We start from the raw sequence: 72,089 nt of genomic DNA, 5'->3' as shown, positions 1-72,089 counted from the left end.
TGTGAGACAGAGGAGGAGGAGGAGGAGGAGGGTGCTTTAGTGGAGGAAGCATACACCTCCGCAGATACCACCACCGAGCTGGGGCCCGCAATTCTGGGGGTGGGTAGGACGTGAGCGGTCCCAGGCTCTGACTCTGTCCCAGCCTCCACTAAATTCACCCAATGTGCCGTCAGGGAGATGTAGTGGCCCTGCCCGCCTGTGCTTGTCCACGTGTCCGTAGTTAAGTGGACCGTGGCAGTAACCGCGTTGGTGAGGGCGCGCACAATGTTGCGGGAGACGTGGTCGTGCAGGGCTGGGACGGCACATCGGGAAAAGTAGTGGCGACTGGGAACTGAGTAGCGCGGGGCCGCCGCCTCCATGATACTTTTGAAGGACTCCGTTTCCACAACCCTATACGGCAGCATCTCAAGGCTGATGAATTTTGCGATGCGGACGGTTAACGTTTGAGCGTGCGGGTGCGTGGCGGCGTACTTGCGCTTGCGCTCGAACACTTGCGCAAGCGACGGCTGAACGGTGCGCTGAACTACACTGCTGGATGGGGCCGAGGACAGCGGAGATGAGGGTGTGGGTGCAGGCCATGAGGCGGTAGTGCCTGTGTCCTGAGAGGGGGGTTGCATCTCAGTGGCAGGTTGGGGCACAGGGGGAGAGGCAGGGGTGCAAACCGGAGGCGGTGAACGGCCTTTGTCCCACCTTGCGGGGTGCTTGGCCATCATATGTCTGCGCATGGTGGTGGTGGTGAGGCTGTTGGTGTTGGCTCCCCGGCTGAGCTTTGCGCGACAAAGGTTGCACACCACTGTTCGTCGGTCGTCAGGCGTCTCTGTGAAAAACTGCCAGACCTTAGAGCACCTCGGCCTCCGCAGGGTGGCATGGCGCGAGGGGGCGCTTTGGGAAACACTTGGTGGATTATTCGGTCTGGCCCTGCCTCTACCCCTGGCCACTGCACTGCCTCTTGCAACCTGCCCTGCTGATGCCCTTGACTCCCCCTCTGAAGACCTGTCCTCCTGAGTAAGCGTTGCACACCAGGTGGGGTCAGTCACCTCATCGTCCTGCTGCTCTTCCTCCGAATCCTCTGTGCGCTGCTCCCTGGGACTTACTGCCCTTACTACTACCTCACTGCAAGACAACTGTGTCTGATCGTCATCGTCCTCCTCACCCACAGAAAGTTGTTGAGACAGTTGGCGGAAGTCCCCAGCCTCTTCCCCCGGACCCCGGGAACTTTCGAATGGTTGGGCATCAGTGACGATAAACTCCTCTGGTGGGAGAGGAACCGCTGCTGCCCAATCTAAGCAGGGGCCCGAGAACAGTTCCTGGGAGTGTTCCCGCTCCTGAGCAGGTGTCATTGTAGTGGAGTGAGGAGGCTGGGAGGAAGGAGGAGCAGCAGACAGAGGATTCGGATTGGCAGCAGTGGACGGCGCAGAACTGCGGGTAGACGATAGGTTGCTCGAAGCACTTTCTGCCATCCAGGACAGGACCTGCTCACACTGCTCATTTTCTAATAACCGTCTCCCGCGTGGACCCATTAATTGGGCGATGAATGTGGGGACGCCAGAAACGTGCCTCTCTCCTAATCGCGCAGCAGTCGGCTGCGACACACCTGGATCAGGAGCTTGGCCTGTGCCCACACCCTGACTTGGCCCTCCGCGTCCTCGGCCGCGTCCACGTCCTCTAGGCCTACCCCTACCCCTCAGCATGCTGTATTACCAGTGAATTGATTTCACAGGCAGGAAATAAATTGGCGCAAGACTGCAGGCCAAATATAATTTTTGCCCTTTTTGGAAAACGAAAGGCCCCACTGCCTCTAGTGAATGAATTATCTAAGTTTAATAACTGTGCTGTGTCCCTGCTTATGTGTCACAGAACGTGAGGGTAGCAGAGTTATTATAACTCTGGCAGAGCAGGTATTTTTTTTCCCAATTAAGGAAAGCAAATGGCGAAGCCAGCAGTAAAGCGTAGCTGGGTGCGTATGATTTAGCAATGTTTTTCACGCAGCTCACACGTGTCCACAGGCGTAAGGACGGACAGAGGCTGGACAAATAGATTTGTTTTCAGTTTTTTCCCACCAACAGGCAGCACTGCGTATATTCAATGAACATGAGAAGTGTAATAACTGTGCTGTGTCCCTGCTTATGTGTCACAGAACGTGAGGGTAGCAGAGTTATTATAACTCTTGGAGAGCAGGTATTTTTTTTCCCAATTAAGGAAAGCAAATGGCGAACCCAGCAGTAAAGCGTAGCTGGCTGCGTATGATTTAGCAATGTTTTTCACGCAGCTCACACGTCTCCACAGGCGTAAGGACGGACAGAGGCTGGACAAATAGATTTGTTTTCAGTTTTTTCCCACCAACAGGCAGCACTGCGTATATTCAATGAACCTGAGAAGTTTAATAACTGTGCTGTGTCCCTGCTTATGTGTCACAGAACGTGAGGGTAGCAGAGTTATTATAACTCTTGGAGAGCAGGTATTTTTTTTCCCAATTAAGGAAAGCAAATGGCGAACCCAGCAGTAAAGCGTAGCTGGCTGCGTATGATTTAGCAATGTTTTTCACGCAGCTCACACGTCTCCACAGGCGTAAGGACGGACAGAGGCTGGACAAATAGATTTGTTTTCAGTTTTTTCCCACCAACAGGCAGCACTGCGTATATTCAATGAACCTGAGAAGTTTAATAACTGTGCTGTGTCCCTGCTTATGTGTCACAGAATGTGAGGGTAGCAGAGTTATTATAACTCTTGGAGAGCAGGTATTTTTTTTCCCAATTAAGGAAAGCAAATGGCGAACCCAGCAGTAAAGCGTAGCTGGCTGCGTATGATTTAGCAATGTTTTTCACGCAGCTCACACGTGTCCACAGGCGTAAGGACGGACAGAGGCTGGACAAATAGATTTGTTTTCAGTTTTTTCCCACCAACAGGCCGCACTGCGTATATTCTATGAATAATAACTGTGTTGTGGCCCTGCCTATACAATTCTTTCCCTGCAGTATCAATGGAGGGTGGAATGCTCTGCAGAGGCGATTTTGAGAAGCCCAAAAAAAATGCAGCACAGCTAACAGCAGCCTGGACAGTACTGCACACGGATAAATATGGCCCTAGAAAGGACCGTTGAGGTTCTTGAAGGCTACACTCACTCCTAACACTCTCCCTGCCTATGCAGCACTTCTGTCCCTAATGCCAGGTGCAACGCTCTGCAGAGCCGATTTTGAGAAGAAAAAAAAATCCCACTGCTAACAGCAGCCAACACACAGCTATCAGTGGCCCTAATAAGGACCTTTCGGGGTCTTGAAGCCTACACTAACTACCAATTCTTTCCCTACAGCAGCTCCGGTACAAACAGCACTGTCCCTCATCTAACTCACACCGCATCTGAGGCGAGCCGCGGGAGGGGCCGACTTTTATATTAGGCGAACACCTGATCTCGCCAGCCACTCACAGCAGGGGGGTGGTATAGGGCTTAAACGTTGCAGGGGGAAGTTGTAATGCCTTCCCTGTCTTTCAATTGGCCAGAAAAGCGCGCTAACGTCTCAGGGAAGGAAGTGAAAGTAACCAGAACACCGCATGGTGTTCGTCACGAATAACGAACATCCCGAACACCCTAATATTCGCACGAATATCAAGCTCGGACGAACGCGTTCGCTCATCTCTAGTGTTCAGTATGCAAAATAAATAATGTTATAACATAATTCTCAGGGTCAGCATTAGAGATGAGCGAACGTACTCGGATAGGCACTACTCGTCCGAGTAATGTGCCTTATCCGAGTACCGCTGTACTCGTGCTCAAAGATTCGGGACGCTCCGCTGCTGACAGGTGAGTCGGAGCGGGGAGCGGGGCAGAGCGGCCGGGAGAGAAGGAGAGAAAGATCTCCCCTTCGTTCCTCCCCGCTCTCCCCTGCAGCTCCCCGCTCCGCAGCGCGTCCCGAATCTTTGAGCACGAGCACAGCGGTACTCGGATAAGGCACATTACTCGGACGAGTAGTGCCTATCCGAGTACGTTCGCTCATCTCTAGTCAGCATGATTCCGTCAATACCAAGTTTATATAGTTGTTTTGTTATTTTTGCACACAAAAACCACTTTATTATTTTAAAGGGCCATAGCATTTTTATTTTTCTATCCACGAAGGTCTTCTTGGGCATGTTTTTTTTACGGAATGAACTCTAGTCTTAATTTATCCAATTTTTGGAAACATATAACATTTTGATTGCTTTTTATTCCATTTATTTCTAGAGGCAAGATTTAAAAAATCTGCAATTCCGCCATATTTTTAATTTTTAACAGCGTTCTCCGTACAGTATAAATAGTATGTGAAATTAATTCTGCAGGCCAATACAATTATGTCAATACCAAATATAGTTTGTTTGGGTTTTTTGGGCAAACTTTTCACACTTTAAAAAAAAAAAAAAAAAAAAACATCTATTTTTTGTTTTTCACTGCATTGAAAAACCCATAACATTTTTCTTTTCTGTCAACGGTGCTGTGAAAGGTTTTCTTTTTCTTGCGGGATGAGTTGTAATGGTACAATTTCTTGATTTCGTTTTTTTGTAAAGCGAGATAAGCAAAATGAACGCGTGCACTTTGTAGGTTAAATCAGTGGTATTCAACGTGGGCGTTATTGCCCCCTGGTGGGCGTTTTACTTCTCAAGGGGGTGGTGGAATGAAAAGGGGCGGAAGGGGGGCATTCAGTGTTTTGCTTTGTTGATTTTATTTTCGTCTAGTAACTACATTTATCAAAAAATTAGTAGTGATACCTTGGTTTTCATTGGTAATCTGTTTAAAAACAATCGGTGAAATCCGAAACCGACGCAATTATTTCTATATGAATCACTTACAAGTAATGGGAGTTGTGTGCAGCCTGCACGCCTCTATCATATAAAGTATGACTTTTATAACTCCATGACTCTGCTACAGATCAATCATTCTTTATAACACTGGATAACCTACAGCACAACCTAACTTGCTGTATTCCATAATGCCGCTGATTGGATGGAACCTCTTCAAACTTTCACTTGTGTGGGTCTCTGGAAGTTGTAGTCTTAATGGACGCCAAGCGTCTTTTCAGAACACTGGCATAAACTACATCTCCCAGAGACCCACACAATTGAAAGTTCCAGCCAATCAGTGGCATTATGGAATACAGCGGTTTGTTCTTTAGGTTATCCAGTGTGATTGATCTGTAGCAGAGTCATGGCGTTATAAAAGTCATACATCATTATATGATAGAGAGACATAAGCAGTGCATTCTTGAAGAATATTTTATAAAATGGCTGAGAAGAAAAAAAGGCATCAATATTCAAATGAATGCTTAAAATACAGATTCATCCCTTCTCCTACAAATGGACAGCTTCCCTTGTGCCTTGTTTGTGAAAATGCATTTTCAAATGAAGCTATGAAGCCTTCAAGACTGAATGATCAACTTGCAAAAATGGATTCAGACAAAATGGGTAAGCCTATTTCATTTTTCCAAGGTTTCTCTTGATTAAAAGTGCAAGCGCAATGTGGCAAATCACATAGTATTAGGGGAACAATTGTGTTACCCGCAGTTAAAGAGATTGTCAGCACTATGCTGGGGCCTGGCGCTTGTGCCATGGTGAAATCGATTCCTTTGAGTAATGACACCATTTCAAGAAGAATTGATGAGACGGCTGCTGATCGGGAAGAAACACTTTTCTATTTTAAAATTATTTTATTGAACAATAGATATATCATACAGTATATAAATAAATACGAACTTTTGCATACACCATAAATACTTCAAATTAGGGGAAGATTACATAGGCACATTATTCACACTTGATACATACAGTACACTAATACATTAGATTCCTATAACAGTAGGGTCTGATGACTGGCACTCATTTTACTGTGCATATCCAGGTGCAGCCCTATGCAATAGACCTTGAAGCAGATCCTGGCTGGGAGTTGTGTCTGCCATGCCGCACCACCTTCCCCACACCCTGTTGAACTTCCCTGAAAACCTTCTATTTTTATAGACTATCTTTTCATATGGCAAGGTGGAGTTAACAATGTTCTGCCACTTTGAGAGCATTGGGGGGCGTCAGTCAATCCACCTCAGAGCTATCACCTTGTGAGCCAGGAACAGCACCTTAATAAGAAAAATTCGGTCATGAAATTGCCAGTGCTTTATCCAAAATTCCCAAAAGGCAGATGCCCAGGTTGAGTGGGACTAGCATTTCCATTTGCTGGCTTAGAAATTCTGTGACCTCCCTCCAGTACATGCCGATGTCAGGGCAGCTCCATATTAAATGACTAAAATTTGCACCCAGTGCCTGGCACTGATGACACTGATTTGTGGGTACTCTGTTCATTTTATAAAGTCTAGTCGGTGTCAGATAGCACTGATAGAGTATATACAACTGGGTTAGCTTATTAATTGCAGCTGGCAACACCATGGTATACGAGGCCATTGCCGTTTTCCACTCCTTCCCGGTAAGGAAGGGAATGAGCTCTTTCCATCTATGCATCACCTTCATTGGCATGTAAGAGATTTTGGAATGCAGCAAATGGGTAAATAAAACCAATATCAGGCTTTAAGGGCCTTGGGTTCGCATTAGTCTATCAAAGGATATAGGGAAAAGAGTTGTCTGAGTTCTGGAAATTGTATCATGAGGGCATGTCGGAGCTGCAGGTATCTATAGAAGCCAATCATTGGGACCTCATAGAGTTGCTGTAACTGTTCAAAGGAGGCTAGTATTCCATTGTTATATAGGTGTTATAATGTGGTGATTCCCAAGTGCACCCAGAACTGCTTTTCTAGTAAATTCACAAGGTGTGGGAGCACTCTATTATACCACAGAGGTGTTTCTAAGGGGGTGTCTAAGTACTTAGTCAGTGCTTTACATGCCTGCCATACTCTAACCGCCAATTTGTGGATAGGTAGCGTCTGCCTGTCCAGTAACTCTGGTCTTTCCAAAACTACCCACAGAGATATTTTAGACAGAAAAACCATTTGATGGTGTTCAGAGTTTGGGAGGAGAGAACCCGATAGCCAGTGGCGAATATATCTTACCTGTCTAGCTACATAATACAGCTTGAAATCTGGCAATGCCATTCCTGCCCTATATTTTGGATGCTGTAATGTTTCCATATGGAGTTTGACCCTAGCTTTCCCTCAAATAAAGGACACTACCGCTGAATTGGTCTTATTGAAAACTTTCTGCAGTACAATTGTGTCTGCATGTTCTGGACAGTATAAATATTTGGAAAGGGCAATCATTTTAATAAGATTTATTCCACTGGCCACAGATAGCATCAATGCACTCCAGGTTTTCAGTTAGGTTGGAGGGTCATTAATAGGGGAGCAATGTTCAAGGTAAAGCTCAGAAGAGCATGATCTCTAGAAATATAAATTCCAAGGTATTTAAATTGAAGGGTGACCTGTAGGTTGTAGAATACCTCTCCCATCTGCCAACCCTCAAGCCTCAAAGGCATAAATGCCGACTTCTTCCAATTAATGCCTAAACCTGAAAACTGCCCAAATCCATCTATCAGGGAGATAGCCAGTAGCAAAATATTCCTGGGCTCTGACATATATAGTATTAGATCGTCCTCGTACAGACCTACCCTATCCTTTTTAGACCCAATCTTCACACCCTTACATGTTACATGTTGCTGAATCCTCAAAGGCCAAGGGCTCTAGGGCAATGCAAACAGGAAGGGGGAGAGTGGACAGCCTTGCCGGGTGCCTCTGTCTTATAAGAAGGAGGTGGAGGCCAGGTCATTAACCATGACCATGGCTACTGGTGAGCTGTACAGTATAGAGATCCACCTAATAAATGTGTATCCGAGTATCCAAATCCAAATCGCCAGAGTACCTCCATCAAGTATGGCCATTCGACTGAGTCGAATGCCTTAGCAGTGTCCAATGAAGCCACAGCCCAGTCTGACCCCCCACCTCCATCCCACCTGTGTGACTACCTGTGCTCTTCTAATATTGTCTGAGGTAGACATTCCAGGAAGAAACCTGGATTGGTCTGGTTGTATAATTTCTTTTATTGTTTGATTCAGTCGGGAGGCCAATATCTTATAGTTGTGTTTAATAGGGATATGGGTCTGTATGGCCCACATTCCTCTGGATCTTTAGTAGGCTTCAAAATGAGCACTATGCTAGCTTCTGACATAGATTATGGATGACGTCCCTTTTCAAATATATGCTAGTATAGGGAGAGCAGATGTGGCACAATTTCTTCTTTATATTGTAAATAAACTTCCAACGGCAGACCATCCGGTCCTGGGGTCTTACCTTTGGTCATGGCCATCATTGCCTCTACAACTTCTTAATCATAATAAGGGAGTCTAATACGAATTTATGTTTTGGAGATTAGGGAATATTATATCTGCTAAATAGTTATTTAGTAATCAATCTGGGATTGGTGTAGAGCGCTATAGATCTGTTGAAATCTATTCAGGATATCTACTAGATTCGAGATGTGACTCCCTCAGCTGATTAAATCTTCAGTATATAGAGGGAGGCAGGAAGAAATGCTTTTGGACATGTTAAAGAAAACAGAATTTGGAATGCAAATTGACGAGTCAAGGGTTAGAGACAATGAAGCATTGCTGCTAGCTTATGTTCATTTCATTAATCGGGATGAAGAGGTAGTGGAGGAACTGTTGTTTACCAGAAATTTAACCACCAACATGAAAGGCTCCTCTATATACAAAAGAGTGGAAACATTTTTCCAAGAAAAAAACATCCGTTTAACAAATGTACTTGCTTCTGCAACCGAAGGAGCTGCATCCATGATTGGTCGATATCGTGGATTTATAGCCCATTTAAAAGCTGTTATACCTAGCATAATGGCAGTCCACTGTGTGATCCATTGGCAACACCTTGTTGCTAAACATTTATGTGAGAGATTGCATGATTCTCTGCGCTATGTAATTATTGCCGTTAACAAGATAAAAGCGCACTCTTTGAACAAAGATCTTTTCTGCAAGCTCTGTCAAGACCATGACGAAGAATTTGAACATCTACTCCTACACACCGAAGTGAGGTGGCTGTCAAGAGGAAAGTGCTTACGACGTTTCTCCGAAAGTTTTGACACAGTAGTCAAATTTCTTCGGCCGAATGACCCAAGCATTTATGATGCGATCGAACTACGATGTCTTGACGTTGCCTATCTCGCAGACATATTTGACAAACTCAATGAGGTCAACACAAAACTACAAAGAGACAAAATGAATTTCATTAAGGCTAAAGGTATAATCTCTTCCTTCATTGCCAAACTGGACCTTCATACCAATAACCTGAGTTGATGCAGGCTTTTTCAGTTTCTTCAAAAAATTGCACGCGAAGACAGAGACAAACTTCAAGATGCAGACTAAGGCCTTAGTCAGACGGGCGTTTTTTCGCGCGATTTGCGGATCGCATGACGGATGCGCATCCGCAAATCGCGTGACCGATGCCCGAAAATCGCCCGAAAATCTGCTCCTAGCCGCGTTTCATTAAAAAACGGGCTGGAGCTGTCCAGCGCATTGCATTCAATGGAGCCGGCAATACAGCCGACTCCATTGAAAGCAATGCGCTGCGGGCGAGTGTGGGATGAATTGTCGGGAAGGGCTTAAGTATATAAGCCCTTCCCTGCAATTCATCCAGAAAAGTGTTAAAATAAAAAATATATACATACTCACCTGCTCCCGGCAGCCGGAGTTCCGCGCAGCCGGCCTGCAGTGGGTGTGAAGGGGGTGTGAGTCAGACCTGCCCCCTGATTGGCTCAGCACTGAGCCAATCAGGGGGCAGGTCTGACTCACACCCCCTTCACACCCACTGCAGGCCGGCCGCGCGGAACTCCAGCTGCCGGGAGCAGGTGAGTATGTATAAATTTTTTATTTTAACACTTTTCTGGATGAATTGCAGGGAAGGGCTTATATATTTAAGCCCTTCCCGACAATTCATCCCGCGCACGCCGGCAGCCCATTGCTTTCAATGGAGTCGGCTGTATTGCCGGCTCCATTGAATTCAATGGGCAAACATCGTTCTTCTCTGCCACAGCTGTTACAGCTGTGGCAGAGAAGAATGATTTGTCTTCTATATGTTCTCAATGGGGTCGGCGCTGCTGCTGCCGGCCCCATTGAGCGCATATAGTGAAGAGAACAGGAATCGCAGATCACAGATAGGTGCGATCTGCGATTTCTGTTCTATAATTTATCGGACGAGCGCATAAAAAGCACTCATGTGTCCGATACCATTGCAAAGCAATGGTTTTAAAAAATCGCCGGACGCATGCGCATGAGCAAATAGCGCAAAAAAACGCCCGTCTGACTAAGGCTTTAGACGTTTTTTGCTGACACCTCAAACAAGCCAAAGAATACATGCAAACTAGGTTTCACTATCTAGGTACCCTTAAAATAACAATGCGGGTACTCAATCCATTTTCAGCAGACACAGGAGAATTTCATCCCAGATTACAAGAGCAGTTGATCAACTTGAAACATGATAGTGAAGTTCAAGCACTTTTCCAATAATGTGACTATGAATGTTTTTGGGTGAAAGTGAAGAATTCCTATCCTATCCTGTGGCAGGAAGTTAAGTTGCTTGTATTAGCTCTTCCATTTACGTACTTAGTGGAGAGGGGCTTCAACGCGGTTCAGCAGCTCCTGACAAAAGCGAGAAACAAACTTCTGAAATGTGTAAGGGGCGACTTGAGACTGCGATTGATAAAGATAGAACTAGATATCGCGAAATTGGCGTCCGCTCATCCGCCCCAAGGCAGCCATTAATGACACAGATTGATTGTGGCAAACATTATTATTAGTCAAATTTCATTGTTCTTGCATTTTAATTAGTCTTCTGACCGTTAAGGATTAAGGTGTATCCTGCATTTTCTTTTATTGCTTGCTTCCCAAAAAAATTATCTTCTGCAAAAAAACCTGTTTATTATTGTATCCACAATTAACCTGTTTTTAAATATTTAGTACCTACATTTTAGCAACTAAAATTTAGCTGACTAAAATACTTGAATATCACCATATTATATCATTTTCCAATACACTACTATACTTCAGTATAGCAGTGTATTATAAAGCCTATGAAGCTCAGCCAGAGAAAGAGTCTCATAGGCCACCATAGCTGGCAGACCCAGAGGTCATATTCATATTTCCTGGTGTTATAGCAACCCATTGGGACCCTGTGATCACATTGTGGGGGTCCGATGGGTGAGAGAGAGAGCCCGCTTCCTCTGTAGGCGTTTAACATGCCGCAATCCCACTGACTATAGCATGTAAAGGGTTAAATAGTGGGGATTAGATGTTTCTCTGGTCCCTGCTGTTTTTTTTTTGTTTTTTTTTACCCTTTCCTATCCACTGTCTGATGTCTTCCTACATTCTGATTGAAGCTTGTACAGCTGCAATGTCAGAAAAGGTCCGACAGGGTATTCTTACCATCTATTGCCAGCCACTCCCCTGTTGCAGCCTCTCTGGTGCACACACACTGGCTTTAGCCAGCAGATGGCACCGTTGTATAACAGCAAAAAAAGAAAGACTTTTAGGAAACTCTGAATCCAAAAATGGATTGGAAATGGTTAAATCAATTTTTTATTGATATTTTCAACCCTTTTATTAATACAAAATATAATGAAAGAAAATGACATCCTACATGCTCCTTCAATAAAGAATATGAATAGTATTTCAGCCGAGGTACTAAAACTCGGGTACTGGTCCCCACTGTTAGAGCAGGTGCCACGCTGTTATCCAACAGCTGGGAACCCGCTCTTCCTGGCACAGGAGACCTGTGCCAGGCAGGGCTGGATCAAGGCTATGCTTGCTCTAGGCACATTTTGGTAAGTGGCCTGAAAATACAGATATTTTGGAATCACCGACAAAAGGATGAAAGTTAAATTTAACAACAAAAAATGTATTATACATTCAGAAGAACCAATTTTTTTACAGTACTGTAATTACTATAAGATTACAGTAGCTAGATTACAACTTTGCACGTTTTTGCAACTGCAAATTCGTCAGTTACATTTTTGAAGTAAATTTTATGATGCAAATCACTTTCAATGCAGAGAAGTGACCGTTTACCATCTTTAATTCGTTTTAGTTGCACAAAAGAGCATTCCCCTGAGCAGTTTGTAGCCATTAGAGATAAATAAATTTGGAGTGCTAGTTCTGTGTTCGGAAATGCATGATGAACTGGAGTAGTGTGCAGTATTTAAAAAACATACACGGAGAGTGGCACTGACGAACTGAGACTTGGAAATTCCAAGTCCTCCCATCACCTGATAATTATCAAATTTTTTAACTTTATATTTTTGTGGCCTGGATTTTTGGTTGGCCCTAAGGTATGTGCCTTATTAGCCTAATGGTTAATCTGGCACTGGACCAGGCTTCTGATCCAGTCACTGAAAAAAGACGTATGGGCAGATGTTAAACCCCCATAGCCTATAGTGAGAATATAATGTGCCCGTTTTAGTGAGCCCTAACTCACATCATAAGCTACATTAACCATGGCTGATTTCTCTTGCTCTCTTCCGCTGCCATCCACTTGTCCAGGGATACGTATGTGCATTTTCCTAGATTTAAAGTCCATTACTCAGGATATACTTCCTACTGTGATGTCATACTCTCTTGTGGGGATATACTGTAACTCAGCCTAGCTCATGGTTGTCTGAAAAATAGAATTCCCAGACTTCTGTAATTTGGGTATTTTCTGTTGTATATGCATTTGCTGAGCTTCCTTTGGGACCTGGCTTCTTCAGTCCTTTGCTCTTAATTATGGTCCATTGCATCGTATGGGACTGTACTCTGCCTGTGCAACCTGTCTGCCATGTACAGCTTTGAAACTATCTTACGATTCCATATTATTCCACGGTTTAGTAAACTGAACTTTACTAGACAACTTTGGGGACCACAACTTGGGAAATACATTTCAGCACAGTTCATGCCTTTTGAGAAGGGATTATGGGTTAACACAAGGATTCCAGTTGAGGCATAAGTCAAATCCTATAGCAACCCACAGGGTCCACTAACCTTTCCTTGATTGACACCCTGAGATTAACTTTCGGGACTATTGTATCGAAAAAAATTGTCCAAAGCAGATGACATCATCAAGTTCTTAGGTCTCTTTATGTACCAACTGATGTTATATTTTTAAGTGAGCCATGTCAAATATGCCAGATCTATTATGATCTGTTGTGTAATGGATCCTAAAGGATCCCAAATGACTTATAATAGATCTATCAGGTCTCCGTGTTTTTAAATAATTTTTTGATGAATATCAGAGCATGCTATATACTTTTCTACCCATCTTAGAACAACGAGAACCAGACAGAATAAAGCCAGGATAAATGTGAATGGAGCCTGTAGTAAAAAATGGAACAGACACTTTAGGACAGATTATTACAGCAGTTACATCCAGAACATTTCCATTTTGTTCTGCTTTACAAATGTCAGCAGGCAGACCATTATTGAAAACATTTTGACATATATCATTTAATGCATTCCTATCATTTTATATTTTACAGTTGTAGTTATTCTAAGTTTACATGAGCTTGCTTAAGTTTCTTTCTTTTTTTATTTTCATCACATATAAACACAACCGCCCGGTAGACTTGTATTATAACCGCCAAAATGTTTTTGCATATAAAAAACAACATTGACTCATTAAACACATCCTCTCTAGTTACCAAATATAAGCGATAAATTAGAAAGGGGCCATCCTGCATCACTACTGATGTCATCATTTGCGTAACATCACTGGAACAACAGTGTAGTATGCAATTCTTTACTTTAGATGATGCCCATGATTGTTCAGTGTCTTCTGTTTCTGGAGGTGAATATGATGAAGTTTGGGTAAGCACTATTGTAAATTGCAGAACTGCCAAGGTGAATAGACACAGTCCCACCACAATTACAGCCGTGTTGGTTTTAATTGATGGCTCCTTCATCAATTCTAAAATATCCAGAATATCTGCACCTAAGGCAAGGTATATCAGCAGGAGCTGAGCGAGCTGGTCACGGCTCATGTTACCTCTTGGCATCATCCAACGGCCTAGAATCAGGACCAAGATTGTAAGCTCTTCAACACATTGTATCACTGTGGATAATTCTTTGTAGTCCTGGCAAGAGATGATAACATGCATTTTTACTTGATCCCTAAATAACGAGCCTATTTTGTGTCTAAATGACCAAGTGATTTTCATCATTACATTGCAAGAGCTATAAGTCATTGACATAGTTATATGAGAGCCTGCTTCTTTGGGATGAGTTGTGTATTTTAATGGCACCACTCGGAGATAATGTATTGTATGATCTTATTACTTTTGTTGGGGCGGGGTATTGAAAAAAAATCCAGAAATTCTGCCATTTTTAGCATTTTTGTTTTTACACTGTCCACTATTCATCAAAAATAAGATGATTACTTTTTTATCTGCATCAGCACATTTACTGTGATACCAAGTTTTATTTAGATTTTTTTTATTTTTAACTACTTTTGCTCAATAGAAGCGCATTTTTAAATACATCCCTACATTCTACGACCAATAACATTTTGTAGGAATAGTTGTAGTTTTTATTTACACCATTTTTAGGTATATATGACTTCTGGGTTGCTTTTATTATGCTTTTTAGGCGGGAGCAAAAGAAAAATTAGCAATCCTGGCATTATTTTTATTGTTCAAATTATTTTTTATTACGTTTTCAATAAACAAACTAAATACAGCATCATCTCAAAACTAAATTGTACTTGTAGTCTTGAGCCAGATCTAACAGAGAAGGTGCTCCCGGTACCTCCCAGTTCTACATAAGCCATAGTCCCTCAGCAAGTCTCTATAAGTGGGAGATCTGGCGATGATATACAAATCACAAGACTTCAAAAATGATGCACATTTGAAGCAAATAGAATAAAAGGAAAGTGGGGTTAGGTAAGATGAAGAAGGGGGGTGGGGTGGGGGACCCACCTACAACAGCCAAGAGCTCGAATCTGTACCTCTATAAAAGAAATCGATTGAACAGGCTTACATGGGGATAGGGCCCAATCAGAGCCAAACTTTTAGTTCTGTGGAGTTCCTGAATAGGATCCAAGCCGTCCAAATTGTATAGTATTTTTTAATTTGCCCTCATCTGTTGCCACGAGTTCCTCCATTTGATGTATGTTATCAAGGGTTTCCAGCCACATAATCCTCGTGTGAGGAAAAGGGGACCTCCAATGCCTTGAAATTATCTGCCTCATGGTGATAAAGAAAAATCTGAGGGCACTCTTTTTGACAAGGGTCCCGGGATCATGGACAGCAAGGCTGCTTCTAATGTAGGATAACTGAATCTCTATATATCGCGTTGTAAAGGCTGTTGATCTCCTGCCACAGGGGAAGGACTGGAGGGCAGGACCCCCAAATGTGGACAAAATCTCCTTTCTCTCTGGAACATCTCCAGCAGGTGTCCGGGGTCAGAGGGTACATCTTAGCCAAACGTGTAGGGGTCCTGTACCATTGAGATAGTATCTTATAATTTATTTCTTGGAATTTTGATGATACTGCTAGTGAATGGGTCAAGAAAAAAGCCTTGCTCCACGCTTCCCCCTGAAAGGGTCTCCCTAGTGCCCTCTCCCAGTTCCCAACGAAGCCCAAAGAATCTGTACGGGTATCTGCTGTCAGCAAGAGAGTATATAGGGCTGAAATGCTAGCTGTACCTGAGGCAGGGGGGACACAAAGTTGTTTGAACCGAGAGAGAGGAACAAGGAGAAGAACCAATGGGCCCAGAGATTGGATGAAATGTTTAATCTGTAGGTATTCAACCATGCTCCGGTCTGGGCCCCCCCCCCTCCCAAAATCTCACCTATTGGGCGAACTCCCAACTCCGTTATAACATCCCTAACTCTAGGGGTGGAAGAACCCCTTACCACAAGGGAAGAGCCTTCCAGGAGGGCCGGGAGATCAGGATTGCCAACCAACGGAGTGAGGGGGCCAGGGCGGGAGACCAGACCCATACGCAAGGCAAAGCTATTCCAGACAGCCAAAACCTGCCTCTATAGAGGGGACAACAAGGGTGTCCTCGTAACTGCCATGGGCGGGAGCCAGAAGGAGCCCGCCACCAAGGCCTGTGAGCCCTCGCACTCGAAATCCACCCATAGCTTAGAGGACCCACTGTATAGAAGGTCTAGAATGCATTTAAAAAAGCCGCCTTGTAATAAACAGCGAAACTGGGCAATCCCACACCCCCATTTCCCTTTCTTCAGATGAGGGTCTTAAATTTGATCCTGGGTCTTGAAACCTCCCCATACAAATTCCAGCGATAGCTTACGGAGCTTGATCAAATATGATTTGGGAATCCTTAGCGGTAAGGTTTGAAAAAGATATAAGTATTTGGGTAGGGAGTCCTTCTTTAAAGTATTTATTCTCCCAAACCATGAGATTGTGAGGGGTTGCCATTTCCTAAGATCTCTTCCAAAACTCTCAAGCATCGGTTTAAAATGCCTTGGGGTCACTAGTGAGATTGATACCCAGGTATTTAATGTGGTCACTTCTCCATTTCAAAGTGGAGAAGTTACTAATGTCTGAGACCACCTCCTGTGGGATTGTGATGTTAAGAATTTCTGATTTACTTATGTTGACTTTAATGTTGCTGATTCTGCCAGATCTCTCAAACTCCCACAGAGAGGCCGGCAGGGCTATCCGAGGATTCGTGACGTACCCTAAAACATCATCAGCAAAGAGGGTGTGTTTGTGCTTGGAATTAGCTATCCATATCCCCTGAATATCTGGATTGCTCCTAAGGGCGTTGGCCGGGGACTCCATCACCAGGACATAAAGAAAGGGGAAGAGAGGGCAACCATGCCTCATTCCATTATTTATTTTAAAGGGAGAGGAGAGGGAACCATTTACCCTAACCCGGGCAGACGGGTCATTGTATAGGGCCTTGATCCAACTTATAAATCTGGATCCTAGGCCAATTTTCTTCAGAGTTGACTCCAGGAATCCCCAGTGAACCCTATCAAAAGCTTTTTCCGCATCTACTGACAGCAGGCATAATGGGATTCCTGAGAGTTGAGCCTGTGAAATCAGAGAAATTGTTCCAATAGTATTATCCCTCGCTTCTCGACCCGGTACAAACTCCGTCTGTTCGCAGTTAATCAAGATCAGGACAAGAGACTTCAGATGGGATGCCAAAATCTTTGAGAACACTTTAGTGTCGATGTTTAGGAGAGATATGGGGCAATAGTTGGAACAAAGGGAATGGTCCTTCCCTGGTTTTGGAACCACTGTTATTATTGCCTGTAGGGCCTGTAGTGGAAAAGGGCAGGTCCCCGAGATGGAATTAAATGATTTTAATAAGATTGGGCACAATAGGTCTCCAAATTTTTTGTAGAAACGAGGTGTAAAACCGTCTGGGCCTGGACTTTTACCTAATTTTAGACCTTTGATTACGTCTTTAATTTCTTGTTGATGATGTCGTCGTCTAAACAGTCGGCTTCTCCTTCAGGGAGCGCCCCTGGTGCATGCAAATTTATGTATTCATCTGTTGCTAATGCGTCTTGGACCTGATCTCCCCCCTGTCCCCCTCATATGTTGTAGAGGTCTTGGTAAAATAGTCTGAAGCTCTCTAGTATGTCAGTGTTGGAGTGGACTTGTCCCTTTGGATGGGGTATTTATCGTGGCTACATAGGGAGTAGAAGTCCTGGGATGGAGAATCCTGGCCAACAACCAACCGCACTTGCTGCCATGCTCATAGAGGCCACCACGCCATCTCTAGTGCAGAGTAAGTGTTGGTCTAGGATGGAGAGAATCTTACTTCGGGCCTCAGAAATATCCACCCTGAGGGCATCCAAAGGGGCCCTTTTGTTGGAGGACTCAAGATTGCCCAGGTTCATCAGTAGATTTTGCAATCCCTGAATGCAGTCCCTTTTTAATCTAGCGCCGTGGGTGGGGATGAGGAATCATTTTTGTGATCTGTAATAAAGTTGCATACTGTCTGTTTCATCTCCTCCAAGCACAGTGGGTTGTTGAGGAGATTATCATTAAGGCGCCAGGAGTGACTCACGCCCCCTCCCGAGTAACCCTGTAAGGCCCCAAAGACCGGAGCGTGGTTCGACCAAAGAAAGATTCCCATTGAGCTAGAGGGCGCCAAGTCTAGAAGATCATGTGATACAAAAAGATAGTCCAAACGATCATAACTGTTATGTGCAAGTGAGTGATAACTGTAGTCTTTAGCCTCCGAAGATCAACCAAACGCAGGGAGACCAAGGCCCTCCTGAGTTTGTGTGTAAGTGAGAACGAAATACCGGACCTACCCGCTGCAGAATCTAGTTTGGGATCGAAGCATAGGTTAAATTCTCCCCCCAGGATTATTCGTGATCCTACAGCAAACTTTGAGAGTGCATCAATGATCCGGAGACCGAAAACAACCTGTGTGTGGTTGGGGAAATAGACATTTGCAATAGTTAAAACTCTAGTACCAACAGATAGCTTAAGGAAAATGTATCTCCCCCTATATCAATCTCCGTATAGATGACACGATAGGAAAACTGCCTATGGAGAGCTATCGACACTCCACAAACTTTCTCTAGATGAGGGCTGTGAAACCAGGTCGAGTAGTGTTTGGAAATACAATTTGGGATGTTACCTGAAGAGGTCTCCTCTAGAAGCGCAATCATAACCTTGTTTTTGCGAAGGTGTTTGAGAATCTGACCTGTTTTTTTGACGACTTGTTTAGGCCCCTGATATTAGGAGAACAAAATGTTAGATTATCCATAAACATTTAATCGAAAGATAAGCTTTCATCGCTGAAGGTTAGGTGTGGGGAAGGGGTATGGAAGGAACAACATAGAAAGTAACTATACAACCGGATCCAGTCCGGAACTTGGTAGGCTAGTCCCTAAATAATACCGGGAAGCGGACTACACTTGGTGTCATCCAGCCTAATCGAAGTAGTGGGAAGAGAAAGCAGGACAGGTGCTCCCATCCATTCCAGACATATAATATGGTGTCCCATAAGTGATATTCGAACAAAAAACAGGCAAATTTTATAAAGAAGGCATAGGAAGTTCGACCCATCAGGGTGAAGGTGATGGTTAAAATAAGTAAAGCTAGAGTCACTCGTAAGACCGGGAACAATTCTGCAATGCTAATTTAGGGAGAAACATCAATGGGAAGAGAAGGAAGAAGAAGAGGGAAAAAATACAAAGGTGCATCTGGACATCCCGTAACTCAGAGTCTATCTAGGCTATATGGCCTTGGCTGGTTCCTGCGGGGCCCAGGGTAACAAAGCTCCCAAACATCTTCCCTTGGGTTTGCAACATTCCCAAAGACAATGTTAACTTCAGATCAGTATGATTCTTTAGTCTTCCCTTCCACGGTTTGGAGCTACGGCATGCCATGGTTCTGTGGGTAACTGGGCTAGAAGTCAAGGCATGGTTGGCCACTCCGGTAAAGAGATCATAGGGAGATCAAATGACCCCAGGAAGTTTGGCGAATCTCCTAGGGCGCGAAGGGTGGCGGATTTACTGCTCTTCCAAGCTACCAGCTGAAATGAGTAGCCCCATCGATATTGTATGTCTCTTCCTCTAAGTGCATCCAACAGTGGCCTTAGGGCTTTGCAAAGTTGCAGGGTTCTTCTGGCAAGATCTGGCAGAAGTAGTATAGGGGTATCTCGATAGGACAATTTTTCGGCATTCCTAGCTCATTTTAGAATGTCTTCCTTATCTTTAAAAAAGTGGATACGACAAATAACATCACATGGACGTTTTCAATCAAGACCCTTGGGGCCCAGTGCCCTGTGAATTCGGTCAATTTCGATAGGTTTGTCTTGAGACCTCTGGATAATAGAACCAAAAACGTCTTGAGCCCACTGCTCCAGCTGTGCGTTAGTTATTTTGTTCTGGTAGTCCCCGAATATGAATGTTATTCCTCCTGTGCCTGTTCTCCAGGTCAATATGTGCTGTGCTCTAAAGCATGCTCTCTGTGGCCTATCTGTTAAACTTCTTTCTACATCTGCGACACCACTTGTTTTTGGGCCTGTTCAAGACGGGAGAATGAGGAGTTAATTTCATCTTTTGTGGGGAGTGCCTTATTATGAGCCTTCCAATCCCAGTCATCCTCCACCATGTTAGTGCTCGGAGATAGAGAGTATGGAGCCCACATCCCCCTGGAACTCTGGGGAGAGGAAGAGTGCCACGAGGGAGAGTTATCAGCTCCATAACAGTGTGGGGAACTGGGATATCAGAGGCATTTTATTTGTGTTTAGGGGTTCCCCCTTGTTGCTCGCAGTGTCTCTAAGGCTAGGCCTTTGAGGAATGAGCAGTGCATTCTACTCCCTGTTGCCAGTACCACGTGTCTGGAGGATCTGCTGCGCCGCCATTTTGAGAGCCGCAGCAGGCGCGGCTGTATCTAAAACCATTTCTTCCTGGGACTTTGTCTCTTCTTCCCCCTCCCCATCGCTCCCTGTTGGTGCAGCAGTGTGCTCCCCTGCTGCCCTGTGAAGCTGCCATCACTGACTGTCTGAACCCTTAGGCTGTTAAGGGGGGTTGCGAGCCTCCGTTCCTCTGCCGACAGCAACGCTCTGGCAGAGCTAACAGTACCCCTCTCCTCACTCTCACCTCCAGCTCCGAGTGAGCGGCTGCTCCTGCTGCGGCTTGTGCTTGAGTCTTCCTCTTGTGCGGGGGAACAAACTGTGACAGAAGTGCGCGCCTCCGGGTCCACTGCCTCCCCATCCGCGAAGGCCACGGGGCTGAAGAAGAGGTTAATACTGCCACCATCTCTCTCTCCTGTCGCTGCAGTACGGGGCTGGAGTCTCTTTTTGCCCATGGTGGAAAGGGCGTCCTCCAGTGGTGACATTCTAAAGTCTGTTGCTGGGTAAGTCACGGATGGAGCAGGAGCTGAAGTGCGTCATATCCCGCCATCAGCAAGCCCTGGCATTATTTTAAACTATTTTTATAATGTTCAACATGCATGATAAATAAAATATTTTTCATTGTCTGGGTCATTATGAATGCGGTAATACCTATTAGGTTGCTTTTAAAACCCTTTTTTAGTATTGTAGCCATTTAAAATGGGTTTTGTGAGGAAAAATATGTATTTTTTGAAACTGGATTTTTAACTTTGAATTAAACTTTTATTGAACTTTTTTGACACCATCATTTGATCACTATGATTGTAGTGCACTCTTAATCGGTCTAATAGGCTAAGTTACATGGTGTACATCGAGGCCTTTGTCAGACTTTCAGCTGCTATGGGAACCTATTGGTACATTGCAATCACACTGTGGTGTGCCAATGGACAACAGAATGATCCCCCTCTTCCTGTCATCTACTAACATGTTGCAGTTGCTATTAATTAAGGCATGTAAGAGATTAAACTACCAGGATCTGAGATTTGTATAATAGTTGTATAATACAAATGTACTTATACAACAGCTTGTAACTTCATATTCTTATAGCCTGCTCTCAACAGTCAGCATGGCTCATTTTAAAGTACTCTAACAACCCTTTTCAGCCATAGCAGAGCAATAGAGGTTGCAGGGGGTCAAAGTTACAATACCAGCCACTAAGCTAAGGGGGCCCTGAGACCCCCCTTGCCACTTATATTGCTGGGTTTGTCCCACACTCAGCCCCTGTCTGATCCAGTGGTATGAACAGGGACATGACACTTCCTGTTTCATCACACAGCACTGCGCTCGCACTGCTACGTGATATGCGGTCAGAGTATGGAACGGCTCCTCCGCTCTTCCTGTTCACTAGATGCTTCTAAGCACCAGACCTATGGAGGAGGGGAGGATCCGTTCTAAACTCTGGTCGTATATCATCATGAAACTCAGTGGACATGTCAGCATTGAGTAATACTGAGGGTGTGGCTACAACTAAATTGGAATTCAGTGTGACACACAACTAACCTAAGTGAACCAATCATGTTATAAGCCTATTCCAGTCCCTGCAAATAATTCCCCTTCATAGTGTAATGAAAATCTATAAAATTTTCTAAATTATAAATATGGGGAGGTGAACGAATTTTGGGTAAGAATCCAGGTAGTTTACGAGCAGTGAGAGGGTTAGGCCCTTTTCACATCTGTATTGTAATTCCCATTGTTCGACTCTAAGGACAATGAAAATATACGAACTGCCAAAATTGGCACATACTAGACTTGAAAGTTGCTTGATGGACCCTACAAACTATAAAAGGATCCGTTTGGCTTCTGACATGATGCCCAAAATTTTCTAGGAGAAAATAGTGCTCAGATTTCCAGCTAGACTTTTATTTATCAGGGACAAAGATTCAGTTTGCAACACTGGGATCCATTGACAAGCTGGAAAGCTGTTTGCTGCTCACTGAGCAGACACTCACTGGGGCAGATGTTGAAGTGGATGGCAGTACGGTAATGCATGATGATCAAGCAGCTAGCTGGGGGACAGTTAGAAGGAGGAGTAGGTGGAAGAGTGTCTAGGAGGCTACTCGTGAATTGGCAAAGTTGGCAGATGATGGCAATGCCATTACAGGATTAGCACTGCTGCAGCATGACATGCCCTCTGACCACTAAAGGGATGTATTCTCTAGTAAGAAGTGTAACAGGAGCACGGGGCAGGCTAGAAAGGTCCTGGTTGTTAGGGACTCAATTATTAGAGGGACAGGGAAAAGCTGCCACAAAGACCGGGATTGTTGAATGGTATGTTGTCTTCCTGACACTTGAGTTCAACATATTAGGGTGACAGATTACTAGGAGGGCTTGTGAGGATCCAGTGGATATGGTATACATTGGCACCTATAATATAGTTAGAAGTAGGTGGAAGGTCCTTAACCCCTTAAGGCCATGGCCTATTTTGGGCATAAAGACGCACCGATTTTTGGCGGATTTTTATCTCCATTTTTCAAAAGCCATAACTTTATTTTTCCGTGGATACATCGATATAAGAGCTTTTCTGCATGGCAAACTGTAATTTTTATTGGTGCCATTTTTGGGTACATAGACGATATTGTAAAACTTTTATTAATTTTTATGAAAACAGGGAGAGAAAATACATCAATTCTACCATAATTTTTTTACAGGGTTTATCATGCAACATAAATGACACAATACATTATTTTTGCAGGTTGGTACAATTAAAATGATACCAACATTCTTATATTTTTTTTAGGTTTTTCCACTTTTCCGCAGTAAAAACCCTATTTTTGTAATATATATTTTTTCTAAATCACTGCATTTAGAGTTCTATAACTTTTTTATTTTTCTATGGACAGAGCTCTGTTTTTATTGGTACCATTTTGGGGTACACATGGCTTTTTGATCACTTTTATTGTGTTTTTTTGGGAGGCAAAATGAAAAAAAAAAGGGTATTTTTTAAATGTTTTTTGCCGTGCAGGATAAAAAGCATGTTCAATTTATTGTTCGCGTTGTTACAGATACGACGATACCAAATATGTGGGATTTTAATTTCTAAAAGAAGTGTTTTTTTAAACATTTTTCTTACATTATTTTTATGGGTTTTTTTTACACTTTTTATGTCCCTGTAGGGATCTTGTACAATAGCACCTATGATCGCTATGGTAAGGCATTACAAAACTTCTGTCCTGCAATGCCTTATCACTTGTACTAGCGATCATAGGCACTGGCAATGCAGGATGCCTGTATCTGGTTTGGGTACTAGAGAACTGGGCTGAGTTTGCTGCTGGCTACATGCTCTACAATAGGAATGGGCTATATCTCAATTTGGAGGGTGTAGCTATGCTGGGGGAGAAGATAGCTAGATGGTTGGAGGAGTGTTTAAACTAGGAACTTTGAGGGAGGGGGGAGGGGGAAGCGACCAGAAAGATAGAGGAGGGGATAGTGTAGAAAATGATCTGGGACTAAGTAAAATAGGTGTAGAGTAGAGATGAGCGAACGTACTCGGTAAGGACAGATACTCGAGCGAATATCGTTCTTACCGAGTACCTGCCTGCCAGTGGGGGGGCGGGGAGTGGCGGTGGAGAGTGAAGGGGAACAGGAGGGAGATCTCTCTCTCTCTCTCCCCCCCCCCCCCCGCTCCCTCCTGTTCACTCCCGCAACACAGGACTTACCCTTGCCGGCACCCGAATCTTTGCGGGCGAGCAGGCAGGTACTCGGTAAGGACGATACTCGCTTAAGTATCTGTCCTTACCGAGTACGCTCGCTCATCTCTAGTGTAGAGCGCTGCGTGCTCCCGCATGCGGAATCCGACCCGAATCTACTTATATATGTACAGCTGATATAGGTTATACATCTCTATATAGTGGTATACCAGCATGGTCTATATCAGTACATACAGGATGTATAACTTATACCAGTAGCACATATATAATTATATAAATGACATATCCGGGTTTTACTAGCATGCTTCATATCACTATACACAGGAGATTTACATCTCCCTGTATATAGTGATATGGAGCATGCTGGTATAACCTGGATATCTCATGTATATAGTTATATATGTACAGCTGGTATAACTTATACCAGCTATACATATTATTACATGCGGTACATACCTGGTTGTACCGCTTGGTCCACAGACTCAGCTGTCATTTTCACTTTCACTGTACTGCCTGCTGGATCAATCACATGGCCGACAGTGTACTGACAGAATGCAGTTGTGACCAATCAAAACTACAGTCCCTCTGTGAAAGAGACGGCTACGCGCCAGGGGGAGTCTGAAGCCTGTAATTGGCTGCCGGCTCCTCAGGTAACAGTTACTTAACTCCCTGGGTGCCACCCAGAGCCGGCGCGCGGGCCACAGCGGTAAAACGGCGTTTGGCAGAAGCCTACGAGCCCGTTTGCTAAGCTGCTGGATTGCAATTGCGAACCCTAGTGGTACGCCAGTGTGCTAAATAGGTTAGAAATCAGATGGCCGAGGGGGCAACCTAATAACCATGTATAAATATATCAGGGAACAATACAGTCATCTCTCCCATGATCTGTTTATAGCATAGCAAGGACTGTAACAAGAGGGCATCCATTACGGCTAGGAGAAAGAAAATATCTACAACAATATAGAAGAGGGTTTTTTACTGTAAGAGCAGTGAAACTATAGATCTCTCTGTCTGAGGACATGGTGATGGTGAACTCACTAAAAGAGTTTAAAAGTGGCCTGGACACAATTTTTAACTGCAATAATATTACAAGTTACATTTAGACATTACTTTAGCATGGTTGGTGATCCAGGGATTTATTCTGATTGCCAGATTGGAATCGAGAAGGAATTATTTTCCTCCTAAAATGAAAAAAAAATTGGCTTCCACCTCTTGGTTTTTTTTTTTTGCCTTTCCCTGGATCAACATTGGGGTGTTGGGGGGTAATACACTGAACTAGATGGACATATGTATTTTTCAGCCCAACACCTTATGTTTCCACATTATGTTAGCCAGATCAGACTGGCTCATTGCCACCATCAGACCTCTCATCTGTCATGTCACAAGGATGCCAGGCTGGGCTCTACTGTGATAGTGTCAAAATACAGATGTTTTGTGTTTATTGATTGGGGCTTTGTTTTAATGATGTCACAATAGCGCTGCACTGGGTTCATCTATTATAAATCATGGTGTTGGTCTTGGTTCTACAGTGAAGATGTTAATATGAGTTCTATGAGATAATTATTTCCCCTTTGGCACAGAGATTTTCCTGTAACTCACCAGAACTGCCATGGGCAGTAAAATGGCACCGCAATATATGCCAAGCTTTTCAAAGCAAAACTGGAGAGTGGCTTTCTCGTCTCCTGCTCCAGCAAACCATTGGCCTACTTCTGCTACATTGATGACATCATAATCATGTGGACCAACATCGAACAAGAATTTCTAAAATTCCATGAGATTCAATGCATTCCACCCAACCATAAACCTAACATTAAGCAGCTCGTATACCGAAATCAACTTTTTGGACACCACCTTAAAAATTCCAAACAGCTCAATACAGACATCGCTATACCGAAAACCAATTGATCGGCCCACATACCTTAGATGGGACAGTTACCATCCTAAGCACATCAAAAAGTTCATCGTCTTTAGCCAGGCCATCGGATACAACCGGATCTGCTCCAACCCAACAGACAGAGATGAACATTGATACCATTGTAAAAGGACAATTTTAAATTAGGGCTACCATCCCACCTTAATTGATGACCAAATCACCAAAGCCACCAGGATTCCCAGGACTCAACTACTCCGATACACAGAGAAGGAAAGAAACAATCGTGTACCTCTAGTAGTGACCTACAATCCGCAGCTAGAAATACTAAGGAAAACTGCAAAAAAAATTCCATCACACCCTACACAAGGATAACCGCCTGAAAACCACATTCCTGGACCCTCCACTGCTGTGTTACAGGCAGCCTCCAACTTTGAGGAACTTTATAATCAAGAGTGCATTACCCTCTGACACACAAAAAGGAACTTATGCCTGTAATGTAAGGAGCTGTAAGACCTGCTCACATGTCCTGACCGTGGACAAGATACAAATTGACAACACACAGCAGGACTATAAGATCCCGGGGACATTCACATGTTCCACGTCTGATGCTGTGTACCTGATCCTGTGCAGTAAATGTCCTGTTGGGGGGCTTTATATTGGGGAAAGAGGACAAAAACTGGGAGCCAGTATGAGATCTCATTGCCACTCAATTAAACAGAGGAAGACAGAATTACCTGTGGCCGAGCACTTTTCTAGACATGGACATGACATAGGAGATATGAGAGTTTTGAAATTGAAGGGTAGTTTTGAGTCACAAAGCCATAGAAGAATTTGGGAATATAAATTTAGAACAACTTTTGAAATGTTCAATGGAGGATTGAATTATTGCCAAGGTTTTATGGGTGAATGGCAGGTATAATTCAACTATAACACAGATAAGACTGCTTGCCTGGTAAACCCCCTCCAATAGTAATTCAGGGACCATAAACGTCCACTCCCTTATCAGTGTCTACTTAAAAATGTTTGTGTACCTGTTGCAGCATTCCTGGCCTGACGACCCCCCAACAGTAATTCAGGGACCATAAAACTTTCACTCCCTTATCAGTGCCTAGTTAAAAATGTTTGTTTCTGTTGCAGTATTCCTTTGCAAACTAATCACATCCATATATGTGCCTTGTCATAAGTATGTATGTCATAAGTGTGTATAAATATTCATGCCTCTTCGGATCTATTCCATTTTAGACTGAAGAAGAACTCGAGAGGTTCGCAAGCTCGCTGTAACATCATGTATTTTTGTTGGCCATTAAAAGATATTATATCTGCAAGATTGTGTGGTTTCTCTTGCTGGGAACAATAACATATTAGTTCTGTTATCCTTGGTTCTTCTGTGATGATGTTGAAAAGGCGCTAGCCTAGGTCCTACTGTGATAAGGTCACAATGGTGCTGGCCAAGGTTCTAATGTAGTTATGTCACAATGATGCTGGCATGTGTTACACTGTCATGATGTCACAATGGTTTTGGACTGAGTTCTACTGTCATTATGTCACAGTAGTGCTGGCATGTATTGTACGTCACAAAGTCCTGGCCGGTGTTCAACTGTGATGATGTTACAATAGTACTAGCCAAGATTATACTGTGATGATATTGCAAAAGAACCAGACTATATATCACAATGTTGCTGATCAGGGATCTTCTGTGAAGATGTCACAATGATGCTAGCATGTGTTCTACTGTGATGATATAATAATGGAGCTGGTCTGGGTTGTACAAAGGTGATGTCACAATGGTGCATTCTGCAAACAATGGTGTTAGAGATTATATTTATGCAACATTGTCAAATTCATTCTTCATATACCTTTAATATGATTTAATTTTTTGTTGTGATCAAAATTGTATCTGTAGCTTTAAGAGAACATATTAAAAGGGTTGTCCCGAGGCAAAATCGAAATTTTTTTCTCTGCCCAGTCCCCCTTCTACAGCAAACATCACAATGTACCCGCGGAAAGCGTTTTCACTCACCATTACAGCGTTTCATGAAATTATCAAATTTCTTCTTTCAAGATGGCCGCCGGTCCTTTCCCAAAGGTGCACCGCGGTTTTCTCCCATGGTGCACCGCGGGTCTTCTCCCATGGTGCACCGTGGCTTTCTTCTCCAGTCTTGCGTTCCACTGCCGATTACAGCCACCTCATTGGCTGATCGGCACCACGTGATGGAGGCAGAGCTACGATGACGCGGAGAAGAGGGAGGAGCCAGGACGCCGCTCGTGAGCCCGGTCACAGCCAGCAGAGGATTCTTATCTGCGCAAGCGCCGACTGTTGCGGCGACCAGAGAAGAAAGCTTCAGTCGTCGCCATGGAGACGGGGACGCCAGCGCTGGAGGGGGTAAGTGTATAACTTCTGTATGGCTCATATTTAATGCACGATGTATATTACAAAGTGCATTATTATGGCCATACAGAAGTGTATAACCCCACTTGCTTTTACAGGACAACCCCTTTAAGATATTAATCCCTTAAGGACTCGGGCCTTTTTTTCCCATTTCCATTTTATCCTCCCCCCTTTTAAAACATCGTAACTTCTTTCTTTATCCATCAACATAGCTGTATGAGGGCTTTTTTTGCTGAACAAGTTGTATTTTTCAATGGTGCTATTTAATGTGGAGTAAAATGAAAAAAAAACAACACAAAATTCCTTATGATTTAGATACTTTTATTACAGATATGGCAAAAGGGGGTTATTTAAACTTTTATTCTTTATTTTTTTTACAATTGGTAAAACTTTATTGATCTTATTTTTACTTTCTATTTTAGCCCTCCTAAGGGACCACTACATGCAATGCTTTGCAGTATGAGGTAATGCTACAGCATTACATCACACAGCAATTGGACAGGCAGTCTTATCAAGCCACTGCATGGGGATAGCTTGATAGGTAGTCTGCTAGGACAGCCCTGGGGCCTTTCAGAAGGCCCTGGCTGTTATAACACGCGCACGGCTCCCTGCGATCGCATCGCGTGAGTGTGTGTGTGTGGGGCCGTATGGGACCTCCAAACATCAGATTTAAATGCCGCAGAATTGACAGCGGCATTTAAAGGATTAATAGTTAATAGGCCGTGCAGCGGATTTCCGCTATTGCCCGTGGTTACTGGCGCCAGTACTGTATGAAAAGAGACATAGCCGTGTGATCTCTCTTCATACATACCCCGACCCCGCAGGATGTAACTGTACGTCCTATAACGGGAAGGGGTTAAGGAGCTTTTTAACTACAGGGTGTGGTGTTTCACATAGTTGCTTTAGCTCTCCTATCGAGATGACACGGCCAGAAGAAACACTGCTGATAAAAGCCACTGACGTCAAAGCATGAGCTAGCAAAATTACGTAGCGTAACTTAAAATGTTATAAAAGTGCTGTGTGATAAAAATAAAACCTCAGTCATTCTGGTAACATCAGCCTGAGTGTGACTTTATTGATCTCCAAAACAGCTGCAATAACAAATTGACAAAATTAAGATATACCTGATTTAGCAGATTTTATATTGCGACTAACGGATATACCTGGCATTGCCTGAGTTAGCTCGGTACATGTGTTTACCTGTTGTTCGCATGGAAAATGTTATGAAGTCGTGATGACTTCAGAGGAATTGAGGAATAAAATATGCAAACACATAGAGGAGCGTTAGATTCTCCTCAGGCTGCATGTACTGATGTCCCTCTGCAGAATGTGCCACCCCTCCCACTCTCCTCACTTTTAGCCTTAAAGGTAACACCCCTTTTTATTCAAATTTAACCCCAGACTGGAGATTGCAGCCACTTCTTAGCCTTTAAGGCATGCTCCATCCCTGTAGTCCATGGCCACTTCCTTATGTACTTTACAGCCTTTCAGTATAACCACACAGAGGTCAGTTATATTCTCCTCAGTATATACACACAGAGGAGCATTAGATTCTCCTTAATATATACACATAGAGGTGAGGTAGATTCTCCTCAGTATTCAAGTAATTTTTCTAGGCTTTATGGTTTCTGAGAAAAGAACTCTAGTATCGCAGATTTTTTGATGCTAGGAATTGAATATTGAAGTTGTGACCCCTTTACTTTCCTATTCAGGACGTAAATAATAGTTATGGTAAATTTCATGATTGTGAGATCCAGATGTGTGTTATTAGTTACATATACATAGGGAGTCACTTACTTTTGTACTTAGAATTGAAAAATCAATTTGCGACCCCTTTACTTTTCCTATTTAGAACCTAAAGAATGGTCGTGCCAAATTTCACGTCTGTAAGACACCAAAAATTTACATAACATAGGGGGTCACTTACTTTTGCACTTGGAATTGTAAAATCAAGTTGCAACCTCTTTACTTTTCCTATTTAGGACCTAAAGAACGGTTGGGCCAAATTTCAAGTTTGTAAGACACCAGAAATTTACATAACAGAGAGTCACTTACTTTTGCACTTAGAATAAAATAGTCAAGTTGTGACCCCTTTACTTTTCCTAATTAGGACCTAAAGAATGGTCGGGCCAAATTTCAAGTTTGTACGACATAGGTAAATTAGAGAACTAGATTATGTACATAACATAGAGAGTCATTTACTTTGGCACTTAGCATTGAATAATCAAGTTGCGACCCCTTAAAGGAGATGTCCCGCGCCGAAACGGGTTTTTTTTTTTTTTAACCCCCCCCCCCGTTCGGCGCGAGACAACCCCGATGCAGGGGTTAAAAAAACCACCCGCACAGCGCTTACCTGAATCCCGGCGGTCCGGCGTCTTCATACTCACCTGCTGAAGATGGCCGCCGGGATCCTCTGTCTTCGTGGACCGCAGCTCTTCTGTGCGGTCCACTGCCGATTCCAGCCTCCTGATTGGCTGGAATCGGCACGTGACGGGGCGGAGCTACACGGAGCCGCTCTCTGGCACGAGCGGCTCCATAGAAGACTGCTGAAGACCCGGACTGCGCAAGCGCGGCTAATTTGGCCATCGGAGGCCAAAAATTAGTCGGCACCATGGAGACGAGGACGCTAGCAACGGAGCAGGTAAGTAAAAAACTTTTTATAACTTCTGTATGGCTCATAATTAATGCACAATGTATATTACAAAGTGCATTATTATGGCCATACAGAAGTGTATAGACCCACTTGCTGCCGCGGGACAACCCCTTTAAGTTTCCTATTTAGGACCCAATGAATGGTCGTGCCAAATTTCCCGTTTGTATGACACCGGGAAGTTAGAGAATTAGATTTGGTACATTACTGATGTGTTAGCTTGCTACACAGGTGGCTAGACGCAGAAGCAGACAGAAATGAGAGATAGAGATTAGAGTGGGGCACTCTGAACCCCTCCAACAGAACCCACCTCGCAGTGAAACACCTGTCCCAAAGGAATGACCCCACTACTTCCACGAGGACAGGTTCAAGGTCAGAGGGGAACCAGAGCACATAAAACCAGTGACAAACAAAGACTGATAATAAATAACAAGAACATAAAATGCAAGACAAACAGAATCACAGAGGACAAACCAGAACACGGGGGGCAGACAGACAGGAGAACTGAGCAAGCTTGTTTGATCGAGAACACTGAAATATATAATTGGCTGACAGAGCTGAGGTGGTGGCTGATGATTGATCGCTAACAGCTGCATGGCTAATTAACCTAACTGGACAGGACTGAAGACATTAACCCTAGCTAGACTGGATAGAACCCACAGAAGCAAAGGAGTACTGGCAGAGAAATGACAGTGTGCTGGTAGTGACATGATGGGTGCTAGTCTGGGCTCTAATGCTATGAAGTCACAATATTACTAGCCTGAGTTCTACTGTGATGATATCTCAACTGTGGCTGTCTGGGTTCTACTGCAGATGATGTCACAATGCTGCTATCCTGCTTTTACTGTGAGGATGTTGCAATGTTATTGGCCTAGGTTCTACTGTGATAATGTCACAATAATGCTGTCATGTGATGTCACAATAAAGCTGGCCTGGGTTCTACAAAGAAGATGCTACAATGGTGTTTGTATGGTTTCTACTGTGATGATGCTACAATGGTGCTATTGTGATGATGTTGCAATAGAACCAGACTGGGTTCTATTGTAATGATATCACAGTGGTGCTGGTTAAGATGTCACAATGGTGCTGACATGTATTGCACTGTCATGATGTAACAAGGTGCTGGTCTGGATTTTACTATCATGATGTCACAATGGTGATATCCAATGTTCTACTATGATATGCCACAATGATGTCAGTCTAGGTTCTTCTCTTTTGATGCAACAATGTTGCTGAACTAGCTACTAATGTGATGATATAATATCACCGGTTTGGGTTTTACTGTTATGAAGTCACAATGGTGCTGGCCAGTGTTCTGCTATGGTGATGTCACAATGGTGCCTGCCTGGGTGATACTATGATGATGTCACAATGTTGCTGTCTATGGATCTACTGTGATGATATCACAATGATGCTGGCATGTGCTATACTGTGATTATATCATAATGGTGATGGTCTGGATTGTAAAAAAATGATTTCGTAGTGATGCTGGCTTGGGTTCTACAAGACATGTTGCAATGGTTTAAGCTTACAGTTAACTAAAATTTCCAAGTCTTTTTCCATGTCAGTGTTTCCCAGTGACTTCCCATTTAGTGTGTAATGGTGATATGTATTTCCTCTGCTCATGTGCATCACCTTACATTTAGCAGTATTAAACCAAATTTGTCACTTTTCTGCCCAAGATCCCAATTTATCCAGATCTTCTTGTAACCGCCTTGCCTTAATTTCTTTACATAGTTTTCTGTCATCTACAAAAGTCTATGTAGACCCAGCACCATTGTGATATCATCACAGTATAACACATGTCAGCATCATTATAACAATCACACTAGAACCTTGGCCAGTATGATTGTGAACAGTAGAAGCCAGACCATCATTATTGTTACACCATCACAGTAGAACCTAGGTCAGCACCATTTTGACATAAACAGAGTAGAACCTAGACTGGCACCATTGTAACATAGTAACATAGTAACATAGTATGTAAGGCCGAATGAAGACATTGTCCATCTAGTCCAGCCTGCCTATCCTACTGTGTTGATCCAGAGGAAGGCAAAAAAACCCAAGGCCAGAAGCCAATTAGCCCTTTTGGGGGAAAAATTCCTTCCCGACTCCCTAATGGCAATCAGACTGTTCCCTGGATCAACCCCTAATAGTTCCTACCTGCCTATATACCAGAATTGACACTTAACCTAATATTTATATCCTGTAATATCCTTCTCCAGAAAGACATCAAGTCCCCTTTTAAACTCCTCTATGGATTTTGCCATCACCACTTCCTCCGGTAGAGAGTTCCACAGTCTCACTGCTCTTACAGTAAAGAACCCCTTTCTGTGTTGGTGATGAAACCTACTTTCCTCTAATCGTAGCGGATGTCCTCTTGTTACCGTCGTGGTCCTGGGTGTAAACAGATCGCGGGAGAGATCCATGTGTTGTCCCCTCATGTACTTATACATGGTTATTTGGTCGCCTCTTAACCTTCTTTTTTCTAGAGTAAATAGTCCCAATTTGGATAGCCGCTCTGGGTATTCCAGTCCCGTCATTCCATGTATTAGTTTAGTTGCCCTTCTTTGAACCCCCTCAAGCACTGTGACATCTTTCCTGAGCACCGGTGACCAGAACTGTACGCAGTATTCCATGTGAGGCCTGACAAGTGCCTTATATAGTGGGAGGATAATGTTCTCGTCCTTCGCCCCTATACCTCTTTTGATGCACCCCAGGACTTTATTTGCCTTTGCAGCGGCTGACTGGCATTGGTTACTCCAATTTAGTCTATTATCCACTAATACCCCCAGATCCTTTTCCATATCACTTTTCCCTAGTGGTACCCCATTAAGTGAGTATTTGTGACATCCGTTTCTCCTGCCCATGTGCATAGTCTTACATTTTTCAACATTGAACTTCATTTGCCATTTTTCTGCCCAAGCCCCCATCTTATCCAGGTCCGTTTGTAGCCGCACATTGTCCTCCGTTGCATTAATTATATTGTATAATTTTGTGTCATCTGCAAATATTGATATTTTGCTGTGCAGCCCCTCTATCAGGTCATTAATAAATATGTTGAACAGAGTGGGGCCTAATACTGAACCCTGTGGCACCCCGCACACATCATAGTAAAGATCTAGCTAGCATAGTTGATCCAAGGATTATTGTGATTGCCGGATTGGAGTCAGGAAGGAATTTTTTCCCCTTAAATGTGGAAAATTGCCTTCTACCTCATTGGGTCTTTTTTATGCCTTCTTCTGGATCAATATTGGGGGGTAATAGACTGAACTGGATGGACATGTGTCTTTTTTTTTCCTTAAATACTTGGTTACTATTTGGCCAGCTTTCTAGACTTGCTTTCCCTCTGCTGATTCTGGCAGACATGAGAGTCATCCTGGTTTTTCTATTACATGAATTGCAGCAGACATCTCGCCAGCACATCAGAGGTTACTTCCTCCAGTGCTCTCAGCTCAGCTGTGGGGCATGGGCAATTACCTCCCTATTTAGTGGAGTTGGAAATCCTCCTGCATTGCTTCAGTATTGGTGTGTGTTTGTGTCAGACACCGAGCATAGTTCCTGTTGCCATCTACTTTGTCTGCGCCTACTCTGTATTTACATCTGTATTTGTTTGTTTGCTGCCTCCCTATCTTTGTTTGGATCCTGTCTCTCACCTTGTTATCAGTACCTCTTTCTTCTGCCCTTGTCTGTGTGTGCTTGTTCATTGCCTTCCTGTTCCTGCACTGTTCTCGCCCCCGTTGTGTGTCCTGTACTGTGTCCTGTCAGGGATAGCTGTGTTCTGTGCGATGTTGCTGCGTTTTCTCAGGGCAATATTGCGATTTTGTGGTGCTACAAAGTTGCAAGACTTTGTAGCGTTCTTTTGATGGGAATTTCGGGGGGAGGGGCTTTAAACATAAGCCCTACCCCAAAAATAAGCCCTGGCTACATAAAAAAACAAAAAAAAAACACAATACATTGTCTAACAGGCACTGTCCACTCTGCCGCACTTCTCCTGAAACTCCAGCACAATTGTCTGTAGTGTTCAGCCAGCATTTCCTGGTGTGGAGGGCTCAAAAATCCCGCCTCCAAGAAGCGTTGGCTCTGATTGGTTCTCGAATGCCACAGCTCAGCCAATCACTGCAGCTCTTAATAAACTAATCAACCATTGAATGCGATTATTTTAGGGTCAAACGGTAAGACTTCGTACTGTAAATGTTACATCTCACCGCACGAAAACCTGATTTTCGTGCGATACAACTGAAAGGAAGGCTCCATAGGGAAATATGGGCTACAAAACATTGCAAATCACGGCTGTAAAGAGCATGCTGCAATTTTTTTTATTGCAATGTAACAGCCTATAAAACAATCGCTAATGTGAAGGAACCCATTGGAAAGCATTGGCTTCACATACATGCGATTTATAGTGCTGCATCATGAGAAAATTGTGCGATTGTGTCGCCCCCGTGTGAAAGCGACCTGAAATGGCATTATCTTGATGTAGAGGGGAATTTGAAAGGGGTAAGTACATTATGAGAAACGTACACTATTAGCTGTATTTCATGAAAATATGTAAGATTTCTAGACAACCTTATACTTGCATACACTGATCTGTACACACTGACCATCATCTTATCTTTAAATGCATGTAGTATATGAGATACGTACCGATTCCTTGCATTCAGAATTTGTCAGGTTTGTAATATTCTTCCTAAATTCTAAGCTTTTAAGCTCCATCACAAAAATAGAGGGAATAATAGAACATAAATATAGAAACACCATCGGAGAAAACCTACAATAACACAGAGAATAGTTTAGTACAGGAATAGTTTTGAAAGATGACAGATAAACTAAATAGACAGCCGCTTGTAAAGAAAAAAAAAAGAAAAGCAATACAAGTATTTACAAATACCTTACTACACTGTTTCTATAACTTCAATTCACAGAGGCAGAAAGTCTATGTTGAATTTAAAGCCCTCACAGAATAGACGTCGAAAACTAAATTTTAATGATAATAATTTAAAACCACTAATGCACCATACACTCACATCAAACCAAAATGAATTGGAAATAGACGCAAGAGTAAAAGACACCACAGACAACACGAAACAAATCGTTTCCTGGATCCCACAAGGGGTACCCAGTGTAGAATTCTATTCAGGAGTAATTTGGTGGTCACGACAGCTATAGCCCCTGAATGAATATTTTGGATAGGTCTAAGCTTAATTGCTAGAATTTCCTAAAGTACATATTGATGCATATTTGTACCCGGAAGGCTCAAGGGGAATGTTTTTATTTAAATTGTGGTATAATAACCCCACTCGCACTCATTATTACCTCACTATTAGTTCTTCACTATTGATTTTATTTCAGATTTAGTATTTAATCAATTAATTGGTTCAGTCGATTCTACGCGTTTACCTGCATATAATGCAGTTCATTAGGAACCTTTTCAAAATAGTCACTCAATGATGAAGATATGAGATGGTAGTATTTAAATTATAACCAAAATGAATTGCATATGATGCCCTGGAGAAAGTACTATGAAACTAGGAGGTCATGTTGATAGTGACCCAAATGTACTAGTATGGAGACTTAATATCTAAGATCACAACGGATGATGGCATGTATGAATAACTACTGACTAGCAACCGACGGCCACAAGATTTTATGCCTGTCAGATATAGTCAGTGCCCAAAAGAAAGGGATTAAGTTATTTACTTGCCAGCTGATTGTGCAGTGCAGCTACTAACAAGTATATTCTGTTAATTGAATCACAAGGAGCTAGATATCACTCCCTTTAGAGAAATTCATTTACACTGCACTAACGTTAGAGGAGTACTGCCCTACATCATTCTGCAATATGCCATTCAGGCTCAGGCTAGATCACCCTTCCAATCTACTGTCTCTTCATGTAATGGCATGCCCTGGTTTTAAATTATTATCATTAAAATTTAGTTTTAGACATCTTGATCCGGATATTAATTTTTCCAGCAGGTTCTGGGGTATTCTGTAGCTTCCTAATTGCAAAACTCTGATATAGACATGGAAGAAGAATTCAGACTGAGACACGTGTCCAGTATGAAGTTTACAGAGAGTTCTGCTGGAAAAACAATCCCAGAGCTTCTTTTATTAAAACACATAATACCTGCCCTCTATGGGCGTATAACATATTACAAAGTGGTATACATTTCTTGCTATTCGTTGAGCCATATAGAATCTCCTCCCCCCCCCCACCTCCTCAGGCTCCGTGTACAAACTAAGCCTTTGTCTCCTCAACATGTGGTCAGGCAAAGACCAGTTCCTTTGTGCCAGAAGTTGAGGTGGGGGTGGTGGAGGACTGAAGAGAAACATAGCATTACTATCAGCTTCACTGCACTTCTATGTAATTTAACCCTAGAGTGGCTGCATTGGAACTTTACATTGGACTACTATTATAGCACACTACAGAGTCAAATCACTACAGCTGTGTAATACATCTAGTTTATACAAATCAATAGACATTTGATTTGACGCTGATTAATCATCATTTCTACTACAGTCTATTCTGTGAGGGTTTCTATAACTCCCCCTCACTTCTTTTTGAGATACAGAAACACCATAAGACAGCCCACTCAGCTGTTTTCATTATCCCGATGGTACACACATCAATCACACTTTTGTTGCATATCCTGAGGATATGCCATAAGAGTCTGAGATGGGAATATCCCTTTAAGCGCCCAAATGGCTATGTCCTTAAAGGGAGTCTATCAGCATTTAACAAATTATTAAACAGCATGTATGCAAGTACTTGGATAAAAATGGAGTAATTAACCAGAGTCAGCATGGGTTTGTAACAAACAAGTCATGCCAGATGAATCTAATTTTCTTCTAGAATCACCGACTGGGTTGATCAGGGAAATGTGGTGGATATAGTATATCTTGACTTCAGTAAAGTATTTGACAAAGTATCTCATACCATACTTGTAGAAAAAATGACCAAATATGGGATTGACAAGGTAACTGTTAGGTGGATTCACAACTGGCTAAGTGATTGTCCTCCCAAAGTGGTCATAAATGGCTGCACATCCAAGTAGAAGAATGTATCAAGTGGTCTACCACAAGGCTCTGTCCTAGGCCCAGTGGTGTTCAACATTTTTATAAATGATCTGGAGGAGGGAATTGATGGAAAAATGATCAAATTTGCAGACGACACAAAGCTAGGAGGGATAGCTAACACTAGGGAAGAAAGAGACTATGCTAAAAGATCTAGAAAAGCTTGCACAGTGGGCAGCGACTAACAGAATAGTATTTAACAAGGAGAAATGCAAAGTCCTACATCTGGGAAAGAAAAATGTAGAAAGCACATACAAAATGGGAGGAATTGGGCTAAGCAGCACATGTAAAAAAGACTTGGGCATACTAATAGATCATAGACTGAACATGAGTCAACAATGTGATACAGCAGCCAAAAAGGCAAACACAATTCTGGATGTAGTAAGAGAAGCATAGAATCTAGATCACATGAGGAAATTATCCCTTATACGGCGTTTTTGGCGGCGTTTTCGCGGCTTTTCCATTAATTTCCATGGAGAAAAATAAGGACACATATGCAACTGACAGTTCCTATGTTAAAAACGCAAACGCAACGCAAAAAAAACGCCAGTGGACAGGAACACATGTTATCTCTATGCCTGTGCAGGAAAAACGCAAAACGCAAAACGCAGGTAAAAAAACGCCAGTGGGTGCTCGCCCTTAGTCAGACCTCATCTGGAATACTGCGTCCAGTTCTGGGCACCCCACTTTAAAAAAGACATAGACAAACTGGAGCAAGTTCAGAGAAAAGCTACCAAGATGGTGAGCGGTTTGCAAATCATGTCCTATGAGGAATGGTTACAGGATTGGGGAATGTTTAGCTCGCAAAAAAGAAGGCTGAGAGGAGACTTAATAGCTGTCCACAAATATCTGAAGGGCTGTCACACTGCAGAGGGATCAGCCCTATTCTCATTTGCCCAATGAAAGACTAGAGAAAAAAGGGATGAAACAAAGGGAGGAGACACAAATTAGATATTAGAAAAAACTTTCTGACAGTGAGGGTGATCAATGAGTGTAACAGGTTACCATGAGAGGTAGTGATTTCTCCCTTAAAGGGGTTGTCCCGCGCCGAAATGGTTTTTTTTTTTTCAATACCCCCCCCGTTCGGCACGAGACAAACCCGATGCAGGGGTTAAACAAGAAAACCGCACACTGCTTACCTGAATCCCCGCGCTCCGGTGACTTCTTACTTACCTGCTGAAGATGGCCGCCGGGATCTTCTCCCTCGGTGGACCGCAGGTCTTCTGTGCGGTCCATTGCCGATTCCAGCCTCCTGATTGGCTGGAATCGGCACGTGACGGGGCGGAGCTACAAGGAGCCGCTCTCCGGCACGAGCGGCCCCATTCAGAAAAGAAGAAGGCCGGACTGCGCAAGCGCGTCTAATCTGGCGATTAGACGCTGAAAATTAGACGGCACCATGGAGACGAGAACGCTAGCAACAGAACAGGTAAGTGAATAACTTCTGATAACTTCTGTATGGCTCATAATTAATGCACAATGTACATTACAAAGTGCATTAATATGGCCATACAGAAGTGTATAGACCCACTTGCTTTCGCGGGACAACCCCTTTAATGGAGTGTTCAAACAACAGCTGGACAAATATCTGTCTGGAATGACTTAGCGAATCTTGCAGTGAGCAGGGGGTTGGACCCGATGACCCTGGAGGTCCCTTCCAACTCTACCATTCTATGATTCTAGCAGTTTGCAAAAGAAAAACTGCTGACAACACTAGGTAGAGTTATGGGAAAGGGGTGCAAATGTACCACTTTGGATGCATCTAGAGTCAAATGAGCTGCCCCCTAGCTCTGATTGATAGCTGTAGCATCTGCGTAGGCTTGCCACTGTGGGGGGAGATCACGGGGTAAACTAAGATCGTTGTCACCGGTTGCTCTGTGATCTCTCCCGCAAATGGCAGATCATGGCCCAGCTCGGTCGCACGCAGTGCAAAAATAGGCAAAAGCAAATGATGATGATTGTTCTTAATGGTGTTGTCACGTGACGCCAGTACCTCTTCCTGAGTGATCGGTCACTCGGATCAAATACAGAGTCCACAGTCAGAAAATTAGGTTTCAAAGCCGGAGGTATGCGGTTTTTCTTTAATCACACAATCCAATCTTGATTTTCAAAGACTAAAGTACATTGACAGTCTTAGGCATAACATGTCTGGCAATCTCCTTTCAATTCCACTCTGTTACACACACACGCTTTCTAGGAGTCACTTTTCACGATATCTAGATGTCCTCGGTCTCAGTTATCTGACAGACGATCCTCGTGGGTTCACTATGCCCTTCTTTACTTGCTGGTTACTCCTTCTGACTTGTGATAGCAGGAACCATCCACTCTGAGCTTTAGTCCCTGGATGGGATATATCCCACGGTAAATGAGATACAGGCTCGTGCTGACACGTCCTCCTCCACAGACTACATCTCTGAACTCTCCTCTCTACACTAAACTCCGCCTCCCAACTTCTCTAAAGCCCCCACTTACATCACACACACAAAAAGCTAGATGAAGTTAGTTAGAGAGACACCAGGCATTGACTTTCTGGTGACCAGTCTAGGCCAATACACATAACCAGAGAAAGACTTGTCATTACACAGCTTGTTAACACCAACAAAGAACACAGACCACTACAAGTACACACAAATACACAAAAGACAGTTTACATAAGACAGACATACACATACACTACAGACAGCCCAACTCTGGGCCACTATGCATCCAACCAGCAGACCGCTACTACTGACAATCAGGAGCTATGGAGCAGCTCAATAGATAAAGAGAAGAGAACTTGAGTGAGAAGTCCTGCCTCCAGAGTGCTTGCAGGGGCAGCACTCTTTTTTTTCTGACTTCTGGGCACCCTTAAATGTACATTTACACCCTTCTCCCCTGTCCCTATGTAGTGCTGTCAGCAGTTTTGGTTTGGTAAAACTGCCAACAGACTCCCTTTAATTAATAAATTCAAGTTCCCTGTGGTCCATATTACCATTTCCATTCTCCATGTCTTGTCATCTTGAGTGTCACGATCATCTCAATGAACAAGAGAACAATTCCACTGAGAAGAATCAAGTAGGTCTTATCCTTTGTGAAAGCCACCGCTACGCCTACCATAATTGTTCCATGTAAAACGAAAAATAAACGGCTGAAGATGGCTCCAAGTATCTTCCTACATTGACACTTCATTCTGTTAAATTTACTTGTAATCTGTAAAGAGAGAAACAGGAAATGTTTAATACATTGTACTGTATCCATAAAGCAAGCTCCAAATGCTTAACCCCTTTCCGCTCCAGGATGTACATTTACGTCCTGGAGCATCGAGGCATGTATGAAGAGAGGTCGCGGACCGACCTCTCTTCATACAGTGCGGGCGTCAGCTATTTATTACAGCTGACACTCACGGGCAATAGCTGCGATCAGCCGATTGCGGCTATTAACCCTTTAAATGCCCCGAACAATGTTCGGGAGTCCCATACAGCCCACCTCGCGGTAAGATTGGGGGAGCCATGCAGGTGTCATGGCAGCCGGGGTCCTTTCAGGGCTGCCTTAGGAGACTGCCTATCAAAATTAAATGTCTTTGAAATTAAAAAAAGAGCAGTACAGTAAAAAAAAAAAAAAACTATACAAGTTTGTTATTATAGCAATCGTACTGACCCATAAAATAAAGTAATCATACCGTTTTTGTTGCAGTTTCTGCACCGTAGAAACAAGACGCACTGAAAGATGACGGAATGTCTTTTTTTTTTATTGTACTCTACTTAGAATTTCAGTTCTTCAGTACATTATATGGTACTGTAAATAACACCATTGAAAAAGACAACTCGTCACGCAAAAAACAAGCCCTCGTACAGCGACGTCGATGGATAAATAAAGGAGTTACGATTTTTTTTAAGGGGGGGGAATGAAAATGGAAAAAAAAAGGGGCCACGTCATTTAGGGGTTACAGAACACGGATGCTTGCCCCCTCTTTGAGAATCCTGATTACTCAACCATGTAGATCATAAAAAAGATATAAGGCAATTTCCAAAATGTGGTGTCAAAAAAGGTCTTTTTATTCTAATAATGCAGGTGCAACATTTCAGCTAAACAGCCTTTTTCAAGCAAACACTGTGTATATGCACTCATTTATACACCCACTGATATCATCAACATATGCCTCAAATATTGACCTCACAGCCATGGACATATACATCTATACAAAAATATATATTACTTAGACATAAATCGCCTGGTAATGTACTGAATACCACAAATCCCTGAAATAAATATAGCTGAGGAGTATAAAATTCACATTATGTCAGCACTATATTCTACAATACATGTAGATGATTATCTGCATATTTAATGAAGTTGTCAAAGCTCGATACTGGAGGAGGGAGGCTCCCATGGAGACAGAACGCCGTGGTCATTTGCACACTTAAATCAGTGTCGCATGGAAGTTTTTGCGCATGCAAAATTTGTGTGTGCAATACTAACAGAATAGAACACAGTGATTGTGTAATTTTCGTATACATTTTAGTGAAGAGTGAAGACAAATAAAAAAAAAAAAAAAGCATGCTCTGTTCTCCTCCGCATTTGCACACTAGGAGTTCCCATAGAAGTCAACTGGGATGTGCAAATGCACGCAAAATACTAGGAGATGTGTAAAACACTGCACAAATGCGCAGGGAAAAGAACATTAGACTAATTAGCCTTTTCAATTTTTTGCTGTGTGCAAATCAACATGACTTGCGGGCGCAATACATTAATGCTATGCTCATGCGCGAGCAAATACACATACGTTCATGTGACATGGACCTTAATCAAACTCTCAGAAGTTCAGAGGCACTAGTTGAGGCACATGTTGATGATGTCAGTCGGTGTATAAATAAGTTTTCTTTTTTACTTTACATGTTTTTTACACTATTTTTTATGACCCTGTAGAGGACTTTAACCAGAAAATTGTTACGATATTGTATTGCAGTACTTCTGTTCTGCAATGCATTATTGCTCACACTAGCGATCACAGGCTATGGTAGGCCAAAAAAAAAGAATCAAATAGCTCAGCACTTCCCAATAGAAATCTATAGGTGCACGTTAAACTACGGCTGCAACATACAATAGAAGCAGAAACCAAAAAGTGGCAACAGCACTCAAAATACATATACTATTAGAAGTATACAAACCAGGTTAAGATTAAACCACCTGGTTTTAGCGTTAGGACCCATCTGAAAGCTTGGGCATGTGGACGTTGGTAGATGGGCCAATATGATTTGATCAAATTAGATACCAAGAACCTTATAAAAGCAAAAAAAAAGCAAAAAAAGCCCCCGCGCTCATGGACTCCGGGAACGCAGAGAAGGACACAATGGTCCATACGATATAATTATATTTTATTATCAATATTAACTGCAACGCGTTTTGGCGATGGTAATCGCCCTTTTCAAGCATAACATTTACATTTCATAAACATACATTTATATAAAAGTCCTTGACTCACATTATCTCGCAGACGCCGCTGGTCGGGGCCATCTTGGAATCACGTGTGCACATACGTCATCATTTCATCACGTGCTACCGACCCTACGCGTCATTCTTAAGGTCATGTGACATGTCTCTTTACAACTACATGTTACTCATTCATAAAAAGCATGAATGTTTAAACTATGTAGTGGTGTCACAGGGCTATTTAGCAATTTACACCTACTATCAATTGTTATTTGTTATTAATGCATTTTTTGTTTTTATATGGTTCTTTATACAACAGTGATCTAAAGGCTGTTATCCCTCTGATCGCTCTCCGGTGATCCGGATTTGAGACCCAGGAAATTGTGACAAGCCGACGAGGATAGAAGGTGGCGGTGGACTCTCTAGGCAGGGAGTTCCACCGTGCACCAGGTGAGTACAACAAGTATTCACATGTGTTTTGAAACTGTCATGATCAAGTAGGCGCTGATTTTGTTTTTTATTGTTTTTTATACCAAGAACCTTGCATTATTTAATGTGGTTAGAGTATTTATTATAGGTATGCATACTTCTGATAGTAAATGTATTTTGAGTGCTGTTGTCGCTTTTTGGTTTCAGAGATGGTGGTAGGTATATATTGAAATTGCAACACCAAGAAGGAAAAGTCTTGGAATTATGGAAATCGCAGGATCGATAGACATGTTAATGATATGCAAATGATAAAAATGAGCAAAAAAAATATTCAAGACATTTTGATTTATTCAGTATCGAGTATAAGCGCCAAGAACAGAAATACAATCCCTTAGGCCGATTGGATTCCGGATGCGGGATTCTGTAACGGAATCCGACACTGTGCCCAGCCTGTGACCCCACGTACCTGTCGTTTTCTTCTTTTTTCTCTACTACAGATGGTTCGGCCGGCGAACCGTTGGACACGCACAGTACAGATTTTCCCACTCCATTGCTAGGCGATGACACAGATCCCGCAATGTTAATTGCAGAAGGGTCATTGGTCGGATGTTCTCCATTTACTTCAATGAAGCTGTCCGATTGAAATGTGCTCAAAAATAGAGCATGCTGCAATATTTTTCTCCGCGAGAGGAAAATTGCAATTAATTTCCGCTTGTGTGCAGGGAAAAGTGCTTTTCCATTGCATGCTATGGGCAGACACCCGCTCTGGATTCAGCAATGCAAATATGCCCATGTACAGGCGGCCTTATACTCCTTGGCATGCTATCAATGAGGTTATTAATGGTTGCCTGAGGAATGTTTTTTCATTCTGCATACACTTAGGCTACTTGCAGATGGAGGTTGTTAGGACTGGCGGGGGCAGATGGATAGGCGATCCCTACGCTAGGCCCCAGGGCGACAACTGGGCGATGGTCCCTGTGCTGCACTAGTGACAGGGCCCCCAAAGGAGAGGGACAGGGAGACCGGCAGGTGAGCACCGTGCTGCTGACTGAAAGCAACAAGTGAGTAGACCAGAGAGTAGTCGTGAACAAGCAGGGTCAAACCGAAAGACAAATGCAGAGTACAAGAGGGCAAAACAGAGGCAGAGTCAAATGAAAGGCCGAAGTCAAACACACAAAAGTCAGGTCAATGATTATGGGTGTAGGCAGACAAATCCAACCAAACACTGGCAACCAGAGTCAGGCTCAGCAGGGTATATATGCAGAACACCCCGCCCAGAGAGGCTGCGCAAAGTCACATGATGACCGGAGGGAATCATGAAGCTGCCTTCCCCCGGCCCAAGCGCCGCGCGGCCGACCAACAGGCAGGGTGCCCGCGACCAACCACCAGAGTGGGGGAACGCCAGACAGAGCTGCCAGCTCGGGTCCCCGGAGAACCAGGACGAGCATCCCGCATCAACCGGACCCCGGCGCCCCTGGTGGTAACCCCATTTCTAACAGACTTCTTTCCATCCGATTTCCAGACCGAAAAAAAAAAAAGTCTGAAAATGGAACATAAATAGCACCCATTCATTTGATTGGGTGTATGCACGCAGGCTTTTCTTTACTGGAGTAAAAAACTTGCAGCATATCCTATTCTCATCCGATTTTTGGCTGAGACTAACACATGTCAATCTGCTGTGTTTAGCCCAACGGCCAGCACACGAATGAAAAGTCCGAGTGCTGCCTGATGCAACTTTTTAATAGCCTATGTACACGCAAACCATTGAAGAAGCACTGCTACTGGTAGTAGCTCCATTTGCCATTGCCGACCAAGGATGTCTCCAATGTGTTCAATGTCTGGAGGTGCTGCAGGCCATGGTAGCATGTTTAGGCCACACAGGCTAATCACAGTTGCACAAACAATGTGCGTCCCGGTGTTGTTGTTTGAAAAAGTCTGCTGGAATGCTTTGGAGAAATGGACATACCACTGGTTCCACAACCAAGTCAATGTAACGCTAGGCTGTTAGTGTACCTGGAATGAAGGCTAGAGTGATTCATCTACTGTAAATTATGCAACTCCACACCATATTGCCGGATGTAGGACTGGTATAACATTCTCTTGGGAAGGCCTCTTCATGGCTTTCCCCATGTAGACTGCAGACCAATCTCCAGTTATTATTGTGTCTGAGACAAAAGCGTGAGTCATCGATGAAGTAGATAGACCTCCATTCAAGCTCCATTTCCATTTTGTTCTGCACCATGACAGCCTTTGAGAGTTGTGGCATGAGGTCAATGGAAAACGTGTCATTGGACATCTGCAAACACCTTCTGATAGTTTGTGCAGACACTATTCAACATCCTAGGCTTTGGATATGAAGTCCAATTTCACTCGCAGGACAGATTGGATCACTATGTGCCATTCTTCTAATGTGACGATCCATCCTTACTGCTGTAATCTGAGTTCACTGTTTTTCTCTCAACCACTGAGACGCCCAACATTGAACAGTGCTGATATCTTATCGTAGGCATGTAGAGATGCTCTGGAGTTATAAACCAAGGTTTTCTGTTCAAGGATTCTGTCCCTCTCAGATTTGTTGACTGCCACGTCGACAAACAAGATGCGACAAGCCTTTAACCAATTTTGTAAGTTTTATATGGTTAAAAAAATCTGCTTTCAATCAGGCTTTTATACCATTGACGCCCCACCCACATGCCCCAGATTGGAGCTAGGTGCCTATCAGCAGCGCGTGAAAAACAAATATAAAAAAAAAATCTATACTACGCATGACCGACAGGGAGCATCCACGGTAATCCGCAGTACATTAAAAGAAGGTATGCGGGGTCCTGACATACGTGAGGAGCTGTGAGGGTAGAGTGCTGACTTGCCACGGTGGCACTTATCATGCTCCATCCCAGAAGGACACACACAGCCAAGGCCAGGGTAGCGCCGCAGCCTACCCTGGACACCCCTAGGATAGGGATGCCCAATAATTGGAGAGAACAGGGAAACATTTGTCAGGCGTGATGCCACCATTCCAACACTCACACCGGCATGACCATCGGCGGATAAGTAATTCAGCTAGAGACAGTTCTTAAGTATCATTGGTCTCTAGGAATGGTCAGAGCCCAGCATAAACTTTACTTGAATAAAGGATAAACAATACAAGGCAGTTCAATTGTAAACTTTACAGTGCAGGCAAATGAATAGACTTTAGAGATCAGTACCTCCACACAGCTCTTCCAGACTTAAAGACGCACATGTGTGAACAGAGATTAAAGACTTGCAGTACCTCCACCCACCCTTGAAGACGCGTGGGTATGACAAATGAAGGGTGTACCACTACGCGGTGTGGGAGAGTCAGCTCAGGTAGTGCGCGGTGTTGCAGTGTGAGAGGCAGTCAGAGACCACAACAGCAAATATAGTCCATACAGGCTTGGCCTGTGTTTATTAGAAAGCATAAAAATAAACAAAACACAGCCTTAACTTCAGGCATAAACAAAATCCTACTTATCCAGCACTTAGGCCGCCTGCAGACGGGCGGAAATTCCGCGGTGGGATTTCCCACGGAATTTTCGCCCTTGGAAGCTGCCATAGGATTGCGTTAGCAAACGCAATCCTAGGCAGGCGGCCGCGGCAAACAAACCGCAGCATGTCCTATTTCTCTGCGGGGCTCACAGAGCCCCGCACAGAAAAGTCACTGCCCGGCCGCCTGCTCCGGTCTGTGCATGCGCCGGCTGCCTGGCAAGCCGGCACATCAAACAGCCGGAGCCAGGGGCGCGGGTGAGTACGTGCTGCTCTCTGCAGGCGCTCGGGTCAGGTCCCGTGGCGAGGATCCTCGCAGCCGGATCTGACCCGCCCGTTGCAGGCGGCCTTACTATACAGAGTCCGTCCCTGATTATACGTACGGCTCGCTGCAGCTGCAGCCGCACGAAAAACCACACAGTTACACAAAGTCCAGTTTTCCCTGGGTCAGGAATAGAGCGTCCCTTGAGACCAGCATCTTCCAGCATTCCTAGCTGCACCCGGCCTCAACTCTGTCTGCAGCTTTGCAGAATTTTATGGACTAGGTAATTACCCAGCCTCTGCAGCTGAGGAGCTTTCCTCCTCATAATAAGACCTGGAGTGGAGGGAGTGGAATGGACAGCCCCACTACCAAGCCTGCCATCCATTCCAAAAAAAAACAGGACCAAACAAGTTTTACAAAAACATCTCCAGTAACAACCTTTGCTGGAGATCACATCACACCCTGGTTTTCCCCTTGTCCACACCCTGGCTTTCCCCCCGGCATTCCCTTCACCTAATGGGCGTAATATCTGAACCCCGGCGAAATACAGCGACCATCCAGGATTAACTCCTTCAGTGTCTCATAGCGGTGATCCAGACTTCAGACGGCCATGTAGGAAAATCAAGAGAAAGATAGTACCTCTACACTGGCCTTGAAGAAACACACACTAGAACTCACAGATGCTCTCTCTCTCTTGGGGCTCACTCTCCTTATATCCAACTCACATCCAGATAGGGGAATCTCTCCTTTTCCTCCATCTTCAACACACAAGGGCTGAAGCTGCCCCCATGTTTCTCTGTGTTTTCTCTAGCAGCCTTAGAAGATGGACGCTTGGAACTCTCTCTTTCCTGCTCTCAATCACTCACTTTTATAAACTCTCTCACACCACACGACAGGACATAACTGATACATTTACATTCACTCACTTGCTGCAGCTGTGCAATAGGCATAACACCATGACAGGCCATTTTACCTAGCGCATCTACGTAAGGGTGGACACCCACTAGCAATATCACCCCCTGCGCTGCGGCAGCGATGATTATGAAACCAATGATTTTCAATGGTTTCATACCCATTTGCGATTTTTCAGTAGAGCTTTGCATCGCGGAGAAGAAATCTGCAATATCACTCAGTGTTTTTAGTGGGGCCAGCGGCAGCAGTGCTAGCCCCATTGAAAACATAGGGAGTATATTGCGGACTTCTGCCACAGCTATGACAGCTGTGGCAGGAGTTTCCTTCATGCCCGCGGCATAGTGTGGCGTAGAAGCCTAGGGAGGGGGCAGAGCAGAACCTTTGCACCTGGACCCCTGAGCCTTTAGGTACACCCCTGTGTAGAAGGGATATAGGGATAGCAAAAGTTTAAAGTCAGCACCTTTTACGCACATCATCGATCAACTGAAGAGTGCACTACAAAAACGTATTGAGGCAAATTCCATGGTGCTGCAGAAGTTTGGTGTTTTGACTGAGTATGACTATGTTTGATGAAGATATCCATGTTGGTATTTCAAGACTTGTTGGTGTGTATGCCAAGGACTTGTCTTCCGATTTCCTAGAAGAATTTCATCAATTTATATGCTGCTATAAAGAGCAGAGACCTGATGAAATAGCACCAACTGGAAGTGTCCAAGTGATGTTTCAAATGCTGCACACTACTGCAGTTCAGCATGCATTTCCGAACTCAGAACTAGCACTCCAGATTTATTTATCTCTATTGGCTACGAACTAGCTCAGGAGAACGCTTTTTTCCCGCAACTAAAAAGAATTAAAGATGCTAAATAAAGATGAGCGAACACCAAAATGTTCGGGTTCGCGTTATTCGAAACGAACTTCCCGCGATGTTCGGGTGTTCGTTTCGAATAACGAACCCCATTGAAGTCAATGGGCGACCGGAACATTTTTGTATTTCGCCGATGCTCGCTAAGGTTTTCATGTGTGAAAATCTTGGCAATTCAAGAAAATGATGGGAACGACACAGCAAGTTCTCCTCTGCCACAGCTGTAACAGCTGTGGCAGAGAAGAACGATGTTAGCCCATTGAATTCAATGGAGCCGTCAATACAGCCGACTCCACTGAATGCAATGGGCTGCCGGCGATCGCGGGATGAATTGTCGGAAAGGGGTTAAATATATAAGCCCTTTCCTGCAATTCATCCAGAAATGTGTAAAAATAAAAAATATATATATACTCACCTGGTGCCGGCAGACGGAGTTCAGCGCGGCAGGCTGCAGTTCTCCTGAACTGCTCTGAACAGCTGTGAGTAGTATTCAGCAGCCGGGGATTAAATCCCCTGAGCTCCTGCCCCCTCTCCGCCCCTTGGCACTATTTGCAATGAGAGGGGAGTTAGGGGAGCAGGGTGCACCAGCGTGACGCTCTTTACAGAAGAAAAGGATAGCAATATAAAGGTACCAGTTAGGCCTCCTGTCCACGGCTGTGATAAAATATCGCTAGTGATATTCCGCCGTCGGGGAGCAGGGGGAGAAATGACAGATCTCCACAGTGAGCTTATCTGATAGATAGGCTTACCACGGAGAATTGCAGCAAATCGCATCATCCCACGATTTCAATCCCGCGAGCGGAGAATCACTATGATACTCCGCTCGTGGATGTCGGGCTGCTCTTTCTATAGTTAAGTCTATAGAAAGCGTTCACTGAGTTACCCGCGGCCGGATTATCGCCACGGGTAACGCAGTGACATATTGCCCATGGACAGGAGCCCACAGTGTGGATGTCTGTGCAGCTGCGCATGGATACCACCATGCTGTTGCCCATAGCAACCAATCACAGTGCAGCTTTTATTTTATCTCAAAAGTATAAGTTGGCAACAAAAATTACAGGGGAAGTCAGTGAGGTTTAAATTCTTAATTACGCCAATATGCGTTCCCTGGTGCAGAAGAACGCTTGTGCAAAACATCACTCACATCGGGCCAGAACTGTGGATTTGTAACACAAACTGATTTTGCGCCTTATATAAAAGATGATACATTCCCTAACGGTCCAGAACTCGCCGCCCGATGGGATAAGCGCCTCTTGGTAGTCCTTTACTTCATGTTCTCTTGCACAGGATGGGAACTGGCTGGTAGGAACAGTTATATATATATATATATATATATATAGCCCGGGTACCCAATACAGAACGTGTGCGATACAAAACGGGATATTTTAAGTAATAAAAGAGGATATCAGAACATAATTATGTGGAAGCACTGATGCTGATTAATGCTATGTGAATGTATTAGCTATATATTATACTGCTGAGGTAATAATAAAAAAAAACTATATATATTTTATAATAAAAAAATCTGTGATGTTATTGAATGGCTGTGATTGGCTAACGCAGCGCCAGCTTTCATTGGCTGACGCCGCCTGAGTTAGCCAATCACAGCATTTGCTTGAAATCCCTGCCTCCAGAAAGCAATGCTCTTTCGGGGAGGAGGGGGGAGCGACAGCCTGCAGCAGCGCCGCAGAACGCCGTGGGAGGTGAGTATTTTTTTCCCACACAGTATTCCCGACGTATAAGTCGACAGTTGGGGGTCGTCTTATACGCCTAGTCGCCCTATACGCCGGAATATACAGTATATTATCATGTTTCACCTGTAAAATCTTGTCTACTGCTATATTCTTTTACATTAAAAAAAAAACATATATAAATAAATAAAAGCTGCACTGTGATTGGGTTCTATATATTATACTGCTGAGGTAAAGTAAAAGCTGTGCTGTGATTGGTTGCTATATATTATACTGATGAGGTAACAAAAGGAAATCTGTGTTGCCCATAGCAACCAATCGCAGCTTAGCTTTCACTTGTTAAACTGCTGAGGTAAAATGAAAGCTGCTCTGTAATTGGTTGCTATAGGCAACACAGGTTTCCTTTTGGACAGCTTTAATAAGAGTAGGTGCTATAATTAGTTAAACAATAAAGTTTTACTAATTGTAATAAAAGTTAAAAAAAACCCTTTCGCATATTTACACAAAAAAATCTAAATAATAAAATAAAAATACATATTTGATATTGCTGCGTCCATAAAAGTCCGATCTATCAAAGTAGCGCATTATTTTCCCCGCACGGTGAACGTCATCTGAAGAAAAAAAAAGAACGCCTGAAATGCGCTTTTTGGTCACCCTGTCTCCAGGAAAAAATACAATGAAAAGCGATCAAAAAGTCGTATGTATTCCAAAATGGTACCATCGTCACTACAGGACGTTACGCAAAAAATGAGCCCTCACACAACTATGTTAATGCAAAAATAAAAAAGTTATTGCGCACAGAAGATGGCGGCAGAAAATAATTTTTTAAAAATTAAATGTCTTTGAAAAAAATAAAAGCAGTACAGCAAAAAAAAAAAAATCAGTTTGGTATCGTAGTAATCATACAGACCCATAGAAAAAAGTCATAGTGTAATTTTTGTTGCAGCTTGAGCGCCGTAGAAACAAGACGCACCGAAAGATGGCAGAATGTCGGGCTTTTTTCATTTAACTCCACTCTGAATTTTTTAAAAGTTTTTCAATACTGTCTTCCGAATTCTGCAGAGACGAATGGTGGTTGGAAAATGTCCGAATTGTCGTGTTGTCCAGATAGAGATGAAGACTTAAAAAAACAGTTACCATCGATCATTGTAAGTAATTGCACTGTAATCACAACCAGTGCCTGGCATCTGACCTTTACATGTGGATTTGACTATTAGGCTGCATTCACACAGGGCAGATTTGCCGCGGTTCTGCCGCAGCAGATCCGCCCGCGGCAAAACCGCCCACGGCCGCTAATCTCGGGATTAGCCAGCCATGTGGACGAGGTTTCTCAGAAACCTCGTCCACACGGGACGGCTAATCCGCAGCGGTAAATCCGGCTGAAACCGCAGCTGCGGCCGCCACGGTTTCCAAAGATTGAGTATGTGTGTTTACTTTCGTTTTTTTGTTTATTTATGTCACGGCCGTGCTCTTCTTTATGGGGGAGCCGGCCGCAACGGAAAAGCATGCGGCCGAGCCGCTTCAAAGCCGCCGCGGCTTGAACCGCGGCGGTTCTCCCGGGGGAAATCTCGCGGTTTTTGCTGCGGCCAAACCGCAAGATTTCCGACGGGAATCCGCCCTGTGTGAACCCTGCCTTAGGGCTTCTTCACACAGGCTCTGCGATTTTCGGTACATTAAATAGTGCCACTGAAAAATACAACTCATTCGACAAAAAACAAACCCTCATACAGCTACGTCGATTGATAAATAAAGGAGTTACGATTTTTTTAAGAGGAGGGAGGAAAAAAAAATTGGGAAAAAAAAGGGCTGCAGCATTGAGAGGTTAAACAGACGGGCGGGATTTAGTTCCCTTATATCAGGACGAAACAAAACCATTGATTTCAATGGTTTCGTTTCTACTATCATGATTCTTGTGCATCATTAGCATGAGCGAGAAAAGATAGTACTTGCCCTTTCTTTCCTGCACGTAGTTAATACTACATGAGAGAAAAATAGGGCAGGACCTATCTTCCGGTTTTTTTTTTTTCAAACTCACATGCTGTAGCGCTGAGTTTGAATAGTCAAAAAAAAACCCAAAACCCTGGTTTATGTGTTAATGCGCTCTGTAGCAGCGAGCATATTAGTCAATGCACCCATCTTCATTTTGTACTATTTTTGGTTGACATTTTGGGCTTCGAAACCAGTTATTAGTTTTCCATAGAGTTAGACGTCATGTCCACGGGGACAGATCCGCAGCGGGTGTCCTGCACGCGTGATCCGCGCCCCATAGGGATGCATTGGACTCCTGCAGGTAGTTAAATACCTGCGGATGTCATTTACCCTTGAGGCGCGGATTTCGTGTGCGGGAAATCACCCGCAGCATGCTCCATTTTAGTGTGGGTCTCCTGCAGGCTTCTATTGAAGCCTATGGAAGCCGTCTGGATCCGCGGCACACCCACAGCTGAATTCCTGCTTTCCAGCGCGGGAGAGCAGGAGTTAAAAAAAAGAAAGAAGAGTGCACGGCGCGAAGAAAGAAGATCTTCCGCCAGGGCAAAGAAAGAAGATCTGGCCGCGACGGAGGGAAGATCCGCAGCGTCTGGATAGGTAAGAAAATCTTTTTTTTAGGCCTCATGTCCGTGGGAAAGGAGGGACCCGCTGCGGGATTCTGCATGAAGAATCCGCGGTGGGCCTGATTTTCCCCGTGGACATGAGGCCTTATGGTTTCAACATACAATATTTGCAATATACAATTGACATCCCAGAACCAATTAATATTGTATGTTGAGCAACTAATTTTATGTCTAAGGGCTTATTTAGATGAGCGTATATCGGTCGGGGTTTCACGCCGTTTTAAGAAGTTTCCCCCTTCCCTCCCCGGCTCTCTGCCTCTCTCCTCCAGTCCGGCGTTTGCAATGGGAGAGGGTGGGATGGGGCTGAGCTAAGCTCAGCTATGCCCCGCCCACTCATATTGCTGGCTATGGACAAAGGGTGGGAGCTTAGCTCCGCCCCCATCCCGTGCACTCCCATTGCAAACCGCTTGGAGGGGAGGAGAGAGACAGAGTCGGTGAGTGGAAGGGAAGGGTGGAACTGATTAGATGGAAGCGTATATCGGCCGACCGTGAAAATGCTGGCCGATATATGCTTGTGTAAATAAGCCCTAAAGCTCAATATTGTGGCGTGAACCCATTACCAGCATTTACTGGAAACTGTAAAATAATATTTACAGTCACTTACTGAAGTACCGTTGACTTTGAAGCATCCATTTTTTATTTCATGTTCATACTGTTCAGGAATTTACAGATGATTGGCAGTCTTAGGTCTCTGCATCGGAGAAACAGAGCTACAGGTGCTATGGACATAAGTTAATAAGTTAACCCCTTAAGAAAGTGGCCTTTTCTTTTTATTTTCCTTTTCGTTTCTTTCTCCCCACTGTAAAAAAATCCTAACTCTTATTTATCCATTAATGTAGCGGTCTGAGAGTTTATTTTTTTGTGGAACAAGTTGTATTCTTCAGTGATATTATAGAATGTACCATATAATGTACTGAAAAACTTAAAAAAAAACCTAAGTGAAGCGAAATGAAAAAAACCCACAATTCTGCCATCTTTGGGGATGTCTTGTTTCTTCAGTGTACACATTGCAGCAAAAATGACATGCTAATTTTATTTTATGAGTCAGTACTAGAGATGAGCGAGTATACTCGCTAAGGCACATTACTCGAGCGAGTAGTGCCTTAGCCGAGTATCTCCCCGCTCGTCTCTAAAGATTCGGGGGTCAGTGGGGGGCGGGGACGAACGGAGGGGAGATCTCTCTCCCTCTCTCCCCCCCGCTCCCCCCTGCCCCCCGTCGCAACTCACCTGTCACCGGCGCCGGCCCCTGAATCTTTAGAGACGAGCGGAGAGATACTCGGCTAAGGCACTACTCACTCGAGTAATGTGCCTTAGCGAGTATACTCGCTCATCTCTAGTCAGTACGATTACTACGATACCACATTTATATAGTTTTTGTTGAAGTACAACTTTTACTTTTGTATGGAGCAGGATCGGCTCCCAATCCCCCTCCAAAGAAACCACAAACCTCCATGATGTAACTGTACATTATGGAGCGTTAAGGGGTTAAACCGGTTGTATCATTCCAAAAATAATTTTGCAAGCCACTGGGCCAGCAGAAAATAAGAAAAAATAAGGCATACTCACCTCTCCTCGGCCCCTCAGGATATAAGCACTGATGCCAGGACTTAGGATGGTAATGCTGCGACCTCTGATTGTCCGCTGCAGCCACCTGTCGTACACCTAAAAGCCACCACCGGGGCTGAGGGAGCCATTCAGTTGTGTATCGGTGGAGAGAGGTCAGTATGCCTTATTTTTTATTTTCTGCCAGGCTTTGTAGCTTGGAAATTTCTTTTCTAATGCTAAAACACCTTTAAGATACTAATATGCTGTATATACAGGGTGGGCCACAGAAAAGGAGCCCTGCACAACACTCTTATGAAAGATGCCTAAATAAAAATCTAACTTTGCTGCTCATATCAACCAATCACAGAGCTGCTTTCATTTTACTTTAGCAGTATATATCTGTCTTTGCTGCTCATAGCTTTCATTTCTTATACTGCTGAGTGAAAATGAAAGCTGCGCTGTGATTGGTTGCTATATATTATACTGCTGAGCTGAAATGAAAGCTGCGCTGTGATTGGTTGCTATTCTTTTACTGCTGAGGTAAAATGAAAGCAGCTCTGCGACTGTTGCCCATAGAAACTAATCACAGTGCAGCTTTCATTTTACCTCAGCAGTATAAATCTGTCTTTGCTGCTCATAGCAACCAATCACAGCACAGCTCTCATTTTACCTCAGCAGTATAAGAAATAGCAACCAATCACAGTGTAGTTTTCATTTTACCTCAGCAGTATGAGAAATGAGAGCCGTTCTGTGATTGGTTGTTATGGACAACAAAGACAGATTCTCTTTTTAACAGTTTCATAAGAGTGGGGATGCCGAGATACTTTAATGTGATCCACCCTGTATTTATATGTAAAATATGTGTGTGGTGCTCATACAGTCAATAATATATTGACATCTTGAGTAAATAGATTGTATTGCACAAAATGTTGATGCGCAAAAAGTAACAGTGCACATTAATTCATTTTACCTCAGCTGCCCATAGCAACCAATCACAGAGCTGCTTTCATTTTACCTCAGCAGTATATAGCTGTCTTTGCTGCTCATAGTAACCAATCACAGCTTAGCTTTTATTCCTTATACTGCTGAGGTAAAAATGAAAGCTGCGCTGTGATTGGTTGCTACAAGCAGCGAAGACAGATTCATACTGCTGAAGTAAAACGAGTGCTGTGCTGTGACTGTGGCCCATAGCAACCAATCACAATGCTTTTACCTTTACATTAAAGTGCTAACAATCACTTGTCTGTGAATGTGTGTATGAGTGCTTATAATGCCCCGCCCCATGATCACATGATGGTGGCAGGTCCTAAATCATATATAAAACACAGAACCTGACAGCAGCCGTGTGCTCACAGGACCTATGATGATGATGATGATACCGTCATATGATCAGTCACATGGTCTGAGTTTTGCCCCTGATCACATGACAGGGACATCATCACAGGTCCTTCACATTATTAAAAACCTGCAGAGATGCAGCAGCCATGTGTCTCTGAGATCCGCCCTGGATCACATGACAGTGACGTCATTGCAGGTCCTAGACCAGCAAAGCCTGATCACTTGACTATGATGTCATCACAAGTCCTTTATCCTTGTGCACTGAATGAAGAATTAGGGGCAGCTAGATCCCCCACAAAACCCCATGGCCTCAGTTGCTATGGATACACCATTACTCAGTCTGCCAGTTTGTAGCAAGTTGTAAGACAGCTGCACACCTGTGTGGAGACTCCAATAAATGACTCACAAATTTACAAATACATAGTTTGCAGTGCATATTGAGCAACAACAACATTGAAGCACAGCCCTTCACCACTATCTTAACATTTCCTGAATGTGATATCATGTCATCTCAAGTGCTAATGCCGACAACACCAGTCTAGCCTTCATCTAATCGTCAACCGTTGTCCAGTGTTGAAACTAACAATCGTTGTCCTGCAAACATGCCACCACAGAGGGTTCAACACCGCCATAAAGCTAATGCAGCTTATATAGCACAGCGACGAGTCCCGATTTCACCTCAGCCACCAACTGAAGTTTGTAAATCTCATGCAACCAATATGCGAAAGCTACAAGCCAACATGTCTCCTCAGCGAGCAGCTGAAGTTCGTAAATCACCGTTTGCAATGTTCTGATGCCAATAGCTTACTATTTGCACAGAAATATTTGTACCAATTCCAATTCCGTACAGTGTATATTAGTAAGTGGCGCATCATGCCACCAGAAACACTGGTTGCATCCCTTCAGAATGTTCACAGGTTTAAATGTTGCTATTTGGTTTTGCTATTTTGTACATTTACTGGCGTTTTCTCAGGTCGAATGTCCACAGACTGATTATCGCTGGGGAATTCGTGGCCAGATGCCCGCCTCAAATTCCGCAGCAATGTTCGTCCATAGACATGCAATTGTAAATGATTCTCCCCTGTCCACAAGTGGAAATCAACTGCGATTTTCCGCTTGCGGGGGAGTATCGCAGCATCTTCCAATCTGTGCGTAAAATCGAATGGACGGCTTCCATTGCAGTCAATAGAAGCCATCCATTCCACAATACTTCTGCAGTGAGCACTGCGGAAGTATCGCGGGAAATTGCGTCACAGCCCAGCACCGGCACATCATGCGCTGCACTGCACATGTGTGCCGGCTTGCCGGCCGAGACGCTCCCGGCAGATCCACCGCATTGCACCAAGGCTTCGATAAGGTACAAGCAGTATTGTGTGGGGATAGAGGTTAGTGGAAGCTGCAAAAGAAAATCTGGGACACTAAAGTAAGTCACTCTGATTAAACTGCTGGCAAATATACAGAAAAACTCCCAAGACTTGTGTACAGATACACTTTGAAAATACTGTGTGTGTGTGTGGGGGGGGGGGGGGGGGGGGGGTGCTTGAAATATAAGCCCTACCCTGAAAATGAGCCCTAGCTACACTACGTAAAAAAAGCTATACATTACCTAGCAGACGCTGTATATCCCGCCTCAAGGAAGCAAAGGCTTTGATTGGTTCTCGAGCTCCAATGCTGAGCCAATCAATACGGCCCTCTATGAACCAATGCGATGGCTGTGATTGGTTCTTTGAGCGCTGCATTGATTGGCTGAGCCACAGCGCTCGAGTACCAATCAGAGCAATCGCATCCTGGAGGTGGGGTTTATGAACCCTGTTACCAGAAAGCGATCTTCTGTCGGCAACTACAAGCAAGCGTGCCGGAACTCTGCAAATCAGCAGGAGGGACCGGGACGGTGCCTGCACACTGATGCTTTCTACAATGATTACCGCAGCATTTTAAACGTCGCGGTAATCATGGTATAATGCTCCCATTTATTTCAATGGGAGCCTCGCAGACAAGTGCTCAAACGTGATTTTCGAGCTCTGTCTGTTCTATTTTTTGCATTTAGCGCACCTCAACAATGATAGGGTGTGCTGAGGCCGTCGTCGGAGTCAAGAATACTGCCTCTGAAAACGAAAGTAAAATCACGTCACTCTACCGCTGTTATAAGACATCCCCCAAAAATAAGACCTAGTGTCTCTTTTGGGGCAAAAATTAATATGGCAGGGTCTTATTTTCAGGGAAACACGGTAGTTGTTGTTTCTACAAGTTCACTGCCTCTGACCTGTTTGTCCTGTACTAAACACCTCAGTCACCTTACACAATACCTCCCAGGGTGTCTGGATGCTGCTCGGCCAGAGCCTAAATGTAAAGCTGGCTGCGCTTCCCTCCATTCAAGTTTGTGGAAACTGTAATTGCACTGAAGTCCAAAAATGTGTAAAGCTTATTCTTTTCCTTTGTCTACTTTATTTGTTCCTCTAATGTTTGTACTGTTTTTTAATTACGACTTATATTTCATGCCTGGCTACAAGGTGTGAGCATGAAAAAACAAACTGTTGCATGCTTGTGATAACTATTAGAGATGAGCGAGCACCAAAATGCTCGGGTGCTCGTTACTCGGGACGAACTTTTCGCGATGCTCGAGGGTTCGTTTCGAGTAACGAACCCCATTGAAGTCAATGGGCGACCCGAGCATTTTTGTATTTCGCCGATGCTCGCTAAGGTTTCCTTGTGTGAAAATCTGGGCAATTCAAGAAAGTGATGGGAACGACACAGCAACGGATAGGGCAGGCGAGGGGCTACATGTTGGGCTGCATCTCAAGTTCACAGGTCCCACTATTAAGCCACAATACCGGCAAGAGTGGGGCCCCCCCCCCTCCCAACAACTTTTACTTCTGAAAAGCCCTCATTAGCATGGCATACCTTTGCTAAGCACCACACTACCTCCAACAAAGCACAATCACTGCCTGCATGACACTCCACTGCCACTTCTCCTGGGTTACATGCTGCCCAACCAACCCCCCTCCCCCCCACAGCGCACACCAAAGTGTCCCTGCGCAGCCTTCAGCTGCCCTCATGCCACACCACCCTTATGTCTATTTAGAAGTGCGTCTGCCATGAGGAGGAACCGCAGGCACACACTGCAGAGGTTGGCACGGCTAGGCAGCGACCCTCTTTAAAAGGGGCGGGGCGATAGCCCACAATGCTGTACAGAAGCAATGAGAAATAGAATCCTGTGCCACCGCCATCAGGAGCTGCACACGTGGGCATAGCAATGGGGAACCTATGTGCCACACACTATTCATTCTGTCAAGGTGTCTCTGCATGCCCCAGTCAGACCGGGCTTTTTAATTCATAGACACAGGCAGGTACAACTCCCTATTGTGAAGTCCCTGTCGACCGACAGCATGGGTGGCTCCCTGGAACCCACCGGCGATACACAAAAATATCCCATTGCATTGCCCAACACAGCTGAGGTAGTAATGTCGTGCTTAATGCAGGTGGGCTTCGGCCCACACTGCATGCCCCAGTCAGACTGGGGTTCTTTACAAGTGGAAACAGATGCATTTATAATTCCCTGTGGACCCACAGCATGGGTGGGTGCCAGGAAGCCACCGGCGGTACATAGAAATATCCCATTGCATTGCCCAACACAGCTGAGGTAGTAATGTCGTGCTTAATGCAGGTGGGCTTCGGCCCACACTGCATGCCCCAGTCAGACTGGGGTTCTTTACAAGTGGACACATGTAGGTTAAACTCCGTGTGCACCTACAGCATGGGTGGCTCCCTGGAACCCACCGGCGATACACAAAAATATCCCATTGCATTGCCCAACACAGCTGAGGTAGTAATGTCGTGCTTAATGCAGGTGGGCTTCGGCCCACACTGCATGCCCCAGTCAGACTGGGGTTCTTTACAAGTGGAAACAGATGCATTTATAATTCCCTGTGGACCCACAGCATGGGTGGGTGCCAGGAAGCCACCGGCGGTACATAGAAATATCTCATTGCATTGCCCAACACAGCTGAGGTAGTAATGTCGTGCTTAATGCAGGTGGGCTTCGGCCCACACTGCATGCCCCAGTCAGACTGGGGTTCTTTACAAGTGGACACATGCAGTTACAACTCCGTGTGGACCCACGGCATGGGTGGCTCCCTGGAACCCACCGGCGTTACATAAATATATCCCATTGCAGTGCCCAACACAGCTGATGTAACGTCAGCTGTAATGCAGGTGGGCAAAAAATTAATTGGATTACACTGTAGGCGAGGGCCCACAAAAATTGGTGTACCAACAGTACTAATGTACCTCAGAAAAATTGCCCATGCCCAACCAAGAGGGCAGGTGAAACCTATTAATCGCTTTGGTTAATGTGGCTTAAGTGGTAACTAGGCCTGGAGGCAGCCCAGTTTAACGAAAAATTGGTTCAAGTTAAAGTTTCAACGCTTTTAAGAGCATTGAAACATATAAAAATTGTTTAGAAAAATTATATGAGTGAGCCTTGTGGCCCTAAGAAAAATTGCCCGTTCGGCGTGATTACGTGAGGTTTCAGGAGGAGGAGCAGGAGGAGGAGGAGGAATATTATACACAGATTGATGGAGCAGAAATGTCCCCGTTTTGGATGGTGAGAGAGAACGATGCTTCCATCCGCGGGTGCATAATACGTATTGCTTAGGTATCGCTGCTGTCCGCTGGTGGAGAAGAGAAGTCTGGGGGAATCCAGGCTTTGTTCATCTTGATGAGTGTAAGCCTGTCGGCACTGTCGGTTGACAGGTGGGTATGCTTATCTGTGATGATTCCCCCAGCCACACTAAACACACTCTCTGACAAGACGCTAGCCGCAGGACAACCAAGCACCTCCAGGGCATACAGCGCGAGTTCAGGCCACGTGTCCAGCTTCGACACCCAGTAGTTGTAGGGGGCAGAGGCGTCACGGAGGACGGTCGTGCGATCGGCTACGTACTCCCTCACCATCCTTTTACAGTGCTCCCGCCGACTCAGCCGTGACTGGGGAGCGGTGACACAGTCTTGCTGGGGAGCCATAAAGCTGGCAAAGGCCTTGGAGAATGTTCCCCTGCCTGCGCTGTACATGCTGCATGATCTCTGCGCCTCCCCTGCTACCTGGCCCTCGGAACTGCGCCTTCTGCCACTAGCGCTGTCGGATGGGAAGTTTACCATCAGTTTGTCCACCAGCGCCCTGTGGTATTGCATCATTCTCGAACCCCTTTCCTCTTCGGGAATGAGAGTGCAAAGGCTCTCCTTATACCGTGGGTCGAGCAGTGTGTACACCCAGTAATCCGTAGTGGCCAGAATGCGTGTAACGCGAGGGTCACGAGAAAGGCATCCTAACATGAAGTCAGCCATGTGTGCCAGGGTACCTGTACGCAATACATGGCTGTCTTCACTAGGAAGATCACTTTCAGGATCCTCCTCCTCCTCCTCTTCCTCCTCCTCAGGCCATACACGCTGAAAGGATGACAGGCAAGCAACATGGGTACCATCAGCAGTGGGCCAAGCTGTCTCTTCCCCCTCCTCCTCATCCTCCTCATGCTCCTCCTCCTCCTCCTGAACGCGCTGAGATATAGACAGGAGGGTGCTCTGACTATCCAGCGACATACTGTCTTCCCCCGGCTCTGTTTCCGAGCGCAAAGCGTCTGCCTTTATGCTTTGCAGGGAACTTCTCAAGATGCATAGCAGAGGAATGGTGACGCTAATGATTGCAGCATCGCCGCTCACCACCTGGGTAGACTCCTCAAATTTTCCAAGGACCTGGCAGATGGCTGCCAACCAGGGCCACTCTTCTGTAAATAATTGAGGAGGCTGACTCACACTGCACCGCGCAAGTTGGAGTTGGTATTCCACTATAGCTCTACGCTGCTCATAGAGTCTGGCCAACATGTGGAGCGTAGAGTTCCACTGTGTGGGCACGTCGCACAGCAGTCGGTGCACTGGCAGATTAAACCGATGTTGCAGTGTCCGCAGGGTGGCAGCGTGCGTGTGGGATTTGCGGAAATGTGTGCAGAGCTGGCGCACCTTTCCGAGCAGGTATGACAAGTGGGGGTAGCTTTTCAGAAAGCGCTGAACCACCAAATTAAACACATGGGCCAGGCATGGCACGTGCGTGAGGCTGCCGAGCTGCAGAGCCGCCACCAGCTTATGGCCGTTGTCACACACGACCATGCCCGGTTGGAGGCTCAGCGGCGCAAGCCAGTGGTCGGTCTGCTCTGTCAGACCCTGCAGCAGTTCGTGGGCCGTGTGCCTCTTCTCTCCTAAGCTGAGTAGTTTCAGCACGGCCTGCTGACGCTTGCCCACCGCTGTGCTGCCACGCCGCGTGACACCGACTGCTGGCGACGTGCTGCTGACACATCTTGATTGCGAGACAGAGGTTGCGTTGGAGGAGGAGGAGGAGGAAGGTGCTTTAGTGGAGGAAGCATACACCGCCGCAGATACCACCACCGAGCTGTGGCCCGCAATTCTGGGGATGGGTAGGACGTGAGCGGTCCCAGGCTCTGACTCTGTCCCAGCCTCCACTAAATTCACCCAATGTGCCGTCAGGGAGATATAGTGGCCCTGCCCGCCTGTGCTTGTCCACGTGTCTGTTGTTAAGTGGACCTTGGCAGTAACCGCGTTGGTGAGGGCGCGTACAATGTTGCGGGAGACGTGGTCGTGCAGGCCTGGGACGGCACATCGGGAAAAGTAGTGGCGACTGGGAACCGAGTAGTGCGGGGCCGCCGCCGCCATCATGCTTTTGAAAGCCTCCGTTTCCACAAGCCTATACAGCAGCATCTCTAGGCTGATCAATTTTGCAATGTGCACGTTTAACGCTTGAGCGTGCGGGTGCGTGGCGTCGTACTTGCGCTTGCACTCAAACTGTGGCGCTAGCGACGTCTGGACGCTACGCTGAGAGACATTGCTGGATGGGGCCGAGGACAGCGGAGGTGAGGGTGTGGGTGCAGGCCAGGAGACGGTAGTGCCTGTGTCCTCAGAGGGGGGTTGGATCTCAGTGGCAGGTTGGGGCACAGGGGGAGAGGCAGTGGTGCAAACCGGAGGCGGTGAACGGGCATCGTCCCACCTTGTGGGGTGCTTGGCCATCATATGCCTGCGCATGCTGGTGGTGGTGGCTCCCCAGCTGATCTTGGCGCGACAAAGGTTGCACACCACTGTTCGTCGGTCGTCAGGCGTCTCTGTGAAAAACTGCCACACCGTAGAGTACCTTGACCTGTGCAGGGTGGCATGGTGCGAGGGGGCGCTTTGGGAAACAGTTGGTGGATTATTCGGTCTGGCCCAGCCTCTACCCCTGGCCACCACACTGGCTCGGCCTGTGCCCACACCCTGACTTGTGCCTCCGCGTCCTCGCCCGCGTCCACGTCCTATAGGCCTACCCCTACCCCTCAGCATGGTGTATTACCAGTGATTTGATTTCCCAGGCAGGAAAGAAAGTGGCGCAAGCCTGCAGCCAAAATACAATTTTTTCCCTTGTTTTTCAAAGGACAAGCCACACTGCGTGTATTCAATGAATACTACTAAGTTTAATATCTGTGTTGTGGCCCTGCAAATGTGTCAGAGAACTGCAGTGATGCAAAGTTATTGGCTCCAGCAGATCAGGGATTTCCCATGCAGGAAAAAAATTGGCGCAAGCCTGCAGTAAAACGTAGCTGGCTGCGTCTGATTTTTTTTAACGTTCTGCACGCAGCACACACATACCCAGAGCCCTGGGGACTGTCAGAGGCAGGCGAAATACAATTTTTTCCCTTGTTTTTCAAAGGACAAGCCACACTGCGTGTATTCAATGAATACTACTAAGTTTAATAACTGTGTTGTGGCCCTGCAAATGTGTCAGAGAACTGCAGTGATGCAAAGTTATTGGCTCCAGCAGATCAGGGATTTCCCATGCAGGAAAAAAATTGGCGCAAGCCTCCAGTAAAACGTAGCTGGCTGCGTCTGATTTTTTTTAACGTTCTGCACGCAGCACACACGTACCCAGAGCCCTGGGGACTGTCAGAGGCAGGCGAAATACAATTTTTCCCCTTGTTTTTCAAAGGACAAGCCACACTGCGTCTATTCAATGAATAATGTATGTCTTCTGGCCCTGCCTACACAATTCTATCCCTGTAGTATTAATGCCGGGTGCAATGGTCTGCACAGCCGGTTTTGAGAAAGAAAAAAAAATATGCAACACTGCTAACAGCAGCCTGGACAGTACTGCACACGGATAGATGTGGCCCTAGAAAGGACCATTGGGGTTCTTGAAGCCTACACTCACTGCTAACACTCTCCCTGCCTAACCACCACTTCTGTCCCCATTGCAGGGCGCAATGCTCTGCAGATCCAATTTTGAAAAAAAAATAAAAAATACAGTGCTAACACAGTACTGCACACTATTAGATGTGGCCCTGAGAAGGACCGTTGGGGTTCTTGAAGCCTACACTAACTACTAACGCTCTCCCTACAGCAGCTCCAGCACGATACCACTGTCCCTCAGCTAACTCACAAGGCATGTGTGGCGAGCCGCGGGAGGGGCCGACTTTTATACTCGGGTGACATCTGATCGCCCCAGCCACTCACAGCAGGGGGGTGGTATAGGGCTTGAACGTCACAGGGGGAAGTTGTAATGCCTTCCCTGTCTTTCAATTGGCCAGAAAAGCGCGCTAACGTCTCAGAGAGGAATTTGAAAGTAACCGGAACACCGCGTGGTACTCGTTACGAGTAACGAGCATCCCAAACACCCTAATATTCGCACGAATATCAAGCTCGGACGAGTACGTTCGCTCATCTCTAATAACTATCAACACAACACAACCCCAAACACTCCCTTTATGGCTCCTATCCAATCCTTAGCTGGGCACACATGCATAATCCTGCAGTGTGTCATCTTTGGCCCACTTTATACATACCTCCAGATATAGCAGATCAGAATGAAAATAAATTCTTCTTGAAACTTGCCAAAATTGTTTCTGAAATACTTATATTGGGCCCAGAATACCCGATTCCCTCTTCAGTCTAATATCAGTCTGCCTCTCCCAAGGTTTGCCGTTCAATATTTTACTCTACAAACAATACAGAAGTAATTTGCACAGTGTACGGTTGGTTGAATCACATAAATTATATTACATGCAAAAATACTTATGGCATATACTATCATTATTAATTATCCCATGAAGTGCCCATTTCAGTAGTACCATCCAGTATTCATATCAATAAGACCTCACAGTGCCACAGTGATATCAGTTGTTGATAACAGAAGAAAGCTGTCCTGTATACCATTGACGCAGCTATAGAATTAACTTGGACAATATCCTTAATAAGTGTGTACATTTTATCAAAAACCTCTTAGGCTTCATATTGTTTCAAGGTGGTCACCACCCATATGCACTAGGAGCAAAAGTGGCATCTAAATAATGCAGGATTGCCTAAATAAATTCAAATTTCTCCCTTGTCGCAAAGCCTGGTTTCACATGAGTGTATTCCGACTGCATTTATACATCCATAATACAAATGAATGCTCCGGCCGAAACTTGAGTATCTTGACCCAAATTTTGAATATCATAGGAATTTCTGATGCTCATGGTTTGGGGCAGGATACCCACGGTCAGTCCCAGAACACTTAGTGGATGCATTAATGCATATGTAAAATACTCATGTGAAACTAGTCACATAGTTTCCGGGATCTTATCATATGTGCTGCTTAGCCTTTGTTCAGACTGCACTTGTAGTGTATGCCTAAGCCATATGCTTGGGAAAATGTAAAAACCCCTGACCTATAGTACAGTAAATTTACGTAAGCCCATTGATTTCAATGAGCTGTAAAATAACATAAAAATAAGATCATAAATGCACCAAACAAATTTCATACATACAACCTAGTGTGCTTGTATCACTGTAACTTGTAAACCAAAATGCATGTAAGTTTTTGATGACTATCCTTTAGAATTCTGTTTTGAGGAAAAGTTATTTGATATACATTTTGCTGGCAAAATTATTGGGTCACACATAGAAGGTGATGAAGTTTCATTTTACTCACATTTTTCAATACGATGTTGGGCTGCCTTTGGCCTCAATGACTACAGTAAGTATTCTCAGTATGCTTGCCATCAAATTCCAATAAATGTTTCGAGGGACTAGCCTCCATTCATCGAGGAGAGCAGAGTATGATGGTTGTGTGGCACGTGCATGGATACAGCGTTCTAGTCCATTCAAAAGTACTCCGTGGGATTGAGATTGACTTTGAGCTGGCCAAAGAAGTTTGTAGAAGTTTTACTTCTCAAACCAAGCCTCAACACTGCATGCTGTATGACATGGTGTTCAGTCACGTTGTTAGAGCCACAGAGCTGTACCAAAGTATTGCCATAGAGAAAGTAATGCCACATTGTCCAGAATGTCTCTGTCCCTAATGGCATTGAGGGTGGACTTCACTATAACTAATGGCCCTAGTCTTTCCCAGCCAAAACACTCCCAGACCATAACAGAACCTCCTCCAAACTTCACTATTGGGACAATACAGTAAAGTAGAAAGTGCTCATCAGGAAATTGCCACTCCCAAGTGTGATTATCTGATCGGAAGATGCTGTACGGTGATTCATCTGCCCACAATATTTGCTTTCACTCATGAGAACCCAGCTTGGTGGGGGGTAATAAGTAATAATTACCTGAAAGCGCTGCGGAATAAGTTGGCGCTATACAAATACCATGATTTGATTTACAGCCCAAGATGCTCCAAGCAACATCGCAGGTGCTTCTGTTCATTCACTTCTATGATGTTGGGCTTGTGTGCAGCTGTCAACTCTACACCTCCTGGCATTCTTATGGTTTCTGTACTGGGCTATGCCTGTGTGAAACTTTCCTTTATACCTAATGCTCACACATCCGATTTACATATTCCCTTCGCCTGACAGCACAGGATTAGTGGGTGTTACAAAACTTCCGTCAACATAATGTATAATACTAGCCCTGCAGTCATGAAGAAAAGTTCAGCCCCGTGCCAGCATAAAACGATTGTTAAAATGTATTCAGTCATTGAGGGTTAAAAAGAATAAAACGCTTCCAGGACATGGTTGTTAAGGAAAGGAGAATACGGATTACACATGACAAGCCCCAGCGGTGGAATGTTTCATACAGACCAGCCCTTTGCTATTCAGGAAAATAACTTTCCTCTCTGGAATTGTATCTATTTGTTTTGGCTTCCACCAGTGAGGCGAGATTGATACAAAAAACAGGATCCAAGGGGGAAGCAAGCAGCAGCCCTTCACCTCTTTACTGCTGCACTTACTGTCCTTCTAGACTGATACACCAGTCCATAACGCCGCTACTCACAAATCCCACTGGAACATTTTATTTCCCCCACACATGGGGCCCTGGCAAAGGTTAGTAAACATAAACACACTGACAAAACTAAGCATCAGTTATATAGGGAGCAGTGTTGTGCTTTGTATTTATAGTGATGGGTATTGTTTATTACAGGTACAGTTAAATGTACACTTCTTACTGCATTTTATCAAATACAGTAAAAAGTTGAGGAAACACTGGGAGTCACTTTTGTGTACAGCAAAAGAGTCAGAGAAGTCAGTACTCCCGTCCTGTACGCTGCTTTATACATTAAAGACATGCAACGAAATGTCTAATTGTATCCATTTGTATCACACTAAGCTATTTGCACACAGAAGACAATGTAAATCTTACCTTCTGCTGTTGCCATTCAGTCTTACACTTCAGAAATCTGCAGGCTCTGCTTCCAGATTTTGACTTTTCCACCAGTGCTCTTCAACTGCTGATATGCTCCAGCCCACTGGATCAATGGAGCCAATAAATAAAGACGTATTCCCAGCAAGTAACACACCCTACACAGTGATAATAGGCTGACAAAAACACAGGTCATTAAGATTCCCCACGTTCATTTAGTAAAATGTTCTTGCTCTATTTATATCATAAAGTGCACAAACTTTTTTCCTCAGGAGGCGGGTTGTTACATAGTATACACCAGGCTTTCTGACACGTTGTAGACTAAACAAAATGAGGCATAAGCAACATTACTAAAACTGTTAGTTTCAAGTCTTCTATAATAAGTCCTCTCCAGTTGTTTCATCTCCTTCTTAGGCAACGTGATACTCTGCCTGTGATGTCTGTGTGCCTACACAAAGGAATCTTTCATTTGACACCCTATAGCATGAGCTTTTTGTCCACTTTCCAAATAATCATAGCGTACTAGATTCTTCCAACTTCAATAATTCTTCTTACAGTTTTCCAAGCGCTCGTAGTTTCGATTTTGTCTCAGTTTCTTTTGCCTGTTTTTTATTAAATGCCTGCACTGTGCTAAAAGCACTTTAACAATTTGCCTTCACTTTTCTCCTCCCCAAAGTTTCCGGAAGTTGGTACTTTTTTTAAAAACTCTAACAGATGTTTCCTGTTGAGACCTCCCTCTTCACACTTAGGGCTTATTCTTCCTCAGTATTTTGTGAGCCAAAACCAGCAGCGGGTCCAAAATATGGAAGAAATGCAAAACTTTTCATCATACTTTCTCTTTGTATATATTTCACTCCTAGTTTTGGCTCACAAAATACTGAGGAAAAACACGCCCGTGTGAATAGGCCCTTGAGTTCTTTATCAGTACATAGAAATCTTCAATAAAACTGTAAAAAAAATCTGCTTCATGTATAAATATATGAAAAGAGAGATTATTATAGCTCTTGATTAGAAAACTATGTGTCTGTGTAAGGCTTTATTCCCACAAGCGCATATACGCCGCGTTTTCACGCCCGGGCACATATACGGTACCCATGTGAAGCATTGGTTTCCAATGCAGCTGTTTACACAGGCGAATATATGGCACATAAATACGCCGGCAGCGTGAAAAATAGAACATATACGCGGTCGGCACATATACACTCAGCCAAAAGATAGTTCTGGAACTATGTTTTGGCCATTATACACCGGCGGGTCCCATAGACTCCTATAGGAGCAGGGAAAGAGAAGGGAGGGGAGGGGAGGCATTTTTGCAGCATCCAACGCAGCGAAGAGCCAACATGTGTCTCTATATAGGCACTGGAAGGCATCCCAAGGATTTTGGCAGAGCAAGGGTTTTCTGGGGTGCAGCATATTTTTTCGCTAAAAACGACGCTCGCGGTCATGTAAATGGATGAGAAAACGCTGGCTGTGATTGCGGAAAAACGCCCATTCAGGCGCTTATACGGAGCAGGTGTGAAAACGTAAAAACGCCATCGCCGTATCTGCGTTCGTGGGAGAGAGCCCTAATGAAGATAGGTGTTATCTAGAGATGAGCGAATATACTCGTTTCGAGTAATTACTCGATCGAGCACCGCGATTTTCGAGTTCTTCCGTACTTGGGTGAAAAGATTCAGGGGGCGCCGGGGGGCAGCAGCGGGGAACAGAGGGGAGCCCTCTCTCTCTCCCCCCCCCCCACTCCCCGCTGCAACCCCACACTCACCCACAGCATCCCCTGAATCTTTTCACCCGAGTACGGAAGTACTCTAAAATCGCGGCGCTCGGGCAAAAAAGGGGCGTGGCCGAGTAGGTTCGCTCATCTCTAGTGTTATCCGCTTTACTTTTTAGCAATAGAGAGAAACTGAATTATTAATGCATTAAATTGGTCTGGTAATTAACCATCTTTAATTAGTCATTCATTTACAGAAATTATGGTATAATGAGTCTTCAGATTTCTGCCATCATTATGATAGGAAGCATCTGCGTATTGTCCTGACAGGACTTTTCTCCTCAGTTATCTTCATTAACCCCTTCCCGCTCCAGGACATACATTTACGTTCTGGAGCGTCGGGGTATGTATGAGGAGAGGTCACGGGGCGACCTCTCTGCATACAGCGCGGGCGTCAGGTGTTTACTACAGCTGACACCCACGGCTATTAACCCTTTAAATGTCACTGTCAATCCTGACAGCGGCATTTAAATCCCCCGAAAAATGTTCGGGGGTCCCGCACGGCCCCCCTGCGGTGAGATCGGGGGAGCCGGGCAGGTGTCATGGCAGCCGGGGACCTTTTGAAAGGCCCCAGGGTTGTTTTAGCAGACTGCCTATCAAGCCATCCCCGTGGGGTGGCTTGATAGACTGGCTGACAAATGGCATTATGACGTAATGTTATAGCATTACGTCATACTGCAGAAGCGATCAAAGCATCGCTGGTTGTAGTGCCCCAGGGGGACTTAAAAGTAAAGTAAAAAAAAAATCAATAAAGTTTTACTAATTGTAAAAAAAAAGAAAGTTATAAAAGTTTAAGTCACCCCCCTTTTGCCATACCTATTATTAAAAAATCTAAATCATAAAATAAAAATACATATTTGGTATCGCCGCGTCCGTAAAAGTCCAATCTATCAAAGTAGTGCATTATTTTTCTCGCACGGTGAATGTCGTTCGAAAAAAAAAAAATAAAGAGCCCCAGAAATGCACTTTTTCAGTTACCCTGTCTCCCAGAAAAAACACACTAAAAAGCGATCAAATAGTCATATGTATTTTCATTTTACTCCACTTATAATTTTTAAAAAGTTTTTGAGCACATTATATGGTACTTTACACAGCACCATTAAAAACTACAACCCGTCCCACAAAAAACAAGCCTTCATACAGCGACGTGATGGATAAATAAAGGAGTTATGATTTTTTTAAAGGGGGGAGGAAAAAACAAAAATGGAAAAAAAAAAAGCTGGGCCGCGTCATGAAGGGGTTAAAAGACAATTTCTTTGTTTCTGAGCAGTGCTGCACATTGCAGGCTCTCTCTCTGTATAAGGCCAGCTGCACACGGCTGTGACGGGCTCCGCCGCTTGAATTCCGTGCCGGAGCCCGTCACAGCGCCCCCCAGAGACCCCAAACTTACCTGCGGATCCGGCGTCCTCGCTCCTGCATGACGCTTCGGCGTGACGCGCTGCAGCGTCGTGTGACACGCCGGCCAAGTCACATGACACGCCCACCGCGTCACATGACACGGCCGGCCATGTCATATGACGCTCCGGCCGCATCATATGACGCGGCGGCGGTAGGCGGAGAGGCGATTTCACGCTATCTTCCGCTGTGCTACAGCGGAAGATAGCGTGAATGGACGGCTTCCATTGACTGCAATGGAAGCCGTACGCGCGTACACCCGCGGCAAATAGAGCATGCCGCGGGTGAGGACGGGTGATTTTACGGTGCGGAATGCCGCGGTGGAATTCCGCACCGTAAGCATTGAGCTATTCGGTTCAATAGAACCTAATAGCTGCGGGCAATGCGGCAGAAATATGTCCGTGGGAAGGAGGCCTAAGTTGTCCATGGCTCGCTGTCCATGCCTTGCTGAGAGTCAGTTGCAGGACACTAACATATGTGAAAGGGAGAGCCTAGAGAATCTGCTGTTAGAATCAGGCAGGCCTTTAACCCTCCAGTGACCAAGCTTTATTTTGTTTTTCCATTTTCGTTTTTTCCTCCCCCCTTTTAAAAAGATCGTAGCTCCTTAACTTCTGGCGTTCTTTTTTTCCGTGACGATGTTCATTATGCGATGCATAAACGGTAGATGTAGTCAGACATGAGCTTCTTGAAAACATGTCCCTAATCAGAAATACGCCTTGTTTTACAATTTGCTTACTTGCCAGAGCTCTTACCC

General features: G+C 44.5%; 1 protein-coding gene across 1 annotated transcript; it reads right to left on the bottom strand.

Annotated features, from left to right (window-relative positions):
• Positions 1–13,479: 13,479 nt before the first annotated feature.
• Positions 13,480–65,494, bottom strand: LOC136572089 (transmembrane protein 26-like). Its single transcript, XM_066572701.1, has 4 exons — positions 65,391–65,494; positions 40,928–41,145; positions 35,533–35,656; positions 13,480–14,067 (listed from the first exon to the last, which is right to left on the bottom strand). The coding sequence occupies exons 2-4, from the start codon at positions 41,122–41,124 to the stop codon at positions 13,480–13,482; spliced, it is 909 nt and encodes a 302-aa protein (XP_066428798.1). The 5' UTR covers positions 41,125–41,145; positions 65,391–65,494.
• Positions 65,495–72,089: the final 6,595 nt, after the last annotated feature.

The sequence above is a fragment of the Eleutherodactylus coqui genome, chromosome 6, assembly GCF_035609145.1.
Source record: "Eleutherodactylus coqui strain aEleCoq1 chromosome 6, aEleCoq1.hap1, whole genome shotgun sequence".
NCBI classification, from domain to species: Eukaryota; Metazoa; Chordata; class Amphibia; order Anura; family Eleutherodactylidae; genus Eleutherodactylus; species Eleutherodactylus coqui.
Note: the sequence above shows the minus strand (reverse complement) of the source record. Positions and strands in the feature narration are given on the sequence as shown.

Excerpts from the sequence above, each read along its gene's own strand:
- LOC136572089 (XM_066572701.1), bottom strand. The coding sequence starts at position 41,124 with ATGAAGTGTCAATGTAGGAAGATACTTGGAGCCATCTTCAGCCGTTTA. Across the intron at positions 35,657-40,927 it reads AGACATGGAGAATGGAAATG|GTTTTCTCCGATGGTGTTTC; the intron begins GTAATATGGACC and ends GTGTTATTGTAG. Across the intron at positions 14,068-35,532 it reads ATTCTGAATGCAAGGAATCG|GACTACAAAGAATTATCCAC; the intron begins GTACGTATCTCA and ends ATCTCTTGCCAG.